Source organism: Miscanthus floridulus, chromosome 14 (assembly GCF_019320115.1).
Source record: "Miscanthus floridulus cultivar M001 chromosome 14, ASM1932011v1, whole genome shotgun sequence".
Taxonomy (NCBI): Eukaryota; Viridiplantae; Streptophyta; class Magnoliopsida; order Poales; family Poaceae; genus Miscanthus; species Miscanthus floridulus.
The window spans coordinates 39,536,515-39,608,603 of NC_089593.1; positions in this window are offsets into that span (position 1 = coordinate 39,536,515).

Below are 72,089 nucleotides of genomic sequence, written 5' to 3' on the forward strand. Positions count from 1 at the left end.
GTCACCTAGGAGTTCCATCGGGTGCGTCCAAAACAATTTTCTGAGCCTATGGTACATTAGGGACAAACCGTGCACCTATCTTGCACTAATACTAACACTATATCCAAACGGACCGAAATGAGATTCCACTTGAGCCTCGTCGCCTAGGAGTTCTATCGGGTGCGGTCAAAATGATTTCCGAGCACTGTTTGGAACAAACCGTGCACCTATCTTGCACTAATACTAACACTAACTCCAAACGGACCGAAACAAGATTCCACTTGAGCCTCGTCATCTACGAGATCCATCGGGTGCTTCCGAAATAATTTCCGAGCCTTGTTTGGCACAACCGTGCACCTATCTTGCACTGATACTAACACTATCTTCAAATGGACCGAAACAAGATTCCACTTGAGCCTCGTCACCTAGGAGTACCATCGGGTGCGTCCAAAACGATTTCTGAACCTATAGTACATTTGGCACAGGCCATGCACCTATCTTGCACTAATACTAACACTATATCTAAACGACCTGAAACGAGATTCCACTTGAGCCTCGTCACCTAGGAGTACCATCGGGTGCGTCCAAAATGATTTTTGATCCTATGGTAGATTTGGCACAAACCGTGCACCTATCTTGCACTAATCCTAACACTATATCCAAATGGACTGAAATGAGATTCCACTTGAGCCTCGTCACCTAGGAGTTCTATCGGGTGCGGTCAAAATGATTTCCGAGCCTTGTTTGGAACAAACCGTGCACTTATCTTGCACTAATACTAATACTATCTCCAAACGGACTGAAACATGATTCCACTTGAGCCTCGTCGCCTAGGAGTTCCATCGGATGCTTCCAAAATGATTTCTGAGCCTTGTTTGGAACAAACTATGCACCTGTCTTGCACTAATACTAACACTATCTCCAAACAGGTCGAAACAAGATTCCACTTGAGCCTCGTCACCAAGGAGTACCATCGGGTGCGTCCAAAACGATTTCTGATCCTATGGTACGTTTGGCACAAACCGTGCACCTATCTTGCACTGATAATAACACTGTCTCCAAATGGACCGAAACAAGATTCCACTTGAGCCTCATCATCTAGGAGTACCATCAGGTGCGTCCAAAATGATTTCTGATCCTATGGTACATTTGGTACAAACCATGCACCTATCTTGCACTAATACTAACACTATCTCCAAACAGACCGAAACAAGATTCCACTTGAGCCTCGTCACCTAGGAGTACCATCAGGTGCGTCCAAAATGATTTCTGATCCTATGGTACGTTTGGCACAAACCGTGCACCTATCTTGCACTGATACTATCACTATCTCCAAACGGACCGAAACAAGATTCCACTTGAGCCTCGTCATCTTGGAGTTCTATCGGGTGCGGTCAAAATGATTTCTGAGCCTTGTTTGGAACAAACCATGCACCTGTCTTGCAATAATACTAACACTATCTCCAAACAGACCGAAACAAGATTCCACTTGAGCCTCGTCGCCTAGGAGTACCATCGGGTGCGTCCAAAATGATTTCTGATCCTATGGTACGTTTGGCACAAACCGTGCACCTATCTTGCACTGATACAAACACTATCTCCAAATGGACCAAAACAAGATTCCACTTGAGCGCCGTCACCTAGGAGTACCATCGAGTGCATCCAAAACAATTTCTGAGCCTATGGTACTTTTGGCACAGACCTTGCACCTATCTTGCACTAATACTAACACTATATCCAAACGGACCGAAACGAGATTCCACTTGAGCCTCGTCACCTTGGAGTTCTATCGGGTGCGGTCAAAATGATTTCCGAGCCTTGTTTGGAACAAACCGTGCACCTGTCTTGCACTAATACTAACACTATCTCCAAACGGACTGAAACAAGATTCCACTTGAGCCTCGTCACCTAGGAGTACCATCGGGTGCGTCCAAAATGATTTCTGATCCTACGGAACGTTTGGCACAAACCGTGCACCTATCTTGCACTAATCCTAACACTACATCGAAACGGACCGAAACGAGATTCCACTTGAGCCTCATCACTTAGGAGTTCTATCGGGTGCGGTCAAAATGATTTCCGAACCTTGTTTGGAACAAACTGTGCACCTGTCTTGCACTAATACTAACACTATCTCCAAATGGACTGAAACAAGATTCCACTTGAGCCTCGTCACCTAGGAGTACCATCGGGTGCGTCCAAAATGATTTCTGAACCTATGGTACGTTTGGCACAAACCGTTCACCTATCTTGCACTAATACTAACACTATATCCAAACGGACCGAAATGAGATTCCACTTGAGCCTCGTCACCTAGGAGTACCATCGGGTGCATCCAAAAAGATTTCTGAGCCTATAGTACATTTGGCACAGGCCGTGCACCTATCTTGCACTGATACTAACACTATCCCCAAACGGACCGAAACAAGATTCCACTTGAGCCTCGTCACCTAGGAGTACCATCGGGTGCGTCCAAAATGATTTCTGATCCTATGGTATGTTTGGCACAAACTGTGTACCCATCTTGCACTAATACTAACACTATCTCCAAACGGACCGAAACAAGATTCCACTTGAGCCTCGTCACCTTGGAGTTCTATCGGGTGCTTTCGAAATGATTTTCGAGCCTTGTTTGGCACAAACCGTGCACCTTTCTTGCACTGATACTAACACTATCTCCAAACGGACTGAAACAAGATTCCACTTGAGCCTCGTCACCTAGGAGTACCATCAGGTGCGTCCAAAACGATTTCTGAGCTTATAGTACGTTTAGCACAGGCTGTGCACCTATATTGCACTAAAACTAACACTATATCTAAATGGACCGAAATGAGATTCCACTTGGGCCTCATCACATAGGAGTTCTATTGTGTGCGGTCAAAATGATTTCCGAGCCTTGTTTGGAACAAACCATGCACCTGTCTTGCACTAATACTAACACTATCTCCAAACGAACTGAAACAAGATTCCACTTGAGCCTCGTCACCTAGGAGTACCATCGGGTGCGTCCAAAATAATTTCTGGTCCTATGGTACGTTTGGCACAAACCGTGCACCTATCTTGCACTAATCCTAACACTATATCCAAATGGACTGAAATGAGATTCCACTTGAGCCTCGTCACCTAGGAGTTCTATCGGGTGCGGTCAAAATGATTTCCGAGCCTTGTTTGTAACAAACCGTGCACTTATCTTGCACTAATACTAATACTATCTCCAAACGGACTGAAACAAGATTCCACTTAAGCCTCGTCGCCTAGGAGTTCCATCGGGTGCTTCCAAAATGATTTCCGAGCCTTGTTTGGCACAAACCGTGCACCTATCTTTAATTGATACTAACACTATCTCCAAACGGACTGAAACAAGATTCCACTTGAGCCTCGTCACCTAGGAGTTCCATCGGGTGCGTCCAAAACAATTTTCTGAGCCTATGGTACATTAGGGACAAACCGTGCACCTATCTTGCACTAATACTAACACTATATCCAAACGGACCGAAATGAGATTCCACTTGAGCCTCGTCGCCTAGGAGTTCTATCGGGTGCGGTCAAAATGATTTCCGAGCACTGTTTGGAACAAACCGTGCACCTATCTTGCACTAATACTAACACTAACTCCAAACGGACCGAAACAAGATTCCACTTGAGCCTCGTCATCTACGAGATCCATCGGGTGCTTCCGAAATAATTTCCGAGCCTTGTTTGGCACAACCGTGCACCTATCTTGCACTGATACTAACACTATCTTCAAATGGACCGAAACAAGATTCCACTTGAGCCTCGTCACCTAGGAGTACCATCGGGTGCGTCCAAAACGATTTCTGAACCTATAGTACATTTGGCACAGGCCATGCACCTATCTTGCACTAATACTAACACTATATCTAAACGACCTGAAACGAGATTCCACTTGAGCCTCGTCACCTAGGAGTACCATCGGGTGCGTCCAAAATGATTTTTGATCCTATGGTAGATTTGGCACAAACCGTGCACCTATCTTGCACTAATCCTAACACTATATCCAAATGGACTGAAATGAGATTCCACTTGAGCCTCGTCACCTAGGAGTTCTATCGGGTGCGGTCAAAATGATTTCCGAGCCTTGTTTGGAACAAACCGTGCACTTATCTTGCACTAATACTAATACTATCTCCAAACGGACTGAAACATGATTCCACTTGAGCCTCGTCGCCTAGGAGTTCCATCGGATGCTTCCAAAATGATTTCTGAGCCTTGTTTGGCACAAACCGTGCACCTATCTTTCATTGATACTAACACTATCTCCAAACGGACTGAAACAAGATTCCACTTGAGCCTCGTCACCTAGGAGTTCCATTGGGTGCGTCCAAAACGATTTCTGAGCGTATGGTACATTAGGCACAAACCATGCACCTATCTTGCACTAATACTAACACTATATCCAAACGGACCGAAATGAGATTCCACTTGAGCCTTGTCGCCTAGGAGTTCTATCGGGTGCGGTCAAAATGATTTCCGAGCCTTGTTTGGAACAAACCATGCACTTATCTTGCACTAATACTAATACTATCTCCAAACGGACTGATACAAGATTCCACTTGAGCCTCGTCATCTAGGAGTTCCATCGGGTGCTTCCGAAATGATTTTTGAGACTTGTTTGGCACAAACCGTGCACCTATCTTGCACTGATACTAACACTATCTCCAAACATACCGAAACAAGATTCCACTTGAGCCACGTCACTTAGGAGTACCATCGGGTGCGTCCAAAACGATTTCTGAGCCTATGGTCCATTAGGCACAAACTGTGCACCTATCTTGCACTAATACTAACACTATATCCAAACGGACCGAAACGAGATTTCACTTGAGCCTCGTCACCTAGGAGTTCTGTTGGGTGCGGTCAAAATGATTTCCGAGCCTTGTTTGGAACAATCCGTGCACCTATCTTGCACTAATACTGACACTATCTCCAAACAGACCGAAACAAGATTCCACTTGAGCCTCGTCATATAGGAGTTCCATTGGGTGCTTCCAAAATGATTTCCGAGACTTGTTTGGCACAGACCGTGCACCTATCTTGCACTAATACTAACACTATCTCCAAACGGACTGAAACAAGATTCCACTTGTGCCTCGTCACCTAGGAGTACCATCGAGTGCGTCCAAAATGATTTCTAATCCTATGGTACGTTTGGCACAAACCGTGCACCTATCTTGCACTAATCCTAACACTATATCCAAACGGACCGAAACGAGATTCCACTTGAGCCTCGTCACCTAGGATTTCTATCGGGTGCGGTCAAAATGATTTCCGAGCCTTGTTTGGGACAAACCATGTACTTATCTTGCACTAATACTAATACTATCTCCCAACGGACTGAAACAAGATTCCACTTGAGCCTCGTCGCCTAGGAGTTCCATCGGGTGCTTTCGAAATGATTTTCGAGCCTTATTTGGCACAAACCGTGCACCTTTCTTGCACTGATACTAACACTATCTCCAAACGGACTGAAACAAGATTCCACTTGAGCCTCGTCACCTAGGAGTACCATCAGGTGCGTCCAAAACGATTTCTGAGCTTATAGTACGTTTAGCACAGGCTGTGCACCTATATTGCACTAAAACTAACACTATATCTAAATGGACCGAAATGAGATTCCACTTGAGCCTCGTCACATAGGAGTTCTATTGTGTGCGGTCAAAATGATTTCCGAGCCTTGTTTGGAACAAACCGTGCACCTGTCTTGCACTAATACTAACACTATCTCCAAACGAACTGAAATAAGATTCCACTTGAGCCTCGTCACCTAGGAGTACCATCGGGTGCGTCCAAAATGATTTCTGATCCTATGGTACGTTTGGCACAAACCGTGCACCTATCTTGCACTAATCCTAACACTATATCCAAATGGACCAAAATGAGATTCCACTTGAGCCTCGTCACCTAGGAGTTCTATCGGGTGCGGTCAAAATGATTTCCGAGCCTTGTTTGTAACAAACCGTGCACTTATCTTGCACTAATACTAATACTATCTCCAAACGGACTGAAACAAGATTCCACTTGAGCCTCGTCGCCTAGGAGTTCCATCGGGTGCTTCCAAAATGATTTCCGAGCCTTGTTTGGCACAAACCGTGCACCTATCTTTAATTGATACTAACACTATCTCCAAACGGACTGAAACAAGATTCCACTTGAGCCTCGTCACCTAGGAGTTCCATCGGGTGCGTCCAAAACAATTTTCTGAGCCTATGGTACATTAGGGACAAACCGTGCACCTATCTTGCACTAATACTAACACTATATCCAAACGGACCGAAATGAGATTCCACTTGAGCCTCGTCGCCTAGGAGTTCTATCGGGTGCGGTCAAAATGATTTCCGAGCACTGTTTGGAACAAACCGTGCACCTATCTTGCACTAATACTAACACTAACTCCAAACGGACCGAAACAAGATTCCACTTGAGCCTCGTCATCTACGAGATCCATCGGGTGCTTCCGAAATAATTTCCGAGCCTTGTTTGGCACAACCGTGCACCTATCTTGCACTGATACTAACACTATCTTCAAATGGACCGAAACAAGATTCCACTTGAGCCTCGTCACCTAGGAGTACCATCGGGTGCGTCCAAAACGATTTCTGAACCTATAGTACATTTGGCACAGGCCATGCACCTATCTTGCACTAATACTAACACTATATCTAAACGACCTGAAACGAGATTCCACTTGAGCCTCGTCACCTAGGAGTACCATCGGGTGCGTCCAAAATGATTTTTGATCCTATGGTAGATTTGGCACAAACCGTGCACCTATCTTGCACTAATCCTAACACTATATCCAAATGGACTGAAATGAGATTCCACTTGAGCCTCGTCACCTAGGAGTTCTATCGGGTGCGGTCAAAATGATTTCCGAGCCTTGTTTGGAACAAACCGTGCACTTATCTTGCACTAATACTAATACTATCTCCAAACGGACTGAAACATGATTCCACTTGAGCCTCGTCGCCTAGGAGTTCCATCGGATGCTTCCAAAATGATTTCTGAGCCTTGTTTGGCACAAACCGTGCACCTATCTTTCATTGATACTAACACTATCTCCAAACGGACTGAAACAAGATTCCACTTGAGCCTCGTCACCTAGGAGTTCCATTGGGTGCGTCCAAAACGATTTCTGAGCGTATGGTACATTAGGCACAAACCATGCACCTATCTTGCACTAATACTAACACTATATCCAAACGGACCGAAATGAGATTCCACTTGAGCCTTGTCGCCTAGGAGTTCTATCGGGTGCGGTCAAAATGATTTCCGAGCCTTGTTTGGAACAAACCATGCACTTATCTTGCACTAATACTAATACTATCTCCAAACGGACTGATACAAGATTCCACTTGAGCCTCGTCATCTAGGAGTTCCATCGGGTGCTTCCGAAATGATTTTTGAGACTTGTTTGGCACAAACCGTGCACCTATCTTGCACTGATACTAACACTATCTCCAAACATACCGAAACAAGATTCCACTTGAGCCACGTCACTTAGGAGTACCATCGGGTGCGTCCAAAACGATTTCTGAGCCTATGGTCCATTAGGCACAAACTGTGCACCTATCTTGCACTAATACTAACACTATATCCAAACGGACCGAAACGAGATTTCACTTGAGCCTCGTCACCTAGGAGTTCTGTTGGGTGCGGTCAAAATGATTTCCGAGCCTTGTTTGGAACAATCCGTGCACCTATCTTGCACTAATACTGACACTATCTCCAAACAGACCGAAACAAGATTCCACTTGAGCCTCGTCATATAGGAGTTCCATTGGGTGCTTCCAAAATGATTTCCGAGACTTGTTTGGCACAGACCGTGCACCTATCTTGCACTAATACTAACACTATCTCCAAACGGACTGAAACAAGATTCCACTTGTGCCTCGTCACCTAGGAGTACCATCGAGTGCGTCCAAAATGATTTCTAATCCTATGGTACGTTTGGCACAAACCGTGCACCTATCTTGCACTAATCCTAACACTATATCCAAACGGACCGAAACGAGATTCCACTTGAGCCTCGTCACCTAGGATTTCTATCGGGTGCGGTCAAAATGATTTCCGAGCCTTGTTTGGGACAAACCATGTACTTATCTTGCACTAATACTAATACTATCTCCCAACGGACTGAAACAAGATTCCACTTGAGCCTCGTCGCCTAGGAGTTCCATCGGGTGCTTTCGAAATGATTTTCGAGCCTTATTTGGCACAAACCGTGCACCTTTCTTGCACTGATACTAACACTATCTCCAAACGGACTGAAACAAGATTCCACTTGAGCCTCGTCACCTAGGAGTACCATCAGGTGCGTCCAAAACGATTTCTGAGCTTATAGTACGTTTAGCACAGGCTGTGCACCTATATTGCACTAAAACTAACACTATATCTAAATGGACCGAAATGAGATTCCACTTGAGCCTCGTCACATAGGAGTTCTATTGTGTGCGGTCAAAATGATTTCCGAGCCTTGTTTGGAACAAACCGTGCACCTGTCTTGCACTAATACTAACACTATCTCCAAACGAACTGAAATAAGATTCCACTTGAGCCTCGTCACCTAGGAGTACCATCGGGTGCGTCCAAAATGATTTCTGATCCTATGGTACGTTTGGCACAAACCGTGCACCTATCTTGCACTAATCCTAACACTATATCCAAATGGACCAAAATGAGATTCCACTTGAGCCTCGTCACCTAGGAGTTCTATCGGGTGCGGTCAAAATGATTTCCGAGCCTTGTTTGTAACAAACCGTGCACTTATCTTGCACTAATACTAATACTATCTCCAAACGGACTGAAACAAGATTCCACTTGAGCCTCGTCGCCTAGGAGTTCCATCGGGTGCTTCCAAAATGATTTCCGAGCCTTGTTTGGCACAAACCGTGCACCTATCTTTAATTGATACTAACACTATCTCCAAACGGACTGAAACAAGATTCCACTTGAGCCTCGTCACCTAGGAGTTCCATCGGGTGCGTCCAAAACAATTTTCTGAGCCTATGGTACATTAGGGACAAACCGTGCACCTATCTTGCACTAATACTAACACTATATCCAAACGGACCGAAATGAGATTCCACTTGAGCCTCGTCGCCTAGGAGTTCTATCGGGTGCGGTCAAAATGATTTCCGAGCACTGTTTGGAACAAACCGTGCACCTATCTTGCACTAATACTAACACTAACTCCAAACGGACCGAAACAAGATTCCACTTGAGCCTCGTCATCTACGAGATCCATCGGGTGCTTCCGAAATAATTTCTGAGCCTTGTTTGGCACAACCGTGCACCTATCTTGCACTGATACTAACACTATCTTCAAATGGACCGAAACAAGATTCCACTTGAGCCTCGTCACCTAGGAGTACCATCGGGTGCGTCCAAAACGATTTCTGAACCTATAGTACATTTGGCACAGGCCATGCACCTATCTTGCACTAATACTAACACTATATCTAAACGACCTGAAACGAGATTCCACTTGAGCCTCGTCACCTAGGAGTACCATCGGGTGCGTCCAAAATGATTTTTGATCCTATGGTAGATTTGGCACAAACCGTGCACCTATCTTGCACTAATCCTAACACTATATCCAAATGGACTGAAATGAGATTCCACTTGAGCCTCGTCACCTAGGAGTTCTATCGGGTGCGGTCAAAATGATTTCCGAGCCTTGTTTGGAACAAACCGTGCACTTATCTTGCACTAATACTAATACTATCTCCAAACGGACTGAAACATGATTCCACTTGAGCCTCGTCGCCTAGGAGTTCCATCGGATGCTTCCAAAATGATTTCTGAGCCTTGTTTGGCACAAACCATGCACCTATCTTTCATTGATACTAACACTATCTCCAAACGGACTGAAACAAGATTCCACTTGAGCCTCGTCACCTAGGAGTTCCATTGGGTGCGTCCAAAACGATTTCTGAGCGTATGGTACATTAGGCACAAACCATGCACCTATCTTGCACTAATACTAACACTATATCCAAACGGACCGAAATGAGATTCCACTTGAGCCTTGTCGCCTAGGAGTTCTATCGGGTGCGGTCAAAATGATTTCCGAGCCTTGTTTGGAACAAACCATGCACTTATCTTGCACTAATACTAATACTATCTCCAAACGGACTGATACAAGATTCCACTTGAGCCTCGTCATCTAGGAGTTCCATCGGGTGCTTTCGAAATGATTTTTGAGACTTGTTTGGCACAAACCGTGCACCTATCTTGCACTGATACTAACACTATCTCCAAACATACCGAAACAAGATTCCACTTGAGCCACGTCACTTAGGAGTACCATCGGGTGCGTCCAAAACGATTTCTGAGCCTATGGTCCATTAGGCACAAACTGTGCACCTATCTTGCACTAATACTAACACTATATCCAAATGGACCGAAACGAGATTTCACTTGAGCCTCGTCACCTAGGAGTTCTGTTGGGTGCGGTCAAAATGATTTCCGAGCCTTGTTTGGAACAATCCGTGCACCTATCTTGCACTAATACTGACACTATCTCCAAACGGACCGAAACAAGATTCCACTTGAGCCTCGTCATATAGGAGTTCCATTGGGTGCTTCCAAAATGATTTCCGAGACTTGTTTGGCACAGACCGTGCACCTATCTTGCACTAATACTAACACTATCTCCAAACGGACTGAAACAAGATTCCACTTGTGCCTCGTCACCTAGGAGTACCATCGAGTGCGTCCAAAATGATTTCTAATCCTATGGTACGTTTGGCACAAACCGTGCACCTATCTTGCACTAATCCTAACACTATATCCAAACGGACCGAAACGAGATTCCACTTGAGCCTCGTCACCTAGGATTTCTATCGGGTGCGGTCAAAATGATTTCCGAGCCTTGTTTGGGACAAACCATGTACTTATCTTGCACTAATACTAATACTATCTCCCAACGGACTGAAACAAGATTCCACTTGAGCCTCGTCGCCTAGGAGTTCCATCGGGTGCTTTCGAAATGATTTTCGAGCCTTATTTGGCACAAACCGTGCACCTTTCTTGCACTGATACTAACACTATCTCCAAACGGACTGAAACAAGATTCCACTTGAGCCTCGTCACCTAGGAGTACCATCAGGTGCGTCCAAAACGATTTCTGAGCTTATAGTACGTTTAGCACAGGCTGTGCACCTATATTGCACTAAAACTAACACTATATCTAAATGGACCGAAATGAGATTCCACTTGAGCCTCGTCACATAGGAGTTCTATTGTGTGCGGTCAAAATGATTTCCGAGCCTTGTTTGGAACAAACCGTGCACCTGTCTTGCACTAATACTAACACTATCTCCAAACGAACTGAAATAAGATTCCACTTGAGCCTCGTCACCTAGGAGTACCATCGGGTGCGTCCAAAATGATTTCTGATCCTATGGTACGTTTGGCACAAACCGTGCACCTATCTTGCACTAATCCTAACACTATATCCAAATGGACCAAAATGAGATTCCACTTGAGCCTCGTCACCTAGGAGTTCTATCGGGTGCGGTCAAAATGATTTCCGAGCCTTGTTTGTAACAAACCGTGCACTTATCTTGCACTAATACTAATACTATCTCCAAACGGACTGAAACAAGATTCCACTTGAGCCTCGTCGCCTAGGAGTTCCATCGGGTGCTTCCAAAATGATTTCCGAGCCTTGTTTGGCATAAACCGTGCACCTATCTTTCATTGATACTAACACTATCTCCAAACAGACTGAAACAAGATTCCACTTGAGCCTCGTCACCTAGGAGTTCCATCGAGTGCGTCCAAAACAATTTTCTGAGCCTATGGTACATTAGGGACAAAGCGTGCACCTATCTTGCACTAATACTAACACTATATCCAAACGGACCGAAATGAGATTCCACTTGAGCCTCGTCGCCTAGGAGTTCTATCGGGTGCGGTCAAAATGATTTCCGAGCACTGTTTGGAACAAACCGTGCACCTATCTTGCACTAATACTAACACTAACTCCAAACAGACCGAAACAAGATTCCACTTGAGCCTCGTCATCTACGAGATCCATCGGGTGCTTCCGAAATAATTTTCGAGCCTTGTTTGGCACAAACCGTGCACCTATCTTGCACTGATACTAACACTATCTTCAAATGGACCGAAACAAGATTCCACTTGAGCCTCGTCACCTAGGAGTACCATCGGGTGCGTCCAAAACGATTTCTGAACCTATAGTACATTTGGCACAGGCCATGCACCTATCTTGCACTAATACTAACACTATATCTAAACGGACTGAAATGAGATTCCACTTGAGCCTCGTCACCTAGGAGTACCATCGGGTGCGTCCAAAATGATTTTTGATCCTATGGTACATTTGGCACAAACCATGCACCTATCTTGCACTAATCCTAACACTATATCCAAATGGACTGAAATGAGATTCCACTTGAGCCTCGTCACCTAGGAGTTCTATCGGGTGCGGTCAAAATGATTTCCGAGCCTTGTTTGGAACAAACCGTGCACTTATCTTGCACTAATACTAATACTATCTCCAAACGGACTGAAACATGATTCCACTTGAGCCTCGTCGCCTAGGAGTTCCATCGGGTGCTTCCAAAATGATTTCTGAGCCTTGTTTGGCACAAACCGTGCACCTATCTTTCATTGATACTAACACTATCTCCAAACGGACTGAAACAAGATTCCACTTGAGCCTCGTCACCTAGGAGTTCCATTGGGTGCGTCCAAAACGATTTCTGAGCGTATGGTACATTAGGCACAAACCATGCACCTATCTTGCACTAATACTAACACTATATCCAAACGGACCGAAATGAGATTCCACTTGAGCCTCGTCGCCTAGGAGTTCTATCGGGTGCGGTCAAAATGATTTCCAGGCCTTGTTTGGAACAAACCATGCACTTATCTTGCACTAATACTAATACTATCTCCAAACGGACTGATACAAGATTCCACTTGAGCCTCGTTATCTAGGAGTTCCATCGGGTGCTTCCGAAATGATTTTTGAGACTTGTTTGGCACAAACCGTGCACCTATCTTGCACTGATACTAACACTATCTCCAAACATACCGAAACAAGATTCCACTTGAGCCACGTCACTTAGGAGTACCATCGGGTGCGTCCAAAACGATTTCTGAGCCTATGGTCCATTAGGCACAAACTGTGCACCTATCTTGCACTAATACTAACACTATATCCAAACGGACCGAAACAAGATTTCACTTGTGCCTCGTCACCTAGGAGTTCTGTTGGGTGCGGTCAAAATGATTTCCGAGCCCTGTTTGGAACAATCCGTGCACCTATCTTGCACTAATACTGACACTATCTCCAAACGGACCGAAACAAGATTCCACTTGAGCCTCGTCATATAGGAGTTCCATTGGGTGCTTCCAAAATGATTTCCGAGACTTGTTTGGCACAGACCGTGCACCTATCTTGCACTAATACTAACACTATCTCCAAACGGACTGAAACAAGATTCCACTTGTGCCTCGTCACCTAGGAGTACCATCGAGTGCGTCCAAAATGATTTCTAATCCTATGGTACGTTTGGCACAAACCGTGCACCTATCTTGCACTAATCCTAACACAATATCCAAACGGACCGAAATGAGATTCCACTTGAGCCTCGTCACCTAGGATTTCTATCGGGTGCAGTCAAAATGATTTCCGAGCCTTGTTTGGGACAAACCATGTACTTATCTTGCACTAATACTAATACTATCTCCAAACGGACTGAAACAAGATTCCACTTGAGCCTCGTCGCCTAGGAGTTCCATCGGGTGCTTTCGAAATGATTTTCGAGCCTTATTTGGCACAAACCGTGCACCTTTCTTGCACTGATACTAACACTATCTCCAAACGGACTGAAACAAGATTCCACTTGAGCCTCGTCACCTAGGAGTACCATCAGGTGCGTCCAAAATGATTTCTGAGCTTATAGTACGTTTAGCACAGGCTGTGCACCTATATTGCACTAAAACTAACACTATATCTAAATGGACCGAAATGAGATTCCACTTGAGCCTTGTCACATAGGAGTTCTATTGTGTGCGGTCAAAATGATTTCCGAGCCTTGTTTGGAACAAACCGTGCACCTGTCTTGCACTAATACTAACACTATCTCCAAACGAACTGAAACAAGATTCCACTTGAGCCTCGTCACCTAGGAGTACCATCGGGTGCGTCCAAAATGATTTCTAATCCTATGGTACGTTTGGCACAAACCGTGCACCTATCTTGCACTAATCCTAACACTATATCCAAATGGACCAAAATGAGATTCCACTTGAGCCTCGTCACCTAGGAGTTCTATCGGGTGCGGTCAAAATGATTTCTGAGCCTTGTTTGTAACAAACCGTGCACTTATCTTGCACTAATACTAATACTATCTCCAAACGGACTGAAACAAGATTCCACTTGAGCCTCGTCGCCTAGGAGTTCCATCGGGTGCTTCCAAAATGATTTCCGTGCCTTGTTTGGCACAAACCGTGCACCTATCTTTCATTGATACTAACACTATCTCCAAACGGACTGAAACAAGATTCCACTTGAGCCTCGTCACCTAGGAGTTCCATCGGGTGCGTCCAAAACAATTTTCTGAGCCTATGGTACATTAGGGACAAACCGTGCACCTATCTTGCACTAATACTAACACTATATCCAAACGGACCGAAATGAGATTCCACTTGAGCCTCGTCGCCTAGGAGTTCTATCGGGTGCGGTCAAAATGATTTCCGAGCACTGTTTGGAACAAACCGTGCACCTATCTTGCACTAATACTAACACTAACTCCAAACAGACCGAAACAAGATTCCACTTGAGCCTCGTCATCTACGAGATCCATCGGGTGCTTCCGAAATGATTTCCGTGCCTTGTTTGGCACAAACCGTGCACCTATCTTTCATTGATACTAACACTATCTCCAAATGGACTGATACAAGATTCCACTTGAGCCTCATCACCTAGGAGTACCATCGGGTGCGTCCAAAATGATTTTTGATCCTATGGTACATTTGGCACAAACCGTGCACCTATCTTGCACTAATCCTAACACTATATCCAAATGGACTGAAATGAGATTCCACTTGAGCCTCGTCACCTAGGAGTTCTATCGGGTGCGGTCAAAATGATTTCCGAGCCTTGTTTGGAACAAACCGTGCACTTATCTTGCACTAATACTAATACTATCTCCAAACGGACTGAAACATGATTCCACTTGAGCCTCGTCGCCTAGGAGTTCCATCGGGTGCTTCCAAAATGATTTCTGAGCCTTGTTTGGCACAAACCGTGCACCTATCTTTCATTGATACTAACACTATCTCCAAACGGACTGAAACAAGATTCCACTTGAGCCTCGTCACCGAGGAGTTCCATCGGGTGCGTCCAAAACGATTTCTGAGCCTATGGTACATTAGGCACAAACCATGCACCTTTCCTGCACTAATACTAACACTATATCCAAACGGACCGAAATGAGATTCCACTTGAGCCTCGTCGCCTAGGAGTTCTATCGGGTGCGGTCAAAATGATTTCCGAGCCTTGTTTGGAACAAACCATGCACTTATCTTGCACTAATACTAATACTATCTCCAAACGGACTGAAACAAGATTCCACTTGAGCCTCGTCATCTAGGAGTTCCATCGGGTGCTTCCGAAATGATTTTTGAGACTTGTTTGGCACAAACCGTGCACCTATCTTGCACTGATACTAACACTATCTCCAAACATACCGAAACAAGATTCCACTTGAGCCACGTCACCTAGGAGTACCATCGGGTGCGTCCAAAATGATTTCTGAGCCTATGGTCCATTAGGCACAAACTGTGCACCTATCTTGCACTAATACTAACACAATATCCAAACGGACCAAAACGAGATTTCACTTGAGCCTCGTCACCTAAGAGTTCTGTTGGGTGCGGTCAAAATGATTTCCGAGCCTTGTTTAGAACAAACCATGCACCTATCTTGCATTGATACTAACACTATCTTCAAACGGACCGAAACATGATTCCACTTGAGCCTCGTCATCTAGGAGTTCCATCGGGTGCTTCCGAAATGATTGTCGAAACTTGTTTGGCACAAATCATGCACCTATCTTGCACAGATACGAACACTATCTCCAAACGGACTGAAACAAGATTCCACTTGAGCCTCATCACCTAGGAGTACCATCGAGTGCATCCAAAATGATTTCTGAGCCTATGGTACGTTTGGCACAGGCCGTGCACCTATCTTGCACTGATACTAACACTATCTCCAAACGGATCGAAACAAGATTCGACTTGAGCCTCGTCACCTTGGAGTTCTATCGGGTGCGGTCAAAATAATTTCCGAGCCTTGTTTGGAACAAATCGTGCACCTGTCTTGCACTAATACTAACACTATCTCCAAATGGACCAAAACAAGATTCCTCTTGAGCCTCATCATCTAGGAGTTCCATCGGGTGCTTCCGAAATGATTTCCGAGACTTGTTTGGCACAAACCGTGCACCTATCTTGCACTAAGACTAACACTATCTCCAAACGGACTGAAACAAGATTCCCCTTGAGCCTCGTCACCTAGGAGTACCATCGGGTGCGTCCAAAATGATTTCTGATCCTATGGTACATTTGGCACAAACCGTGCACCTATCTTGCACTAATCCTAACACTATATCCAAATGGACCGAAACGAGATTCCACTTGAGCCTTGTCACCTAGGAGTTCTATCGGGTGCGGTCAAAAAGATTTCTGAGCCTTGTTTGGAACAAACCGTGCACTTATCTTGCACTAATACTAATACTATCTCCAAACGGACTGAAACAAGATTCCACTTGAGCCTCATCGCCTAGGAGTTCCATCGGGTGCTTTCGAAATGATTTCTGAGCCTTGTTTGGCACAAACCGTGCACCTATCTTTCATTGATACTAACACTATCTCCAAACGGACTGAAACAAGATTCCACTTGAGCCTCATCACCTAGGAGTACCATCGAGTGCATCCAAAATGATTTCTGAGCCTATGGTACGTTTGGCACAGGCCGTGCACCTATCTTGCACTAATACTAACACTATATCTAAATGGACCGAAACGAGATTCCACTTGAACCTCGTCACCTAGGAGTTCTATCGGGTGCGATCAAAATGATTTCTGAGCCTTGTTTGGAACAAACCGTGCACCTATCTTACACTAATACTAACACTATCTCCAAATGGACCGAAATAAGATTCCACTTGAGCCTCATCACCTAAGAGTTCCATCGGGTGCTTCTGAAATGATTTTCGAGTCTTGTTTGGCACAAACTGTGCACCTATCTTGCACTGATACTAACACTATCTCCAAACGGACCGAAACTTGATTCCACTTGAGCCTCGTCACCTAGGAGTACCATCGGGTGCGTCCAAAATGATTTCTGAGGCTATGGTACTTTTGGCACAGATCGTGCACCTATCTTGCACTAATACTAACACTATATCCAAACAGACCGAAATGAGATTCCACTTGAGCCTCATCACCTAGGAGTTCTATCGGGTACGGTCAAAATGATTTCCGAGCCTTGTTTGGAACAAACCATGCACCTATCTGCACTATTACCAACACTATCTCCAAACAGACTGAAACAAGATTCCACTTGAGCCTCGTCACCTAGGAGTACCATCGGGTGCGTCCAAAATGATTTCTGATCCTATGGTACGTTTGGCACAAACCGTGCACCTATGTTGCACTAATCCTAACACTATATCCAAACGGACCGAAACGAGATTCCACTTGAGCCTCGTCACCTAGGAGTTCTATCAGGTGCGGTCAAAATGATTTCTGAGCCCTGTTTAGAACAAACTATGCACCTGTCTTGCACTAATACTAACACTATCTCCAAACAGACCGAAACAAGATTCCACTTGAGCCTCGTCACCAAGGAGTACCATCGGGTGCATCCAAAACGATTTCTGATCCTATTGTACGTTTGGCACAAACCGTGCACCTATCTTGCACTGATAATAACACTATCTCCAAACGGACCAAAACAAGATTCCACTTGAGCCTCATCATCTAGGAGTACCATCAGGTGCGTCCAAAATGATTTCTGATCCTATGGTACATTTGGCACAAACCGTGCACCTATCTTGCACTGATACTAACACTATCTCCAAACGGATCGAAACAAGATTCGACTTGAGCCTCGTCACCTTGGAGTTCTATCGGGTGCGGTCAAAATGATTTCCGAGCCTTGTTTGGAACAAATCGTGCACCTGTCTTGCACTAATACTAACACTATCTCCAAATGGACCAAAACAAGATTCCACTTGAGCCTCATCATCTAGGAGTTCCATCGGGTGCTTCCGAAATGATTTCCGAGACTTGTTTGGCACAAACCGTGCACCTATCTTGCACTAAGACTAACACTATCTCCAAACGGACTGAAACAAGATTCCCCTTGAGCCTCGTCACCTAGGAGTACCATCGGGTGCGTCCAAAATGATTTCTGATCCTATGGTACATTTGGCACAAACCGTGCACCTATCTTGCACTAATCCTAACACTATATCCAAATGGACCGAAACGAGATTCCACTTGAGCCTTGTCACCTAGGAGTTCTATCGGGTGCGGTCAAAATGATTTCTGAGCCTTGTTTGGAACAAACCGTGCACTTATCTTGCACTAATACTAATACTATCTCCAAACGGACTAAAACAAGATTCCACTTGAGCCTCATCGCCTAGGAGTTCCATCGGGTGCTTCCGAAATGATTTCCGAGCCTTGTTTGGCACAAACCATGCACCTATCTTTCATTGATACTAACACTATCTCCAAACAGACTGAAACAAGATTCCACTTGAGCCTTGTCACCTAGGAGTTCCATTGGGTGTGTCCAAAATGATTTCTAAGCCTATAGTACATTAGGCACAAACCATGCACCTATCTTGCACTAAAACTAACACTATATCCAAACGGACCAAAACGAGATTTCACTTGAGCCTCGTCACCAAGGAGTTCTATCGGGTGCGGTCAAAATGATTTCCGAGCCTTGTTTGGAACAAACCGTGCACCTATCTTGCACTAATACTAACACTAACTCCAAACGGACCGAAATAAGATTCCACTTAAGCCTCGTCATCTACGACATCCATCGGGTGCTTTCGAAATGATTCCCGAGCCTTGTTTGGCACAAACCATGCACCTATCTTGCACTGATAATAACACTATCTTCAAACGGACCAAAACAAGATTCCACTTGAGCCTTGTCATCTAGGAGTTCCATCGGGTGCTTCCAAAATGATTTCCGAAACTTGTTTGGCACAAATCATGCACCTATCTTGCACTGATACTAACACTATCTCCAAACGGACCGAAACAAGATTCCACTTGAGCCTCGTCACCTAGGAGTACCATAGAGTGCATCCAAAATGATTTCTGAGCCTATGGTACGTTTGGCACAGGCCGTGCACCTATCTTGCACTAATACTAACACTATATCTAAATGGACTGAAACGAGATTCCACTTGAGCCTCGTCACCTAGGAGTTCTATCGGGTGCGATCAAAATGATTTCCGAGCCTTGTTTGGAACAAACCGTGCACCTATCTTACACTAATACTAACACTATCTCCAAACGGACCGAAATAAGATTACACTTGAGCCTCAACACCTAAGAGTTCCATCGGGTGCTTCTGAAATGATTTTCAAGTCTTGTTTGGCACAAACCGTGCACCTATCTTGCACTGATACTAACACTATCTCCAAACGGACCGAAACAAGATTCCACTTGAGCCTCGTCACCTAGGAGTACCATCAGGTGCGTCCAAAATGATTTCTGATCCTATGGTATGTTTGGCACAAACCTTGCACCTATCTTGCACTGATACTAACACTATCTCCAAACAGACCGAAACAAGATTCCACTTGAGCCTCGTCACCTTGGAGTTCTATCGGGTGCGGTCAAAATGATTTCTGAGCCTTGTTTGGAACAAACCGTGCACCTGTCTTGCAATAATACTAACACTATCTCCAAACGGACCGAAACAAGATTCCACTTGAGCCTCGTCACCTAGGAGTACCATCGGGTGCGTCCAAAATGATTTCTGATCCTATGGTACGTTTGGCACAAACCGTGCACCTATCTTGCACTGATACAAACACTATCTCCAAATGGACCAAAACAAGATTCCACTTGAGCGCCGTCACCTAGGAGTACCATCGAGTGCATCCAAAACGATTTCTGAGCCTATGGTACTTTTGGCACAGACCGTGCACCTATCTTGCACTAATACTAACACTATATCCAAACGGACCGAAACAAAATTCCACTTGAGCCTCGTCACCTAGGAGTTCTATCGGGTGCGGTCAAAATGATTTCCGAGCCTTGTTTGGAACAAACCGTGCACCTGTCTTGCACTAATACTAACACTATCTCCAAACGGACTGATACAAGATTCCACTTGAGCCTCGTCACCTAGGAGTACCATCGGGTGCGTCCAAAATGATTTCTGATCCTATGGTACGTTTAGCACAAACCATGCACCTATCTTGCACTAATCCTAACACTACATCCAAACGGACCGAAACGAGATTCCACTTGAGCCTCGTCACCTAGGAGTTCTATCGGGTGCGGTCAAAATGATTTCCGAGCCTTGTTTGGAACAAACCGTGCACCTGTCTTGCACTAATACTAACACTATCTCCAAATGGACTGAAACAAGATTCCATTTGAGCCTTGTCACCTAGGAGTACCATCGGGTGTGTCCAAAATGATTTCTGAACATATGGTACATTTGGCACAAACCGTGCACCTATCTTGCACTAATCCTAACACTATATCCAAACAGACCGAAACGAGATTCCACTTGAGCCTCGTCACCTAGGAGTTCTATCGGGTGCGGTCAAAATGATTTCCGAGCCTTGTTTGGAACAAACCGTGCACCTGTCTTGCACTAATACTAACACTATCTTCAAACGGACTGAAACAAGATTCCACTTGAGCCTCGTCACCTAGGAGTACCATCGGGTGCGTCCAAAATGATTTCTGATCCTATGGTACGTTTGGCACAAACCGTGCACCTATCTTGCACTAATCCTAACACTACATCCAAATGGACCGAAACGAGATTCCACTTGAGCCTCGTCACCTAGGAGTTCTATCGGGTGCGGTCAAAATGATTTCCGAGCCTTGTTTGGAACAAACCGTGCACCTGTCTTGCACTAATACTAACACTATCTCCAAATGGACTAAAACAAGATTCCATTTGAGCCTTGTCACCTAGGAGTACCATCGGGTGTGTCCAAAATGATTTCTGAACATATGGTACATTTGGCACAAACCGTGCACCTATCTTGCACTAATCCTAACACTATATCCAAACAGACCGAAACGAGATTCCACTTGAGCCTCGTCACCTAGGAGTTCTATCGGGTGCGGTCAAAATGATTTCAGAGCCTTGTTTGGAACAAACCGTGCACTTATCTTGCACTAATACTAATACTATCTCCAAATGGACTGAAACAAGATTCCACTTGAGCCTCGTCGCCTAGGAGTTCCATCGGGTGCTTCCGAAATGATTTTCGAGCCTTGTTTGGCAAAAACCGTGCACCTATCTTTCATTGATACTAACACTATCTCCAAACGGACTGAAACAAGATTCCACTAGAGCCTCGTCATCTAGGAGTTCCATCGGGTGCGTCCAAAATGATTTCTAAGCCTATGGTACATTAGGCACAAACCATGCACCTATCTTGCACAAAAACTAACACTATATCCAAACGGACCAAAACAAGATTTCACTTGAGCCTCATCACCAAGGAGTTCTATCGGGTGCGGTCAAAATGATTTCCGAGCCTTGTTTGGAATAAACCGTGCACCTATCTTGCACTAATACTAACACTAACTCCAAACGGACCGAAACAAGATTCCACTTAAGCCTCGTCATCTACGAGATCCATCGGGTGCTTTCGAAATGATTTCCGAGCCTTGTTTGGAACAAACCGTGCACCTATCTTGCACTGATACTAACACTATCTTCAAATGGACCAAAACAAGATTCCACTTGAGCCTCGTCATCTAGGAGTTCCATCGGGTGCTTCCGAAATGATTTCCGAAACTTGTTTGGCACAAATCGTGCACCTATCTTGCACTGATACTAATACTATCTCCAAACGGACCGAAACAAGATTCCACTTGAGCCTCATCACCTAGGAGTACCATAGAGTGCATCCAAAATGATTTCTAAGCCTATGGTACGTTTGGCACAGGCCGTGCACCTATCTTGCACTAATACTAACACTATATCTGAATGGACTGAAACGAGATTCCACTTGAGCCTCGTCACCTAGGAGTTCTATCGGGTGCGATCAAAATGATTTCTGAGCCTTGTTTGGAACAAACTGTGCACCTATCTTACACTAATACTAACACTATCTCCAAACGGACCGAAATAAGATTCCACTTGAGCCTCAACACCTAAGAGTTCCATCGGGTGCTTCTGAAATGATTTTCAAGTCTTGTTTGGCACAAACCGTGCACCTATCTTGCACTGATACTAACACTATCTCCAAATGGACCAAAACAAGATTCCACTTGGGCCTCGTCACCTAGGAGTTCCATTAGGTGCGTCCAAAATGATCTCTGATCCTATGGTACGTTTGGCACAAACCGTGCACCTATCTTGCGCTGATACCAACACTATCTCCAAACAGATCGAAACAAGATTCCACTTGAGCCTCGTCACCTTGGAGTTCTATTGGGTGCGGTCAAAATTATTTCTGAGCCTTGTTTGGAACAAACCGTGCACCTATCTTGCACTAATACTAACACTATCTCCAAACGGACCGAAACAAGATTCCACTTGAGCCTCGTCACCTAGGAGTACCATCGGGTGCGTCCAAAATGATTTCTGATCCTATGGTACATTTGGCACAAACCATGCACCTATCTTGCACTGATACAAACCCTGTCTCCAAATGGACCAAAACAAGATTCCACTTGAGCGCCGTCACCTAGGAGTACCATCGAGTGCATCCAAAACGATTTCTGAGCCTATGGTACTTTTGGCACAGACCGTGCACCTATCTTGCACTAATACTAACACTATATCCAAACGAACCGAAACGAGATTCCACTTGAGCCTCGTCACCTAGGAGTTCTATCAGGTGCGGTCAAAATGATTTCCGAGCCTTGTTTGGAACAAACCGTGCACCTGTCTTGCACTAATACTAACACTATCTCCAAACGGACTGAAACAAGATTCCACTTGAGCCTCGTCACCTAGGAGTACCATCAGGTGCGTCCAAAATGATTTCTGATCCTATGGTACGTTTGGCACAAACCGTGCACCTATCTTGCACTAATCCTAACACTACATCCAAACAGACCGAAATGAGATTCCACTTGAGCCTCGTCACCTAGGAGTTCTATCGGGTGCGGTCAAAATGATTTCCGAGCCTTGTTTGGAACAAACCGTGCACCTGTCTTGCACTAATACTTACACTATCTCCAAATGGACTGAAACAAGATTCCACTTGAGCCTTGTCACCTAGGAGTACCATCGGGTGTGTCCAAAATGATTTCTGAACCTATGGTACATTTGGCACAAACCGTGCACCTATCTTGCACTAATCCTAACACTATATCCAAACGGACCAAAATGAGATTCCACTTGAGCCTCGTCACCTAGGAGTTCTATCGGGTGCGGTCAAAATGATTTCTGAGCCTTGTTTGGAACAAACCGTGCACTTATCTTGCACTAATACTAATACTATCTCCAAACGGACTGAAACAAGATTCCACTTGAGCCTCGTCGCCTAGGAGTTCCATTGGGTGCTTCCGAAATGATTTCCGAGCCTTGTTTGGCACAAACCATGCACCTATCTTTCATTGATACTAACATTATCTCCAAACGGACTGAAACAAGATTCCACTTGAGCCTCATCACCAAGGAGTTCCATCGGGTGCGTCCAAAATGATTTCTGAGCCTATGGTACATTAGGCACAAACCATGCACCTATCTTGCACTAAAACTAACACTATATCTAAACGGACCGAAACAAGATTTCACTTGAGCCTCGTCACCAAGGAGTTCTATCGGGTGCGGTCAAAATGATTTCCGAGCCTTGTTTGGAACAAACCGTACACCTGTCTTGCACTAATACTAACACTAACTCCAAACGGACCAAAACAAGATTCCACTTAAGCCTCGTCATCTAGAGATCCATCGGGTGCTTTTGAAATGATTTCTGAGCCTTGTTTGGCACAAACCGTGCACCTATCTTGCACTGATACTAACACTATCTTCAAATGGACCAAAACAAGATTCCACTTGAGCCTCGTCATCTAGGAGTTCCATCGGGTGCTTCCGAAATGATTTTCGAAACTTGTTTGGCACAAATCGTGCACCTATCTTGCACTGATACTAACACTATCTCCAAACGGACCAAAACAAGATTCCACTTGAGCCTCGTCACCTAGGAGTACCATCGAGTGCATCCAAAACAATTTCTGAGCCTATGGTACGTTTGGCACAGGCCGTGCACCTATCTTGCACTAATACTAACACTATATCTAAATGAACCAAAACGAGATTCCACTTGAGCCTCGTCACCTAGGAGTTCTATCGGGTGCGATCAAAATGATTTCTGAGCCATGTTTGGAACAAACCGTGTACCTATCTTACACTAATACTAACACTATCTCCAAACGGACCGAAATAAGATTCCACTTGAGCCTCATCACCTAAGAGTTCCATCGGGTGCTTCTGAAATGATTTTCGAGTCTTGTTTGGCACAAACCGTGCACTTATCTTGCACTGATACTAACACTATCTCCAAACGGACCGAAACTTGATTCCACTTGAGCCTCGTCACCTAGGAGTACCATCGGGTGCGTCCAAAATGATTTCTGAGCCTATGGTACTTTTGGCACAGACTGTGCGCCTATCTTGCACTAATACTAACACTATATCCAAACGGACCGAAACGAGATTCCACTTGAGCCTCGTCACCTAGGAGTTCTATCGGGTGCGGTCAAAATGATTTCCGAGCCTTGTTTGGAACAAACCGTGCACCAATCTTGCACTAATACTAACACTATCTCCAAACGGACTGAAACAAGATTCCACTTGAGCCTCGTCACCTAGGAGTACCATCGGGTGCGTCCAAAATGATTTCTGATCCTATGGTACGTTTGGCACAAACCGTGCACCTATCTTGCACTAATCCTAACACTATATCCAAACGGACCGAAACGAGATTCCACTTGAGCCTCGTCACCTAGGAGTTCTATTGGGTGCGGTCAAAATGATTTCCGAGCCTTGTTTGGAACAAACCGTGCACCTGTCTTGCACTAATACTAACACTATCTCCAAACGGATTGAAACAAGATTCCACTTGAGCCTCGTCACCTAGGAGTACCATCGGGTGCGTCCAAAATGATTTCTGATCCTATGGTATGTTTGGCACAAACCGTGCACCTATCTTGCACTAATCCTAACACTATATCCAAATGGACCGAAACGAGATTCCACTTGAGCCTCATCACCTAGGAGTTCTATCAGCTATGGTCAAAATGATTTCCGAGCCTTGTTTGGAACAAACCGTGCACTTATCTTGCACTAATACTAATACTATCTCCAAACGGACTGAAACAAGATTTCACTTGAGCCTCGTCGCCTAGGAGTTCCATCGGGTGCTTCCGAAATGATTTCCGAGCCTTGTTTGGCACAAACCGTGCACCTATCTTTCATTGATACTAACACTATCTCCAAACGGACTGAAACGAGATTTCACTTGAGCCTCGTCACCAAGGAGTTCTATCCGGTGCAGTCAAAATGATTTCCGAGCCTTGTTTGGAACAAACCGTGCACCTATCTTGCACTAATACTAACACTAACTCCAAACGGACTGAAACAAGATTCCACTTAAGCCTCGTCATCTATGAGATCCATCGGGTGGTTCCGAAATGATTTCCGAGCCTTGTTTGGCACAAACCGTGCACCTATCTTGCACTGATACTAACACTATCTCCAAACGGAACGAAATAAGATTCCACTTGAGCCTCGTCATCTAGGAGTTCCATCGGGTGCTTTCGAAATGATTTCCGAAACTTGTTTGGCACAAATCGTGCACCTATCTTGCACTGATACTAACACTATCTCCAAACGGACCGAAACAAGATTCCACTTGAGCCTTGTCACCTAGGAGTACCATCGAGTGCGTCCAAAATGATTTCTGAGCCTATGGTACGTTTGGCACAGGCCGTGCACCTATCTTGCACTAATACTAACACTATATCTAAATGGACTGAAACAAGATTCCACTTGAGCGTCGTCACCTAGGAGTTCTATCGGGTGCGATCAAAATGATTTCTGAGCCTTGTTTGGAACAAACCATGCACCTATCTTACACTAATACTAACACTATCTCCAAACGGACCAAAATAAGATTCCACTTGAGCTTCACCACCTAAGAGTTCCATCGGGTGCTTCTGAAATGATTTCTGAGTCTTGTTTGGCATAAACCGTGCACCTATCTTCCCCTGATACTAACACTATCTCCAAATGGACCAAAACAAGATTCCACTTGAGCCTCATCACCTAGGAGTACCATCGGGTGCGTCCAAAATGATTTCTGATCCTATGGTATGTTTGGCACAAACCGTGCACCTATCTTGCACTAATACTAACACTATATCCAAACGGACTAAAATGAGATTCCACTTGAGCCTCGTCACCTAGGAGTTCTATCTGGTGCGGTCAAAATGATTTCCGAGCCTTGTTTGGAACAAACCGTGCACCTATCTTGCACTGATACTAACACTATCTCCAAATGGACCGAAACAAGATTCCACTTGAGCCTCGTCACCTAGGAGTTCTATCGGGTGCTTCCAAAATGATTTCCGAGCCTTGGTTGGCACAAACTGTGCACCTATCTTGCACTGATACTAACACTATCTCCAAACGGACTGAAACAAGATTCCACTTGAGCCTCGTCACCTAGGAGTTCCATCGGGTGCGTCCAAAACGATTTCTGGGCCTATGGTACATTAGGCACAAACCATGCAACTATCGTGCACTAAAACTAAAACTATATCCAAACGGACCAAAACAATATTTCACTTGAGCCTCGTCACCTAGCAGTTCTATTGGGTGCGGTCAAAATGATTTCTAAGCCTTGTTTGGAACAAACCATGCAAATATCTTGCACTAATACTAACACTAACTCCAAATGGACCAAAACAAGATTCCACTTAAGCCTCGTCATCTATGAGATCCATCGGTTGCTTCTGAAATGATTTCCGAGCCTTGTTTGGCACGTTTGGCACTAATACTAACACTATATCCAAACAGACCGAAACAAGATTCCACTTGAGCCTCGTCACCTAGGAGTACCATCGGGTGTGTCCAAAACTATTTCTGAGCCTATGGTATGTTTGGCACAAACCGTGCACCTGTCTTGCACTAATACTAACACTATATCCAAACGGGCCGAAACGAGATTTCACTTGAGCCTCGTCACCTAGGAGTTCTATCGGGTGCGGTCAGAATGATTTCTGAGCCTTATTTAGAAGAAACCATGCACCTGTCTTGCACTAATACTAACACTATCTCCAAATGGACCAAAACAAGATTCCACTTGAGCCTTGTCACCTAGGAGTACCATCGGGTGTGTCCAAAATGATTTCTGATCCTATGGTATGTTTGGCACAAACCGTGCACCTATCTTGCACTGATACTAACACTATCTCCAAATGGACCGAAACAAGATTCCACTTGAGCCTCGTCACCTAGGAGTACCATCGGGTGCATCCAAAATGATTTCTGATCCTGTGGTACGTTTGGCACAAATCGTGCACCTATCTTGCACTGATACAAACACTATCTCCAAATGGACCGAAAAAAGATTCCACTTGAGCCTCGTCACCTAGGAGTTCTATTGGGTGCGGTCAAAATGATTTCCGAGCCTTGTTTGGAACAAACCATGCACCTGTCTAGCACTAATACTAACACAATCTCTAAACGGACCGAAACAAGATTCCACTTGAGCCTCGTCATCTAGGAGTTCCATCGGGTGCTTCTGAAATGATTTCCGAGACTTGTTTGGCACAAACCGTGCACCTATATTGCACTAATACTAACACTATCTCCAAACGGACTGAAACAAGATTCCACTTGAGCCTCATCACCTAGGAGTACCATCGGGTGCGTCCAAAATGATTTTTGATCCTATGGTATGTTTGACACAAACCGTGGACCTATCTTGCACTAATCCTAACACTGTATCCAAACGGACCAAAACGAGATTCCACTTGAGCCTCGTCACCTAGGAGTTCTATCGGGTGCGGTCAAAATGATTTTCGAGCCTTGTTTGGAACAAACCGTGCACTTATCTTGCACTAATACTAATACTATCTCCAAATGGACTAAAACAAGATTCTACTTGAGCCTCATCACCTAGGAGTTCCATCGGGTGCTTCTGAAATGATTTCCGAGCCTTGTTTGGCACAAACCGTGCACCTATCTTTCATTGATACTAACACTATCTCCAAACGGACTAAAACAAGATTCCACTTGAGCCTCGTCACCTAGGAGTTCCATCAGGTGCGTCCAAAACGATTTCTGAGCCTATGGTACATTAGGCACAAACCATGCACCTATCTTGCACTAAAACTAACACTATATCCAAATGGACCGAAACGAGATTTCACTTGAGCCTCGTCACCTAGGAGTTCTATCGGGTGCGGTCAAAATGATTTCTAAGCCTAGTTTGGAACAAACCGTGCAAATATCTTGCACTAATACTAACACTAACTCCAAACGGCTAAAACAAGATTCCACTTAAGCCTCGTCATCTACGAGATCCATCGGTTCCTTCTGAAATGATTTCCGAGCCTTGTTTGGCACAAACCGTGCACCTATCTTGCACTGATACTAACACTATCTCCAAATGGACCGAAACAAGATTCCACTAGAGCCTCGTCACCTAGGAGTACCATCGGGTGCATCCAAAATGATTTCTGATCCTGTGGTACGTTTGGCACAAATCGTGCACCTATCTTGCACTGATACAAACACTATCTCCAAATGGACCGAAACAAGATTCCACTTGAGCCTCGTCACCTAGGAGTTCTATTGGGTGCGGTCAAAATGATTTCCGAGCCTTGTTTGGAACAAACCATGCACCTGTCTAGCACTAATACTAACACAATCTCTGAACGGACCGAAACAAGAATCCACTTGAGCCTCGTCATCTAGGAGTTCCATCGGGTGCTTCCGAAATGATTTCCGAGACTTGTTTGGCACAAACCGTGCACCTATATTGCACTAATACTAACACTATCTCCAAACGGACTGAAACAAGATTCCACTTGAGCCTCGTCACCTAGGAGTACCATCGGGTGCGTCCAAAATGATTTTTGATCCTATGGTATGTTTGACACAAACCGTGCACCTATCTTGCACTAATCCTAACACTGTATCCAAACGGACCAAAACGAGATTCCACTTGAGCCTCGTCACCTAGGAGTTCTATCGGGTGCGGTCAAAATGATTTCCGAGCCTTGTTTGGAACAAACCGTGCACTTATCTTGCACTAATACTAATACTATCTCCAAACGGACTGAAACAAGATTCTACTTGAGCCTCATCACCTTGGAGTTCCATCGGGTGCTTCTGAAATGATTTCCGAGCCTTGTTTGGCACAAACCGTGCACCTATCTTTCATTGATACTAACACTATCTCCAAACGGACTAAAACAAGATTCCACTTGAGCCTCGTCACCTAGGAGTTCCATCAGGTGCGTCCAAAACGATTTCTGAGCCTATGGTACATTAGGCACAAACCATGCACCTATCTTGCACTAAAACTAACACTATATCCAAATGGACCGAAACGAGATTTCACTTGAGCCTCGTCACCTAGGAGTTCTATCGGGTGCGGTCAAAATGATTTCTAAGCCTTGTTTGGAACAAACCGTGCAAATATCTTGCACTAATACTAATACTAACTCCAAACGGCTAAAACAAGATTCCACTTAAGCCTCGTCATCTACGAGATCCATCGGTTGCTTCTGAAATGATTTCCGAGCCTTGTTTGGTACAAACCGTGCACCTATCTTGCACTGATACTAACATTATCTCCAAACAGACCGAAACAAGATTCCACTTGAGCCTCATCACCTAGGAGTGCCATAGGGTGCGTCCAAAACGATTTCTGAGCCTATGGTATGTTTGGCACAAACCGTGCACCTGTCTTGCACTAATACTAACACTATATCCAAACGGACCGAAATGAGATTTCACTTGAGCCTCGTCACCTAGGAGTTCTATCGGGTGCGGTCAAAATGATTTCTGAGCCTTGTTTAGAAGAAACCGTGCACCTGTCTTGCACTAATACTAACACTATCTCCAAATGGACCGAAACAAGATTCCACTTGAGCCTCGTCACCTAGGAGTACCATCGGGTGCGTCCAAAATGATTTCTGATCCTATGGTACGTTTGGCACAAACCGTGCACCTATCTTGCACTGATACTAACACTATCTCCAAATGGACCGAAACAAGATTCCACTTGAGCCTCGTCACCTAGGAGTACCATCGGGTGCATCCAAAATGATTTCTGATCCTATGGTACGTTTGGCACAAATCGTGCACCTATCTTGCACTGATACAAACACTATCTCCAAATGGACCGAAACAAGATTCCACTTGAGCCTCGTCACCTAGGAGTTCTATTGGGTGCGGTCAAAATGATTTTCGAGCCTTGTTTGGAACAAACCGTGCACCTGTCTAGCACTAATACTAACACTATCTCTAAACGGACCGAAACAAGATTCCACTTGAGCCTCGTCATCTAGGAGTTCCATCGGGTGCTTCCGAAATGATTTCCAAGACTTGTTTGGCACAAACCGTGCACCTATATTGTACTAATACTAACACTATATCCAAACGGACCAAAACGAGATTCCACTTGAGCCTCGTCACCTAGGAGTTCTATCGGGTGCGTCCAAAATGATTTTTGATCCTATGGTACGTTTGACACAAACCGTGCACCTATCTTGCACTAATCCTAACACTGTATCCAAACGGACCAAAACGAGATTCCACTTGAGCCTCGTCACCTAGGAGTTCTATCGGGTGCGGTCAAAATGATTTCCGAGCCTTGTTTGGAACAAACCGTGCACTTATCTTGCACTAATACTAATACTATCTCCAAACGGACTGAAACAAGATTCTACTTGAGCCTCATCACCTAGGAGTTCCATCGGGTGCTTCTAAAATGATTTCCAAGCCTTGTTTGGCACAAACCGTGCACCTATCTTTCATTGATACTAACACTATCTCCAAACGGACTGAAACAAGATTCCACTTGAGCCTCGTCACCTAGGAGTTCCATCGGGTGCGTCCAAAACAATTTCTGAGCCTATGGTACATTAGGCACAAACCATGCACCTATCTTGCACTAAAACTAACACTATATCCAAATGGACCGAAACGAGATTTCACTTGAGCCTCGTCACCTAGGAGTTCTATCGGGTGCGGTCAAAATGATTTCTAAGCCTTGTTTGGAAGAAACCGTGCAAATATCTTGCACTAATACTAACACTAACTCCAAACGGCCGAAACAAGATTCCACTTAAGCCTCGTCATCTACGAGATCCATTGGTTGCTTCTGAAATGATTTCCGAGCCTTGTTTGGCACAAACCGTGCACCTATCTTGCACTGATACTAACACTATCTCCAAACAGACCGAAACAAGATTCCACTTGAGCCTCATCACCTAGGAGTGCCATAGGGTGCGTCCAAAACGATTTCTGAGCCTATAGTATGTTTGGCACAAACCATGCACCTGTCTTGCACTAATACTAACACTATATCCAAACGGACCGAAATGAGATTTCACTTGAGCCTCGTCACCTAGGAGTTCTATCGGGTGCGGTCAAAATGATTTCTGAGCCTTGTTTAGAAGAAACCATGCACCTGTCTTGCACTAATACTAACACTATCTCCAAACGGACCGAAACAAGATTCCCCTTGAGCCTCGTCACCTAGGAGTACCATCGGGTGCGTCCAAAATGATTTCTGATCCTATGGTACGTTTGGCACAAACCGTGCACCTATCTTGCATTGATACTAACACTATCTCCAAACAGACCGAAACAAGATTCCACTTGAGCCTTGTCACCTAGGAGTACCATCGGGTGCGTCCAAAACGATTTCTGATCCTATGGTATGTTTGGCACAAACCGTGCTCCTATCTTGCACTGATACTAACACTATCTCCAAACGGACCGAAACAAGATTCCACTTGAGCCTCGTCACCTAGGAGTTCCATCGGGTGCATCCAAAACGATTTCTGAGGCTATGGTACATTAGGCACAAACCGTGCACCTATCTTGCACTAATACGAACACTATCCAAATAGACCGAAACGAGATTCCACTTGAGCCTTGTCACCTAGGAGTTCTATCGGGTGCAGTCAAAATGATTTCCGAGCCTTGTTTGGAACAAACCGTGCACCTATCTTGCACTAATACTAACACTAACTCCAAACGGACCGAAACAAGATTCCACTTGAGCCTCGTCACCTAGGAGTTCTATCGGGTGCTTCCAAAATGATTTCCGAGCCTTGGTTGGCACAAACCGTGCACCTATCTTGCACTAAAACTAACACTATCTCCAAACGCACCAAAACAAAATTCCACTTGAGCCTCGTCACCTAGGAGTTCCATTGGGTGCGTCCAACACGATTTCTGAGCCTATGGTACATTAGGCACAAACCGTGCACCTGTCTTGCACTGATACTAACACTATCTCCAAACGGACCGAAACAAGATTCCACTTGAGCCTTGTCACCTAGGAGTACCATCGGCTGCATCCAAAATGATTTCTGAGCCTATGGTACGTTTGGCACAGACCATGCACCTTTCTTGCACTAATACTAACACTATATCCAAATGGACCAAAACGAGATTCCACTTGAGCCTCGCCACCTAGGAGTTCTATCGGGTGCGGTCAAAATGATTTCCGAGCCTTGTTTGGAACAAACCGTGCACCTATCTTGCACTAATACTAACACTATCTCCAAACGGACCGAAACAAGATTCCATTTGAGCCTCGTCACCTAGGAGTACCATTGGGTGCGTCCATAACGATTTCTGAGCCTGTGGTACGTTTGGCACAGACCATGCTCCTATCTTGCACTAATACTAACACTATATCCAAACGGACCGAAACGAGATTCCACTTGAGCCTCGTCACCTAGGAGTTCTATCGAGTGCGGTCAAAATGATTTCCGAGCCTTGTTTGGAACAAACCGTGCACATGTCTTGCACTAATACTAACACTATCTCCAAACGGACCGAAACAAGATTCCACTTGAGCCTCGTCACCTAGGAGTACCATCGGGTGCGTCCAAAACGATTTCTGATCCTATGGTACGTTTGGCACAAACCGTGCACCTATCTTGCACTGATACTAACACTATCTCCAAACGGACAGAAACAAGATTCCACTTGAGCCTCATCACCTAGGAGTACCATCGAGTGCGTCCAAAATGATTTCTGATCCTATGGTACATTTGGCACAAACCGTGCACCTTTCTTGCACTGATACTAACACTATCTCCAAACGGACTGAAACAAGATTCACTTGAGCCTCGTCACCTAGGAGTACCATCGGGTGCATCCAAAATGATTTCTGATCCTATGGTACGTTTGGCACAAATCGTGCACCTATCTTGCACTGATACAAACACTATCTCCAAATGGACCGAAACAAGATTCCACTTGAGCCTCGTCACCTAGGAGTTCTATTGGGTGCGGTCAAAATGATTTCCGAGCCTTGTTTGGAACAAACCGTGCACCTGTCTAGCACTAATACTAACACTATATCTAAACGGACCGAAACAAGATTCCACTTGAGCCTCGTCATCTAGGAGTTCCATCGGGTGCTTCCGAAATGATTTTCGAGACTTGTTTAGCACAAACCGTGCACCTATATTGCACTAATACTAACACTATCTCCAAACGGACTGAAACAAGATTCCACTTGAGCCTCGTCACCTAGGAGTACCATTGGGTGCGTCCAAAATGATTTTTGATCCTATGGTATGTTTGACACAAACCGTGCACCTATCTTGCACTAATCCTAACACTGTATCCAAACGGAGCAAAACGAGATTCCACTTGAGCCTCGTCACCTAGGAGTTCTATCGGGTGCGGTCAAAATGATTTCCGAGCCTTGTTTGGAACAAACCGTGCACTTATCTTGCACTAATACTAATACTATCTCCAAACGGACTGAAACAAGATTCTACTTGAGCCTCATCACCTAGGAGTTCCATCGGGTGCTTCTGAAATGATTTCCAAGCCTTGTTTGGCACAAACCGTGCACCTATCTTTCATTGATACTAACACTATCTCCAAACGGACTGAAACAAGATTCCACTTGAGCCTCGTCACCTAGGAGTTCCATCGGGTGCGTCCAAAATGATTTCTGAGCCTATGGTACATTAGGCACAAACCATGCACCTATCTTGCACTAAAACTAACACTATATCCAAATGGACCGAAACAAGATTTCACTTGAGCCTCGTCACCTAGGAGTTCTATCGGGTGCGGTCAAAATGATTTCTAAGCCTTGTTTGGAAGAAACCATGCAAATATCTTGCACTAATACTAACACTAACTCCAAACGGCCGAAACAAGATTCCACTTAAGCCTCGTCATCTACGAGATCCATTGGTTGCTTCTGAAATGATTTCCGAGCCTTGTTTGGCACAAACCGTGCACCTATCTTGCACTGATACTAACACTATCTCCAAACAGACCGAAACAAGATTCCACTTGAGCCTCATCACCTAGGAGTACCATAGGGTGCGTCCAAAACGATTTCTGAGCCTATAGTATGTTTGGCACAAACCACGCACCTGTCTTGCACTAATACTAACACTATATCCAAACGGACCGAAATGAGATTTCACTTGAGCCTTGTCACCTAGGAGTTCTATCGGGTGCTTCCAAAACGATTTCTGAGCCTATGGTACATTAGGCACAAACCGTGCACCTGTCTTGCACTGATACTAACACTATCTCCAAATGGACCAAAACAAGATTCCACTTGAGCCTTGTCACCTAGGAGTACCGTCGGCTGCATCCAAAATGATTTCTGAGCCTATGGTACGTTTGGCACAGACCGTGCACCTTTCTTGCACTAATACTAACACTATATCCAAATGGACCAAAACGAGATTCCACTTGAGCCTCGTCACCTAGGAGTTCTATCGGGTGCGGTCAAAATGATTTCCGAGCCTTGTTTGGAACAAACCGTGCACCTATCTTGCACTAATACTAACACTAGCTCCAAACGGACCGAAACAAGATTCCACTTGAGCCTCGTCACCTAAGAGTACCATTGGGTGCGTCCATAACGATTTCTGAGCCTGTGGTACATTTGGCATAGACCGTGCACCTATCTTGCACTAATACTAACACTATATCCAAACGGACCGAAACGAGATTCCACTTGAGCCTCGTCACCTAGGAGTTCTATCGAGTGCGGTCAAAATGATTTCCGAGCCTTGTTTGGAACAAACCGTGCACATGTCTTGCACTAATACTAACACTATCTCCAAACGGACCGAAACAAGATTCCACTTGAGCCTCATCACCTAGGAGTACCATCGGGTGCGTCCAAAACGATTTCTGATCCTATGGTACGTTTGGCACAAACCGTGCACCTATCTTGCACTAATAGTAACACTATCTCCAAATGGATAGAAACAAGATTCCACTTGAGCCTCATCACCTAGGAGTACCATCGAGTGCGTCCAAAATGATTTCTGATCCTATGGTACATTTGGCACAAACCGTGCACCTTTCTTGCACTAATACTAACACTATCTCCAAACGGACTGAAACAAGATTCACTTGAGCCTCGTCACCTTGGAGTTCTATCGGGTGCAGTCAAAATGATTTCTGAGCCTTGTTTGGAACAAACCGTGCACCTGTCTTGCACTAATACTAACACTATCTCCAAACGGACCGAAACAAGATTCCACTTGAGCCTCGTCATCTAGGAGTTCCATCGGGTGCTTCTGAAATGATTTCCGAGACTTGTTTGGCACAAACCGTGCAGCTATCTTGCACTAATACTAACATTATCTCCAAACGGACTGAAACAAGATTCCACTTGAGCCTCGTCACCTAGGAGTACCATCGGGTGCATCCAAAATGATTTCTGATCCTATAGTACGTTTGGCACAAACAATGCACCTATCTTGCACTAATCCTAACACTATTTCCAAACGGACCCAAACGAGATTCCACTTGAGCCTCGTCACTTAGGAGTTCTATCGGGTGCGGTCAAAATGATTTCCGAGCCTTGTTTGGAACAAACTATGCACTTATCTTGCACTAATACTAATACTATCTCCAAACGGACTGAAACAAGATTCCACTTGAGCCTTGTCACTTAGGAGTTCCATCGGGTGCTTTCGAAATGATTTCCGAGCCTTATTTGGCACAAACCGTGCACCTATCTTTCATTGATACTAACACTATCTCCAAACGGACTGAAACAAGATTCCACTTGAGCCTCGTCACCTAGGAGTTCCATCGGGTGCGTCCAAAACGATTTCTGAGCCTATGGTACATTAGGCACAAACCACGCACCTATCTTGTACTAAAACTAACACTATATCCAAACGGACCGAAACGAGATTTCACTTGAGCCTCGTCACCTAGGAGTTCTATCGGGTGTGGTCAAAATGATTTCTGAGCCTTGTTTGGAACAAACCGTGCACCTATCTTGCACTAATACTAACACTAACTCCAAACGGACTGAAACAAGATTCCACTTAAGCCTCGTCATGTACGAGATCCATCGGGTGCTTCCGAAATGATTTTCGAGCCTTGTTTGGCACAAACTGTGCACCTATCTTGCACTGATACTAACACTATCCCCAAACGGACCGAAACAAGATTCCACTTGAGCCTCGTCTCCTAGGAGTACCATGTGGTGCGTCCAAAATGATTTCTGAGCCTATGGTACGTTTGGCACAGACTATGCACCTATCTTGCACTAATACTAACACTATATCCAAACGGACCGAAACGAGATTCCACTTGAGCCTCGTCACCTAGGAGTTCTATCGAGTGCGGTCAAAATGATTTCCGAGCCTTGTTTGGAACAAACTGTGCACATGTCTTGCACTAATACTAACACTATCTCCAAACGGACCGAAACAAGATTCCACTTGAGCCTCATCACCTAGGAGTACCATCGGGTGCGTCCAAAACGACTTCTGATCCTATGGTACGTTTGGCACAAACCGTGCACCTATCTTGCACTGAGACTAACACTATCTCCAAACGGACCGAAACAAGATTCCACTTGAGCCTCGTCACCTAGGAGTACCATCGGGTGCGTCCAAAATGATTTCTGATCCTATGGTACGTTTGGCACAAACCGTGCACCTATCTTGCACTAATACGAACACTATCTCCAAACGGACCAAAACAAGATTCCACTTGAGCCTCGTCACCTTGGAGTTCTATCGGGTGCGGTCAAAATGATTTCTGAGCCTTGTTTGGAACAAACCATGCACCTGTCTTGCACTAATACTAACACTATCTCCAAACAGACCGAAATAAGATTCCACTTGAGCCTCATCATCTAGGAGTTCCATCGGGTGCTTCCGAAATGATTTCTGAGACTTGTTTGGGACAAACCGTGCACCTATCTTTCATAGATACTAACACTATCTCCAAACGGACTGAACCAAGATTCCACTTGAGCCTCGTCACCTAGGAGTACCATCAGGTGCGTCCAAAATGATTTCTAATCCTATGGTACGTTTGGCATAAACCGTGCACCTATCTTGCACTAATCCTAAAACTATATCCAAACGGACCGAAACAAGATTCCACTTGAGCCTCGTCACCTAGGAGTTCTATCGGGTGCGGTCAAAATGATTTCCTAGACTTGTTTGGAATAAACCGTGCACTTATCTTGCACTAATACTAATACTATCTCCAAACGGACTAAAACAAGATTCCACTTGAGCCTCGTCACCTAGGAGTTCCATCGGGTGCTTCCGAAATGATTTCCGAGCCTTGTTTGGGACAAACCGTGCACCTATCTTTCATAGATACTAACACTATCTCCAAACGGACTAAAACAAGATTCCACTTGAGCCTCATCACCTAGGAGTTCCATCGGGTGCCTCCAAAATGATTTCTGAGCCTTTGGTACATTAGGCACAAACCATGCACCTGTCTTGCACTAATACTAACACTATATCCAAACGGACCAAAATGAGATTTCGCTTGAGCCTCGTCACCTAGGAGTTCTATCAGGCGCAGTCAAAATGATTTCTGAGCCTTGTTTGGAACAAACCGTGCACCTGTCTTGCACTAATACTAACACTATCTCCAAACGGACCGAAACAAGATTCCACTTGAGCCTCGTCACCTAGGAGTACCATTGGGTGCGTCCAAAATGATTTCTGAGCCTATGGTACATTAGGCACAAACCGTGCACCTATCTTGCACTAAAACTAACACTATATCCAAACGGACCGAAACGAGATTTCACTTGAGCCTCATCACCTAGGAGTTCTATCGGGTGCGGTCAAAATGATTTCCGAGCCTTGTTTGGAACAAACCGTGCACCTATCCCGCACCAATACTAACACTAACTCCAAACGGACCAAAACAAGATTCCACTTAAGCCTCGTCATGTACGAGTTCCATCGGGTGCTTCCAAAATGATTTCCGAGCCTTGTTTGGCACAAACCGTGCAACTATCTTGCACTGATACTAACACTATCTCCAAACGGACCGAAACAAGATTCCACTTGAGCCTCATCACCTAGGAGTACCATAGGGTGCGTCCAAAATGATTTCTGAGCCTATGGTATGTTTGGCTCAAACCATGCACCTGTCTTGCACTAATACTAACACTATATCCAAACGGACCAAAATGAGATTTCGCTTGAGCCTCGTCACCTAGGAGTTCTATCGGGTGCAGTCAAAATGATTTCTGAGCCTTGTTTAGAAGAAACCGTGCACCTGTCTTGCACTAATACTAACACTATCTCCAAACGGACCGAAACAAGATTCCACTTGAGCCTCGTCACCTAGGAGTACCATTGGGTGCGTCCAAAATGATTTCTGATCCTATGGTACGTTTGGCACAAACCGTGCACCTATCTTGCACTGATACTAACACTATCTCCAAACGGACCGAAACAAGATTCCACTTGAGCCTCGTCACCTAGGAATACCATTGGGTGCGTCCAAAATGATTTCTGAGCCTATGGTACATTTGGCACAGACTGTGCACCTTTCTTGCACTAATACTAACACTATATCCAAACAGACCAAAACGAGATTCCACTTGAGCCTCGTCACCTAGGAGTTCTATCGGGTGCGGTCAAAATGATTTCCGAGCCTTGTTTGGAACAAACTATGCACCTGTCTTGCACTAATACTAACACTATCTCCAAACGGACCGAAACAAGATTCCACTTGAGCCTCATCTCCTAGGAGTACCATCGGGCGCGTCCAAAATGATTTCTGATCCTATGGTACGTTTGGCACAAACCGTGCACCTATCTTGCACTAATACAAACACTATCTCCAAATGGACCGAAATAAGATTCCACTTGAGCCTCGTCACCTAGGAGTTCTATTGGGTGCGGTCAAAATGATTTCCGAGCCTTGTTTGCAACAAACCGTGCACCTATCTAGCACTAATACTAACACTATCTCTAAACGGACCGAAACCAGATTCCACTTGAGCCTTGTCATCTAGGAGTTCCATCGGGTGCTTCCAAAATGATTTCCGAGACTTGTTTGGCACAAACCGTGCACCTATATTGCACTAATACTAACACTATCTCCAAACGGACTGAAACAAGATTCCACTTGAGCCTCGTCACCTAGGAGTACCATCGGGTGCGTCCAAAATGATTTTTGATCCTATGGTACGTTTGACACAAACCGTGAACCTATCTTGCACTAATCCTAACACTATATCCAAACGGATCGAAACGAGATTCCACTTGAGCCTCATCACCTAGGAGTTCTATCGGGTGCGGTCAAAATGATTTCCAAGCCTTGTTTGGAACAAACCGTGCACTTATCTTGCACTAATACTAATACTATCTCCAAACGGATTGAAACAAGATTCCACTTGAGCCTCATCACCTAGGAGTTCCATCAGGTGCTTTTAAAATGATTTCCGAGCCTTGTTTGGCACAAACCGTGCACCTATCTTTCATTGATACTAACACTATCTCCAAACAGACTGAAACAAGATTCCACTTGAGCCTCATCACCTAGGAGTTCCATCGGGTGCGTCCAAAACGATTTCTGAGCCTATGGTACATTAGGCACAAACCATGCACCTATCTTGCACTAAAACTAACACTATATCCAAACGGACCGAAACGAGATTTCACTTGAGCCTTGTCACCTAGGAGTTCTATCGGGTGCGGTCAAAATGATTTCTAAGCCTTGTTTGGAACAAACCGTGCAAATATCTTGCACTAATACTAACACTAACTCCAAACAGCCAAAACAAGATTCCACTTAAGCCTCGTCATCTACGAGATCCATCGGTTGCTTCTGAAATGATTTCCAAGCCTTGTTTGGCACAAACCGTGCACCTATCTTGCACAGATACTAACACTATCTCCAAACGGACCGAAACAAGATTCCACTTGAGCCTCGTCACCTAGGAGTACCATAGGGTGCGTCCAAAATGATTTCTAAGCCTATAGTATGTTTGGCACAAACCGTGCACCTGTCTTGCACTAATACTAACACTATATCCAAACAGACCGAAATGAGATTTCACTTGAGCCTCGTCACCTAGGAGTTCTATCGGGTGCGGTCAAAATGATTTCTGAGCCTTGTTTAGAAGAAACCGTGCACCTATCTTGCACTAATACTAACACTATCTCCAAATGGACCAAAACAAGATTTCACTTGAGCCTCGTCACCTAGGAGTACCATTGGGTGCGTCCAAAATGATTTCTGAGCCTATGGTACGTTTGGCACAGACCGTGCACCTATCTTGCACTAATACTAACAATATATCCAAACGGACCGAAATGAGATTCCACTTGAGCCTCATCACCTAGGAGTTCTATCGAGTGTGATCAAAATGATTTACGAGCCTTGTTTGGAACAAACCGTGCACATGTCTTGCACTAATACTAACACTATCTCCAAATGGACCGAAACAAGATTCCACTTGAGCCTCGTCACCTAGGAGTACCATCGGGTGCATCCAAAACGACTTCTGATCCTATGGTACGTTTAGCACAAACCATGCACCTATCTTGCACTGATACTAACACTATCTCCAAATGGACCGAAACAAGATTCCACTTGAGCCTCGACACCTAGGAGTACAATCGGGTGCGTCCAAAATGATTTCTAATCCTATGGTGCGTTTGGCATAAACCGTGCACCTATCTTGCACTGATACTAACACTATCTCCAAATGGACCGAAAGAAGATTCCACTTGAGCCTCGTCACCTTGGAGTTCTACCGGGTGCGGTCAAAATGATTTCTGAGCCTTGTTTGGAACAAACCATGCACCTATCTTGCACTAATACTAACACTATCTCCAAACGGACCGAAACAAGATTCCACTTGAGCCCCGTCATCTAGGAGTTTCATCGGGTGCTTCCGAAATGATTTCCGAGACTTGTTTGGCACAAACCGTGCACCTATCTTGCACTAATACTAACACTATCTCCAAACGGACTGAAACAAGATTCTACTTGAGCCTCGTCACCTAGGAGTACCATCAGGTGCGTCCAAAATGATTTCTGATCCTATGATACGTTTAGCACAAACCGTGCACCTATCTTGCACTAATCCTAACACTATATCCAAACGGACTGAAACGAGATTCCACTTGAGCCTCGTCACCTAGGAGTTCTATCGGGTGCGGTTAAAATGATTTCCGAGCCTTGTTTCGAATAAACTGTGCACTTATCTTGCACTAATACTAATACTATCTCCAAACAGACAGAAACAAGATTCCACTTGAGCCTCATCACCTAGGAGTTCCATCGGGTGCTTCCGAAATGATTTCCGAGCCTTGTTTGGCACAAACCGTGCACCTATCTTTTATTGATACTAACACTATCTCCAAACGGACTGAAACAAGATTCCACTTGAGCCTTGTCACCTAGGAGTTCCATTGGGTGCGTCCAAAATGATTTCTGAGCCTATGGTACATTAGGCAGAAACCATGCACCTATCTTGCACTAAAACTAACACTATATCCAAACGGACTGAAACGAGATTTCACTTGAGCCTCGTCACCTAGGAGTTCTATCGGGTGCGGTAAAAATGATTTCCGAGCCTTGTTTTCAACAAACCGGGCACCTATCCTGCACTAATACTAACACTAACTCCAAATGGACCGAAACAAGTTTCCACTTAAGCCTCGTCATGTACGAGATCCATCGAGAGCTTCCGAAATGATTTCCGAGCCTAGTTTGGCACAAACCGTGCACCTATCTTGCACTGATACTAACACTATCTCCAAACGGACCGAAACAAGATTCCACTTGAGCCTCGTCACCTAGGAGTACCATAGGGTGCATCCAAAACGATTTCTAAGCCTATGGTATGTTTGGCACAAACCGTGCACCTGTCTTGCACTAATACTAACACTATATCCAAACGGACCAAAATGAGATTTCGCTTGAGCCTCGTCACCTAGGAGTTCTATCGGGTGCGGTCAAAATGATTTCTAAGCCTTGTTTAGAAGAAACCGTGCACCTCTCTTGTACTAATACTAACACTATCTCCAAACGGACCAAAACAAGATTCCACTTGAGCCTCGTCACCTAGGAGTACCATCGGGTGCGTCCAAAATGATTTCTGATCCTATGGTACGTTTGGCACAAACCGTGCACCTATCTTGCACTGATACTAACACTATCTCCAAATGGACCAAAACAAGATTCCACTTGAGCCTCGTCACCTAGGAGTACCATTGGGTGCGTCCAAAATGATTTCTGAGCCTATGGTACGTTTGGCACAGATCGTGCACCTTTCTTGCACTAATACTAGCACTATATCCAAACGGACCAAAACGAGATTCCACTTGAGCCTCGTCACCTAGGAGTTCTATCAGGTACGGTCAAAATGATTTCCTAGCCTTGTTTGGAATAAACCGTGCACTTATCTTGCACTAATACTAATACTATCTCCAAACGGACTAAAACAAGATTCCACTTGAGCCTCGTCACCTAGGAGTTCCATCGGGTGCTTTCGAAATGATTTCCGAGCCTTGTTTGGGACAAACCGTGCACCTATCTTTCATTGATACTAACACTATCTCCAAACGGACTGAAACAAGATTCCACTTGAGCCTCGTCACCAAGGAGTTCCATCGGGTGCCTCCAAAATGATTTCTGAGCCTATGGTACATTAGGCACAAACCATGCACCTATCTCGCACTAAAACTAACACTATTTCCAAACGGACCAAAACGAGATTTCACTTGAGCCTCATCACCTAGGAGTTCTATCGGGTGCGGTCAAAATGATTTCCGAGCCTTGTTTGGAACAAACCGTGCACCTATCCCGCACTAATACTAACACTAACTCCAAACGGACCAAAACAAGATTCCACTTAAGCCTCGTCATGTACGAGATCCATCGGGTGCTTCCAAAATGATTTCCGAGCCTTGTTTGGCACAAACCGTGCAACTATCTTGCACTGATACTAACACTATCTCCAAACGGACCGAAACAAGATTCCACTTGAGCCTCATCACCTAGGAGTACCATAGGGTGCGTCCAAAACGATTTCTGAGCCTATGGTATGTTTGGCTCAAACCATGCACCTGTCTTGCACTAATACTAACACTATATCCAAACGGACCAAAATGAGATTTCGCTTGAGCCTCGTCACCTAGGAGTTCTATCGGGTGCAGTCAAAATGATTTCTGAGCCTTGTTTAGAAGAAACCGTGCACCTGTCTTGCACTAATACTAACACTATCTCCAAACGGACCGAAACAAGATTCCACTTGAGCCTCGTCACCTAGGAGTACCATTGGGTGCATCCAAAATGATTTCTGATCCTATGGTACGTTTGGCACAAACCATGCACCTATCTTGCACTGATACTAACACTATCTCCAAACGGACCGAAACAAGATTCCACTTGAGCCTCGTCACCTAGGAGTACCATAGGGTGCGTCCAAAATGATTTCTGAGCCTATGGTACATTTGGCACAGACTGTGCACCTTTCTTGCACTAATACTAACACTATATCCAAACGGACCAAAACGAGATTCCACTTAAGCCTCGTCACCTAGGAGTTCTATCGGGTGCGGTCAAAATGATTTTCGAGCCTTGTTTGGAACAAACTGTGCACCTGTCTTGCACTAATACTAACACTATCTCCAAACGGACCGAAACAAGATTCCACTTGAGCCTCATCACCTAGGAGTACCATCGGGTGCGTCCAAAATGATTTCTGTTCCTATGGTACGTTTGGCACAAACCGTGCACCTATCTTGCACTGATACAAACACTATCTCCAAATGGACCGAAACAAGATTCCACTTGAGCCTCGTCACCTAGGGGTTCTATTGGGTGCGGTCAAAATGATTTCTGAGCCTTGTTTGCAACAAACCGTGCACCTATCTAGCACTAATACTAACACTATCTCTAAACGGACCGAAACCAGATTCCACTTGAGCCTTGTCATCTAGGAGATCCATCGGGTGCTTCCAAAATGATTTCCGAGACTTGTTTGGCACAAACCGTGCACCTATATTGCACTAATACTAACACTATCTCCAAACGGACTGAAACAAGATTCCACTTGAGCCTCGTCACCTAGGAGTACCATCGGGTGCGTCCAAAATGATTTTTGATCCTATGGTACGTTTGACACAAACCGTGAACCTATCTTGCACTAATCCTAACACTATATCCAAACGGATCGAAACGAGATTCCACTTGAGCCTCATCACCTAGGAGTTCTATCGGGTGCGGTCAAAATGATTTCCAAGCCTTGTTTGGAACAAACCGTGCACTTATCTTGCACTAATACTAATACTATCTCCAAACGGATTGAAACAAGATTCCACTTGAGCCTCATCACCTAGGAGTTCCATCAGGTGCTTTTAAAATGATTTCCGAGCCTTGTTTGGCACAAACCGTGCACCTATCTTTCATTGATACTAACACTATCTTCAAACAGACTGAAACAAGATTCCACTTGAGCCTCGTCACCTAGGAGTTCCATCGGGTGCGTCCAAAATGATTTCTGAGCCTATGGTACATTAGGCACAAACCATGCACCTATCTTGCACTAAAACTAACACTATATCTAAACGGACCGAAATGAGATTTCACTTGATCCTTGTCACCTAGGAGTTCTATCGGGTGCGGTCAAAATGATTTCTAAGCCTTGTTTGGAACAAACCGTGCAAATATCTTGCACTAATACTAACACTAACTCCAAACAGCCAAAACAAGATTCCACTTAAGCCTCGTCATCTACGAGATCCATCGGTTGCTTCTGAAATGATTTCCAAGCCTTGTTTGGCACAAACCGTGCACCTATCTTGCACTGATACTAACACTATCTCCAAACGGACCGAAACAAGATTCCACTTGAGCCTCGTCACCTAGGAGTACCATAGGGTGCGTCCAAAATGATTTCTGAGCCTATAGTATGTTTGGCACAAACCGTGCACCTGTCTTGCACTAATACTAACACTATATCCAAACAGACCGAAACGAGATTTCACTTGAGCCTCGTCACCTAGGAGTTCTATCGGGTGCGGTCAAAATGATTTCTGAGCCTTGTTTAGAAGAAACCGTGCACCTATCTTGCACTAATACTAACACTATCTCCAAACGGACCAAAACAAGATTCCACTTGAGCCTCGTCACCTAGGAGTACCATTGGGTGCGTCCAAAATGATTTCTGAGCCTATGGTACGTTTGGCACAGACCGTGCACCTATCTTGCGCTAATACTAACAATATATCCAAACGGGCCGAAATGAGATTCCACTTGAGCCTCGTCACCTAGGAGTTCTATCGAGTGTGGTCAAAATGATTTCCGAGCCTTGTTTGGAACAAACCGTGCACATGTCTTGCACTAATACTAACACTATCTCCAAATGGACCGAAACAAGATTCCACTTGAGCCTCGTCACCTAGGAGTACCATCGGGTGCATCCAAAATGACTTCTGATCCTATGGTATGTTTGGCACAAACCATGCACCTATCTTGCACTGATACTAACACTATCTCCAAATGGACCGAAACAAGATTCCACTTGAGCCTCGCCACCTAGGAGTACAATCGGGTGCGTCCAAAATGATTTCTAATCCTATGGTGCGTTTGGCATAAACCGTGCACCTATCTTGCACTGATACTAACACTATCTCCAAATGGACCAAAACAAGATTCCACTTGAGCCTCGTCACCTTGGAGTTCTATCGGGTGCGGTCAAAATGATTTCTGAGCCTTGTTTGGAACAAACCGTGCACCTATCTTGCACTAATACTAACACTATCTCCAAACGGACTGAAACAAGATTCTACTTGAGCCTCGTCACCTAGGAGTACCATCAGGTGCGTCCAAAATGATTTCTGATCCTATGATACGTTTAGCACAAACCGTGCACCTATCTTGCACTAATCCTAACACTATATCCAAACGGACTGAAACGAGATTCCACTTGAGCCTCGTCACCTAGGAGTTCTATCGGGTGCGGTTAAAATGATTTCCGAGCCTTGTTTCGAATAAACTGTGCACTTATCTTGCACTAATACTAATACTATCTCCAAACAGACAGAAACAAGATTCCACTTGAGTCTCATCACCTAGGAGTTCCATCGGGTGCTTCCGAAATGATTTCCGAGCCTTGTTTGGCACAAACCGTGCACCTATCTTTTATTGATACTAACACTATCTCCAAACGGACTGAAACAAGATTCCACTTGAGCCTTGTCACCTAGGAGTTCCATCGGGTGCGTCCAAAATGATTTCTGAGCCTATGGTACATTAGGCAGAAACCATGCACCTATCTTGCACTAAAACTAACACTATATCCAAACGGACTGAAACGAGATTTCACTTGAGCCTCGTCACCTAGGAGTTCTATCGGGTGCGGTAAAAATGATTTCCGAGCCTTGTTTTCAACAAACCGGGCACCTATCCTGCACTAATACTAACACTAACTCCAAATGGACCGAAACAAGTTTCCACTTAAGCCTCGTCATGTACGAGATCCATCGAGAGCTTCCGAAATGATTTCCGAGCCTAGTTTGGCACAAACCGTGCACCTATCTTGCACTGATACTAACACTATCTCCAAACGGACCGAAACAAGATTCCACTTGAGCCTCGTCACCTAGGAGTACCATAGGGTGCATCCAAAACGATTTCTAAGCCTATGGTATGTTTGGCACAAACCGTGCACCTGTCTTGCACTAATACTAACACTATATCCAAACGGACCAAAATGAGATTTCGCTTGAGCCTCGTCACCTAGGAGTTCTATCGGGTGCGGTCAAAATGATTTCTAAGCCTTGTTTAGAAGAAACCGTGCACCACTCTTGTACTAATACTAACACTATCTCCAAACGGACCAAAACAAGATTCCACTTGAGCCTCGTCACCTAGGAGTACCATCGGGTGCGTCCAAAATGATTTCTGATCCTATGGTACGTTTGGCACAAACCGTGCACCTATCTTGCACTGATACTAACACTATCTCCAAATGGACCAAAACAAGATTCCACTTGAGCCTCGTCACCTAGGAGTACCATTGGGTGCGTCCAAAATGATTTCTGAGCCTATGGTACGTTTGGCACAGATCGTGCACCTTTCTTGCACTAATACTAGCACTATATCCAAACGGACCAAAACGAGATTCCACTTGAGCCTCGTCACCTAGGAGTTCTATCAGGTACGGTCAAAATGATTTCCTAGCCTTGTTTGGAATAAACCGTGCACTTATCTTGCACTAATACTAATACTATCTCCAAACGGACTAAAACAAGATTCCACTTGAGCCTCGTCACCTAGGAGTTCCATCGGGTGCTTTCGAAATGATTTCCGAGCCTTGTTTGGGACAAACCGTGCACCTATCTTTCATTGATACTAACACTATCTCCAAACGGACTGAAACAAGATTCCACTTGAGCCTCGTCACCAAGGAGTTCCATCGGGTGCCTCCAAAATGATTTCTGAGCCTATGGTACATTAGGCACAAACCATGCACCTATCTCGCACTAAAACTAACACTATTTCCAAACGGACCAAAACGAGATTTCACTTGAGCCTCATCACCTAGGAGTTCTATCGGGTGCGGTCAAAATGATTTCCGAGCCTTGTTTGGAACAAACCGTGCACCTATCCCGCACTAATACTAACACTAACTCCAAACGGACCAAAACAAGATTCCACTTAAGCCTCGTCATGTACGAGATCCATCGGGTGCTTCCAAAATGATTTCCGAGCCTTGTTTGGCACAAACCGTGCAACTATCTTGCACTGATACTAACACTATCTCCAAACGGACCGAAACAAGATTCCACTTGAGCCTCATCACCTAGGAGTACCATAGGGTGCGTCCAAAACGATTTCTGAGCCTATGGTATGTTTGGCTCAAACCATGCACCTGTCTTGCACTAATACTAACACTATATCCAAACGGACCAAAATGAGATTTCGCTTGAGCCTCGTCACCTAGGAGTTCTATCGGGTGCAGTCAAAATGATTTCTGAGCCTTGTTTAGAAGAAACCGTGCACCTGTCTTGCACTAATACTAACACTATCTCCAAACGGACCGAAACAAGATTCCACTTGAGCCTCGTCACCTAGGAGTACCATTGGGTGCATCCAAAATGATTTCTGATCCTATGGTACGTTTGGCACAAACCATGCACCTATCTTGCACTGATACTAACACTATCTCCAAACGGACCGAAACAAGATTCCACTTGAGCCTCGTCACCTAGGAGTACCATTGGGTGCGTCCAAAATGATTTCTGAGCCTATGGTACATTTGGCACAGACTGTGCACCTTTCTTGCACTAATACTAACACTATATCCAAACGGACCAAAACGAGATTCCACTTAAGCCTCGTCACCTAGGAGTTCTATCGGGTGCGGTCAAAATGATTTTCGAGCCTTGTTTGGAACAAACTGTGCACCTGTCTTGCACTAATACTAACACTATCTCCAAACGGACCGAAACAAGATTCCACTTGAGCCTCATCACCTAGGAGTACCATCGGGTGCGTCCAAAATGATTTCTGTTCCTATGGTACGTTTGGCACAAACCGTGCACCTATCTTGCACTGATACAAACACTATCTCCAAATGGACCGAAACAAGATTCCACTTGAGCCTCGTCACCTAGGGGTTCTATTGGGTGCGGTCAAAATGATTTCTGAGCCTTGTTTGCAACAAACCGTGCACCTATCTAGCACTAATACTAACACTATCTCTAAACGGACCGAAACCAGATTCCACTTGAGCCTTGTCATCTAGGAGTTCCATCGGGTGCTTCCAAAATGATTTCCGAGACTTGTTTGGCACAAACCGTGCACCTATATTGCACTAATACTAACACTATCTCCAAACGGACTGAAACAAGATTCCACTTGAGCCTCGTCACCTAGGAGTACCATCGGGTGCGTCCAAAATGATTTTTGATCCTATGGTACGTTTGACACAAACCGTGAACCTATCTTGCACTAATCCTAACACTATATCCAAACGGATCGAAACGAGATTCCACTTGAGCCTCATCACCTAGGAGTTCTATCGGGTGCGGTCAAAATGATTTCCAAGCCTTGTTTGGAACAAACCGTGCACTTATCTTGCACTAATACTAATACTATCTCCAAACGGATTGAAACAAGATTCCACTTGAGCCTCATCACCTAGGAGTTCCATCAGGTGCTTTTAAAATGATTTCCGAGCCTTGTTTGGCACAAACCGTGCACCTATCTTTCATTGATACTAACACTATCTTCAAACAGACTGAAACAAGATTCCACTTGAGCCTCGTCACCTAGGAGTTCCATCGGGTGCGTCCAAAATGATTTCTGAGCCTATGGTACATTAGGCACAAACCATGCACCTATCTTGCACTAAAACTAACACTATATCTAAACGGACCGAAATGAGATTTCACTTTATCCTTGTCACCTAGGAGTTCTATCGGGTGCGGTCAAAATGATTTCTAAGCCTTGTTTGGAACAAACCGTGCAAATATCTTGCACTAATACTAACACTAACTCCAAACAGCCAAAACAAGATTCCACTTAAGCCTCGTCATCTACGAGATCCATCGGTTGCTTCTGAAATGATTTCCAAGCCTTGTTTGGCACAAACCGTGCACCTATCTTGCACTCATACTAACACTATCTCCAAACGGACCGAAACAAGATTCCACTTGAGCCTCGTCACCTAGGAGTACCATCAGGTGCATCCAAAATGATTTCGGAGCCTATGGTATGTTTGGCACAGACTGTGCACCTATCTTGCACTAATACTAACACTATATCCAAACAGACCGAAACGAGATTCCACTTGAGCCTCGTCACCTAGGACTTCTATCGGGTGCGGTCAAAATGATTTCCGAGCCTTGTTTGGAACAAACCATGCACCTATCTTGCACTAATACTAACACTAACTCCAAATGGACCAAAACAAGATTCCACTTAAGCCTCGTCATCTAGAGATCCATCGGGTGCTTTCGAAATGATTTCCGAGCCTTGTTTGGCACAAACCGTGCACCTATCTTGCACTGATACTAACACTATCTCCAAACGGACCGAAACAAGATTCCACTTGAGCCTCGTCACCTAGGAGTACCATAGGGTGCGTCCAAAATGATTTCTGAGCCTATAGTATGTTTGGCACAAACCGTGCACCTGTCTTGCACTAATACTAACACTATATCCAAACAGACCGAAACGAGATTTCACTTGAGCCTCGTCACCTAGGAGTTCTATCGGGTGCGGTCAAAATGATTTCTGAGCCTTGTTTAGAAGAAACCGTGCACCTATCTTGCACTAATACTAACACTATCTCCAAACGGACCAAAACAAGATTCCACTTGAGCCTCGTCACCTAGGAGTACCATTGGGTGCGTCCAAAATGATTTCTGAGCCTATGGTACGTTTGGCACAGACCGTGCACCTATCTTGCGCTAATACTAACAATATATCCAAACGGGCCGAAATGAGATTCCACTTGAGCCTCGTCACCTAGGAGTTCTATCGAGTGTGGTCAAAATGATTTCCGAGCCTTGTTTGGAACAAACCGTGCACATGTCTTGCACTAATACTAACACTATCTCCAAATGGACCGAAACAAGATTCCACTTGAGCCTCGTCACCTAGGAGTACCATCGGGTGCATCCAAAATGACTTCTGATCCTATGGTATGTTTGGCACAAACCATGCACCTATCTTGCACTGATACTAACACTATCTCCAAATGGACCGAAACAAGATTCCACTTGAGCCTCGCCACCTAGGAGTACAATCGGGTGCGTCCAAAATGATTTCTAATCCTATGGTGCGTTTGGCATAAACCGTGCACCTATCTTGCACTGATACTAACACTATCTCCAAATGGACCAAAACAAGATTCCACTTGAGCCTCGTCACCTTGGAGTTCTATCGGGTGCGGTCAAAATGATTTCTGAGCCTTGTTTGGAACAAACCATGCACCTGTCTTGCACTAATACTAACACTATCTCCAAACGGACCGAAACAAGATTCCACTTGAGCCCCGTCATCTAGGAGTTCCATCGGGTGCTTCTGAAATGATTTCCGAGACTTGTTTGGCACAAACCGTGCACCTATCTTGCACTAATACTAACACTATCTCCAAACGGACTGAAACAAGATTCCACTTGAGCCTCGTCACCTAGGAGTACCATCAGGTGCGTCCAAAATGATTTCTGATCCTATGGTACGTTTAGCACAAACCGTGCACCTATCTTGCACTAATCCTAACACTATATCCAAACGGACCGAAACAAGATTCCACTTGAGCCTCGTCACCTAGGAGTTCTATCGGGTGCGGTTAAAATGATTTCCGAGCCTTGTTTTGAATAAACCATGCACTTATCTTGCACTAATACTAATACTATCTCCAAACAGACAGAAACAAGATTCCACTTGAGCCTCATCACCTAGGAGTTCCATCGGGTGCTTCCGAAATGATTTCCGAGCCTTGTTTGGCACAAACCGTGCACCTATCTTTCATTGATACTAACACTATCTCCAAACGGACTGAAACAAGATTCCACTTGAGCCTTGTCACCTAGGAGTTCCATCGGGTGCGTCCAAAATGATTTCTAAGCCTATGGTTCATTAGACACAAACCATGCACCTATCTTGCACTAAAACTAACACTATATCCAAACGGACTGAAACGAGATTTCACTTGAGCCTCGTCACCAAGGAGTTCTATCGGGTGCGGTTAAAATGATTTCCGAGCCTTGTTTCGAATAAACCGTGCACTTATCTTGCACTAATACTAATACTATCTCCAAACAGACTGAAACAAGATTCCACTTGAGCCTCATCACCTAGGAGTTCCATCGGGTGCTTCTGAAATGATTTCCGAGCCTTGTTTGGCACAAACCATGCACCTATCTTTCATTGATACTAACACTATCTCCAAACGGACTGAAACAAGATTCCACTTGAGCCTTGTCACCTAGGAGTTCCATCGGGTGCGTCCAAAACTATTTCTGAGCCTATGGTACATTAGGCACAAACCATGCACCTATCTTGCACTAAAACTAACACTATATCCAAACGGACTGAAACGAGATTTCACTTGAGCCTCGTCACCTAGGAGTTCTATCGGGTGCGGTAAAAATGATTTCCAAGCCTTGTTTTCAACAAACCGGGCACCCATCCTGCACTAATACTAACACTAACTCCAAATGGACCGAAACAAGTTTCCACTTAAGCCTCGTCATGTACGAGATCCATCGGGAGCTTCCGAAATGATTTCCGAGCCTTGTTTGGCACAAACCGTGCACCTATCTTGCACTGATACTAACACTATCTCCAAACGGACCAAAACAAGATTCCACTTGAGCCTCGTCACCTAGGAGTACCATAGGGTGCGTCCAAAACGATTTCTAAGCCTATGGTATGTTTGGCACAAACCGTGCACCTATCTTGCACTAATACTAACACTATATCCAAACGGACCAAAATGAGATTTTGCTTGAGCCTCGTCACCTAGGAGTTCTATCGGGTGCGGTCAAAATGATTTCTGAGCCTTGTTTAGAAGAAACCGTGCACCTCTCTTGCACTAATACTAACACTATCTCCAAACGGACCGAAACAAGATTCCACTTGAGCCTCATCACCTAGGAGTACCATCGGGTGCGTCCAAAATGATTTCTGATCCTATGGTACGTTTGGCACAAACCGTGCACCTATCTTGCACTGATACTAACACTATCTCCAAACGGACCAAAACAAGATTCCACTTGAGCCTCGTCACCTAGGAGTACCATTGGGTGCGTCCAAAATGATTTCTGAGCCTATGGTACGTTTGGCACAGATCGTGCACCTTTCTTGCACTAATACTAGCACTATATCCAAACGGACCAAAACGAGATTCCACTTGAGCCTCGTCACCTAGGAGTTCTATCGGGTGCGGTCAAAATGATTTCCGAGCCTTGTTTGGAACAAACTGTGCACCTGTATGCACTAATACCAACACTATCTCCAAACGAACCGAAACAAGATTCCACTTGAGCCTCATCTCCTTGGAGTACCATCAGGTGCGTCCAAAATGATTTCTGATCCTATGGTACGTTTGGCACAAACCGTGCACCTATCTTGCACTGATACAAACACTATCTCCAAATGGACCGAAATAAGATTCCACTTGAGCCTTGTCACCTAGGAGTTCTATTGGGTGCGGTCAAAATGATTTCCGAGCCTTGTTTGCAACAAACCGTGCACCTATCTAGCACTAATACTAACACTATCTCTAAATGAACCGAAACAAGATTCCACTTGAGCCTCGTCATCTAGGAGTTCCATCGGGTGCTTCCAAAATGATTTTCGAGACTTGTTTGGCAGAAACCGTGCACCTATATTGCACTAATACCAAAACTATCTCCAAACGGACTGAAACAAGATTCCACTTGAGCCTCGTCACCTAGGAGTACCATCGGGTGCATCCAAAATGATTTTTGATCCTATGGTACGTTTGACACAAACCGTGCACCTATCTTGCACAAATCCTAACACTATATCCAAACGGACCAAAACGAGATTCCACTTGAGCCTCATCACCTAGTAGTTCTATCGGGTGCGGTCAAAATGATTTCCAAGCCTTGTTTGGAACAAACCGTGCACTTATCTTGCACTAATACTAATACTATCTCCAAACGGACTGAAACAAGATTCCACTTGAGCCTCATCACCTAGGAGTTCCATCGGGTGCTTCTAAAATGATTTCCAAGCCTTGTTTGGCAAAAACCGTGCACCTATCTTTCATTGATACTAACACTATCTCCAAACGGACTGAAACAAGATTCCACTTGAGCCTCGTCACCTAGGAGTTCCATCGGGTGCGTCCAAAACGATTTCTGAGCCTATAGTATGTTTGGCACAAACCGTGCACCTATCTTGCACTAATACTAACACTATATCCAAACAGACCGAAATGAGATTTCACTTGAGCCTCGTCACCTAGGAGTTCTATCGGGTGCGGTCAAAATGATTTCTGAGCCTTGTGTAGAAGAAACCATGCACCTATCTTGCACTAATACTAACACTATCTCGAAATGGACCGAAACAAGATTCCACTTGAGCCTCGTCACCTAGGAGTACCATCGGGAGCATCTAAAATGATTTCTGATCCTATGGTACGTTTGACACAAACCGTGCACCTATCTGGCACTGATACTAACACTATTTCCAAATGGACCAAAACAAGATTCCACTCGAGCCTCGTCACCTAGGAGTACCATCGGGTGCGTCCAAAATGACTTCTGAGCCTATGGTACATTTGGCACAGACCGTGCACCTTTCTTGCACTAATACTAACACTATATCCAAACAGACCGAAACGAGATTCCACTTGAGCCTCGTCACCTAGGAGTTCTATCGGGTGCGGTCAAAATGATTTCCGAGCCTTGTTTGGAACAAACTGTGCACCTGTCTTGCACTAATACTAACACTATCTCCAAACGGACCGAAACAAGATTCCACTTGAGCCTCGTCACCTAGGAGTACCATCGGGTGCGTCCAAAATGATTTCTAATCCTATGGTACGTTTGGCACAAACCGTGCTCCTATCTTGCACTGATACAAACACTATCTCCAAATGGACCGTAACAAGATTCCACTTGAGCCTCGTCACCTAAGAGTTCTATTGGGTGCGGTCAAAATGATTTCTGAGCCTTGTTTGCAACAAACCGTGCACCTGTCTAGCACTAATACTAACACTATCTCTAAACAGACTGAAACAAGATTCCACTTGAGCCTCGTCATCTAGGAGTTCCATCGGGTGCTTCCGAAATGATTTCCGAGACTTGTTTGGCACAAACCGTGCACCTATATTGCACTAATACTAAAACTATCTCCAAACGGACTGAAACAAGATTCCACTTGAGCCTCGTCACCTAGGAGTACCATCGGGTGCGTCCAAAATGATTTTTGATCCTATGGTACGTTTGACACAAACCGTGCACCTATCTTGCACAAATCCTAACACTATATCCAAACGGACCGAAACGAGATTCTACTTGAGCCTCATCACCTAGGAGTTCTATCGGGTGCGGTCAAAATGATTTCCAAGCCTTGTTTGGAACAAACCATGCACTTATCTTGCACTAATACTAATACTATCTCCAAACGGACTGAAACAAGATTCCACTTGAGCCGCATCACCTAGGAGTTCCACCGGGTGCTTCTAAAATGATTTCCGAGCCTTGTTTGACACAAACCGTGCACCTATCTTTGATTGATACTAACACTATCTCCAAACAGACTGAAACAAGATTCCACTTGAGCCTTGTCACCTAGGAGTTCCATCGGGTGCGTCCAAAACGATTTCTGAGCCTATGGTACATTAGGCACAAACCATGCACCTATCTTGCACTAAAACTAACACTATATCCAAACGGACCGAAACGAGATTTCACTTGAGCCTTGTCACCTAGGAGTTCTATCGGGTGCGGTCAAAATAATTTCTAAGCCTTGTTTGGAACAAATCATGCAAATATCTTGCACTAATACTAACACTAACTCCAAACAGCCGAAACAAGATTCCACTTAAGCCTCGTCATCTACGAGATCCATCGGTTGCTTCTAAAATGATTTCCGAGCCTTGTTTGGCACAAACCGTGCACCTATCTTGCACTGATACTAACACTATCTCCAAACGGACTGAAACAAGATTCCACTTAAGCCTCGTCACCTAGGAGTACCATAGGGTGCGTCCAAAACAATTTCTGAGCCTATAGTATGTTTGGCACAAACCGTGCACCTGTCTTGCACTAATACTAACACTATATCCAAACAGACCGAAATGAGATTTCACTTGAGCCTCGTCACCTAGGACTTCTATCGGGTGCGGTCAAAATGATTTTTGAGCCTTGTTTAGAAGAAACCGTGCACCTATCTTGCACTAATACTAACACTATCTCCAAATGGACCGAAACAAGATTCCACTTGAGCCTCGTCACCTAGGAGTACCATCGGGTGTGTCCAAAATGATTTCTGATCCTATGGTACGTTTGGCACAAACCATGCACCTATCTGGCACTGATACTAACACTATTTCCAAATGGACCGAAACAAGATTCCACTTGAGCCTCGTCACCAAGGAGTACCATCGGGTGCGTCCAAAATGACTTCTGAGCCTATGGTACGTTTGGCACAGACCGTGCACCTTTCTTGCACTAATACTAACACTATATCCAAATGGACAAAACGAGATTCCACTTGAGCCTCGTCACCTAGGAGTTCTATCGGGTGCGGTCAAAATTATTTCTGAGCCTTGTTTGGAACAAACTGTGCACCTGTCTTGCACTAATACTAACACTATCTCCAAACGGACCGAAACAAGATTCCACTTGAGCCTTGTCACCTAGGAGTACCATCGGGGGCGTCCAAAATGATTTCTGATCCTATGGTACGTTTGGCACAAACCGTGCACCTATCTTGCACTGATACAAACACTATCTCCAAATGGACCGAAACAAGATTCCACTTGAGCCTCGTCACCTAGGAGTTCTATTGGGTGCGGTCAAAATGATTTCTGAGCCTTGTTTGCAACAAACCGTGCACCTGTCTAGCACTAATACTAACACTATCTCTAAACGGACCGAAACAAGATTCCACTTGAGCCTCGTCATTTAGGAGTTCCATCGGGTGCTTCCGAAATGATTTTCGAGACTTGTTTGGCACAAACCGTGCACCTATATTGCACTAATACTAAAACTATCTCCAAACGGACTAAAACAAGATTCCACTTGAGCCTCATCACCTAGGAGTACCATCGGGTGCGTCCAAAATGATTTTTGATCCTATGGTACGTTTGACACAAACTGTGCACCTATCTTGCACAAATCCTAACACTATATCCAAACTGACTGAAACAAGATTCCACTTGAGCCTCATCACTTAGGAGTTCTATCGGGTGTGGTCAAAATGATTTCCAAGCCTTGTTTGGAACAAACCATGCACTTATCTTGCACTAATACTAATACTATCTCCAAACGGACTGAAACAAGATTCCACTTGAGCCTCGTCACCTAAGAGTTCCATCGGGTGCTTCTAAAATGATTTTCGAGCCTTGTTTGGCACAAACCGTGCACCTATCTTTGATTGATACTAACACTATCTCCAAACGGACTGAAACAAGATTCCACTTGAGCCTCGTCACCTAGGAGTTCCATCGGGTGCGTCCAAAACGATTTCTGAGCCTATGGTACATTAGGCACAAACCATGCACCTATCTTGCACTAAAACTAACACTATATCCAAACGGACCGAAACGAGATTTCACTTGAGCCTCGTCACCTAGGAGTTCTATCGGGTGTGGTCAAAATGATTTCTGAGCCTTGTTTGGAACAAACCGTGCACTTATCTTGCACTAATACTAATACTATCTCCAAACGGACTGAAACAAGATTCCACTTGAGCCTCATCACCTAGGAGTTCCATCAGGTGCTTTTAAAATGATTTCCGAGCCTTGTTTGGCACAAACCGTGCACCTATCTTTCATTGATACTAACACTATCTCCAAACAGACTGAAACAAGATTCCACTTGAGCCTCGTCACCTAGGAGTTCCATCGGGTGCGTCCAAAATGATTTCTGAGCCAATGGTACATTAGGCACAAACCATGCACCTATCTTGCACTAAAACTAACACTATATCCAAACGGACCGAAATGAGATTTCACTTGATCCTTGTCACCTAGGAGTTCTATCGGGTGCGGTCAAAATGATTTCTAAGCCTTGTTTGGAACAAACCATGCAAATATCTTGCACTAATACTAACACTAACTCCAAACGGCCGAAACAAGATTCCACTTAAGCCTCATCATCTACGAGATCCATTGGTTGCTTCCGAAATTATTTCCGAGCCTTGTTTGGCACAAACCGTGCACCTATCTTGCACTGATACTAACACTATCTCCAAACGGACTGAAACAAGATTCCACTTGAGCCTCATCACCTAGGAGTACCATAGGGTGCGTCCAAAACGATTTCTAAGCCTATGGTATGTTTGGCACAAACCATGCACCTGTCTTGCACTAATACTAACACTATATCCAAATGAACCGAAATGAGATTTCACTTGAGCCTCGTCACCTAGGAGTTCTATCGGGTGCGGTCAAAATGATTTCTGAGCCTTGTTTAGAAGAAACTGTGCACCTATCTTGCACTAATACTAGCACTATCTCCAAACTGACCAAAACAAGATTCCAGTTGAGCCTCGTCACCTAGGAGTACCATCGGGTGCATCCAAAACGATTTCTGATCCTATGGTACGTTTGGCACAAACCGTGCACCTATCTTGCACTGATACTAACACTATCTCCAAACGGACCGAAACAAGATTCCACTGGAGCCTCGTCACCTAGGAGTACCATCGGGTGTGTCCAAAACAATTTCTGATCCTATGGTACGTTTGGCACAAACCGTGCACCTATCTTGCACTGATATTAACACTATCTCCAAACGGACTGAAACAAGATTCCACTTGAGCCTCGTCACCTAGGAGTTCCATCGGGTGCATCCAAAATGATTTCTGAGCCTATGGTACGTTAGGCACAAACCGTGCACCTATCTTGCACTAATACGAACACTATATCCAAACCGACCGAAACAAGATTCCACTTGAGACTTGTCACCTAGGAGTTCTATCGGGTGAGGTCAAAATGATTTCCGAGCCTTGTTTGGAACAAACCGTGCACCTATCTTGCACTAATACTAACACTAACTCCAAATGGACCGAAACAAGATTCCACTTGAGCCTCGTCACCTAGGAGTTCTATCGGGTGCTTCCAAAATGATTTCCGAGCCTTGGTTGGCACAAACCGTGCACCTATCGTGCACTAATACTAACACTATCTCCGAACGCACCGAAACAAAATTTCACTTGAGCCTCGTCACCAAGGAGTTCCATTGGGTGCGTCTAAAACAATTTCTGAGCCTATGGTACCTTAGGCACAAATCGTGCACCTGTCTTGCACTGATACTAACACTATCTCCAAACGGTCTGAAACAAGATTCCACTTGAGCCTCGTCACCTAGGAGTACCATCGGGTGCGTCCAAAATGATTTCTGAGCCTTGTTTGGAACAAATTGTGCACATGCCTTGCACTAATACTAACACTATCTCCAAATGGACCGAAATAAGGTTCCACTTGAGCCTCGTCACCTAGGAGTACCATCGGGGGCGTCCAAAATGATTTCTGATCCTATGGTACGTTTGGCACAAACCGTGCACCTATCTTGCACTGATACAAACACTATCTCCAAATGGATCGAAACAAGATTCCACTTGAGCCTCGTCACCTAGGAGTTCTATTGGGTGCGGTCAAAATGATTTCCGAGCCTTGTTTGCAACAAACCGTGCACCTGTCTAGCATTAATACTAACACTATCTCTAAACGGACCGAAACAAGATTCCACTTGAGCCTCGTCATCTAGGAGTTCCATCGGGTGCTTCCGAAATGATTTTCGAGACTTGTTTGGCACAAACCGTGCACCTATATTGCACTAATACTAAAACTATCTCCAAACGGACTGAAACAAGATTCCACTTGAGCCTCGTCACCTAGGAGTACCATCGGGTGCGTCCAAAATGATTTTTGATCCTATGGTACGTTTGACACAAACTGTGCACCTATCTTGCACAAATCCTAACACTATATCCAAACTGACTGAAACAAGATTCCACTTGAGCCTCATCACTTAGGAGTTCTATCGGGTGTGGTCAAAATGATTTCCAAGCCTTGTTTGGAACAAACCATGCACTTATCTTGCACTAATACTAATACTATCTCCAAACGGACTGAAACAAGATTCCACTTGAGCCTCATCACCTAAGAGTTCCATCGGGTGCTTCTAAAATGATTTTCGAGCCTTGTTTGGCACAAACCGTGCACCTATCTTTGATTGATACTAACACTATCTCCAAACGGACTGAAACAAGATTCCACTTGAGCCTCGTCACCTAGGAGTTCCATCGGGTGCGTCCAAAACGATTTCTGAGCCTATGGTACATTAGGCACAAACCATGCACCTATCTTGCACTAAAACTAACACTATATCCAAACGGACCGAAACGAGATTTCACTTGAGCCTCGTCACCTAGGAGTTCTATCGGGAGTGGTCAAAATGATTTCTGAGCCTTGTTTGGAACAAACCGTGCACTTATCTTGCACTAATACTAATACTATCTCCAAACGGACTGAAACAAGATTCCACTTGAGCCTCATCACCTAGGAGTTCCATCAGGTGCTTTTAAAATGATTTCCGAGCCTTGTTTGGCACAAACCGTGCACCTATCTTTCATTGATACTAACACTATCTCCAAACAGACTGAAACAAGATTCCACTTGAGCCTCGTCACCTAGGAGTTCCATCGGGTGCGTCCAAAATGATTTCTGAGCCTATGGTACATTAGGCACAAACCATGCACCTATCTTGCACTAAAACTAACACTATATCCAAACGGACCGAAATGAGATTTCACTTGATCCTTGTCACCTAGGAGTTCTATCGGGTGCGGTCAAAATGATTTCTAAGCCTTGTTTGGAACAAACCATGCAAATATCTTGCACTAATACTAACACTAACTCCAAACGGCCGAAACAAGATTCCACTTAAGCCTCATCATCTACGAGATCCATTGGTTGCTTCCGAAATTATTTCCGAGCCTTGTTTGGCACAAACCGTGCACCTATCTTGCACTGATACTAACACTATCTCCAAACGGACTGAAACAAGATTCCACTTGAGCCTCATCACCTAGGAGTACCATAGGGTGCGTCCAAAACGATTTCTAAGCCTATGGTATGTTTGGCACAAACCATGCACCTGTCTTGCACTAATACTAACACTATATCCAAATGAACCGAAATGAGATTTCACTTGAGCCTCGTCACCTAGGAGTTCTATCGGGTGCGGTCAAAATGATTTCTGAGCCTTGTTTAGAAGAAACTGTGCACCTATCTTGCACTAATACTAGCACTATCTCCAAACTGACCAAAACAAGATTCCAGTTGAGCCTCGTCACCTAGGAGTACCATCGGGTGCATCCAAAACGATTTCTGATCCTATGGTACGTTTGGCACAAACCGTGCACCTATCTTGCACTGATACTAACACTATCTCCAAACGGACCGAAACAAGATTCCACTGGAGCCTCGTCACCTAGGAGTACCATCGGGTGTGTCCAAAACAATTTCTGATCCTATGGTACGTTTGGCACAAACCGTGCACCTATCTTGCACTGATATTAACACTATCTCCAAACGGACTGAAACAAGATTCCACTTGAGCCTCATCACCTAGGAGTTCCATCGGGTGCATCCAAAATGATTTCTGAGCCTATGGTACGTTAGGCACAAACCGTGCACCTATCTTGCACTAATACGAACACTATATCCAAACCGACCGAAACAAGATTCCACTTGAGACTTGTCACCTAGGAGTTCTATCGGGTGAGGTCAAAATGATTTCCGAGCCTTGTTTGGAACAAACCGTGCACCTATCTTGCACTAATACTAACACTAACTCCAAATGGACCGAAACAAGATTCCACTTGAGCCTCGTCACCTAGGAGTTCTATCGGGTGCTTCCAAAATGATTTCCGAGCCTTGGTTGGCACAAACCGTGCACCTATCGTGCACTAATACTAACACTATCTCCAAACGCACCGAAACAAAATTTCACTTGAGCCTCGTCACCAAGGAGTTCCATTGGGTGCGTCTAAAACAATTTCTGAGCCTATGGTACCTTAGGCACAAATCGTGCACCTGTCTTGCACTGATACTAACACTATCTCCAAACGGTCTGAAACAAGATTCCACTTGAGCCTCGTCACCTAGGAGTACCATCGGGTGCGTCCAAAATGATTTCTGAGCCTTGTTTGGAACAAATTGTGCACATGTCTTGCACTAATACTAACACTATCTCCAAACGGACCGAAATAAGGTTCCACTTGAGCCTCGTCACCTAGGAGTACCATCGGGGGCGTCCAAAATGATTTCTGATCCTATGGTACGTTTGGCACAAACCGTGCACCTATCTTGCACTGATACAAACACTATCTCCAAATGGATCGAAACAAGATTCCACTTGAGCCTCGTCACCTAGGAGTTCTATTGGGTGCGGTCAAAATGATTTCCGAGCCTTGTTTGCAACAAACCGTGCACCTGTCTAGCACTAATACTAACACTATCTCTAAATGGACCGAAACAAGATTCCACTTGAGCCTCGTCATCTAGGAGTTCCATCGGGTGCTTCCGAAATGATTTTCGAGACTTGTTTGGCACAAACCGTGCACCTATATTGCACTAATACTAAAACTATCTCCAAACGGACTGAAACAAGATTCCACTTGAGCCTCGTCACCTAGGAGTACCATCAGGTGCGTCCAAAATGATTTTTGATCCTATGGTACGTTTGACACAAACTGTGCACCTATCTTGGACAAATCCTAACACTATATCCAAACGGACTGAAACAAGATTCCACTTGAGCCTCATCACTTAGGAGTTCTATCGGGTGTGGTCAAAATGATTTCCAAGCCTTGTTTGGAACAAACCATGCACTTATCTTGCACTAATACTAATACTATCTCCAAACGGACTGAAACAAGATTCCACTTGAGCCTCATCACCTAAGAGTTCCATCGGGTGCTTCTAAAATGATTTCCGAGCCTTGTTTGGCACAAACTGTGCACCTATCTTTCATTGATACTAACACTATCTCCAAACGGACTGAAACGAGATTTCACTTGAGCCTCGTCACCTAGGAGTTCCATCAGGTGCGTCCAAAACGATTTTTGAGCCTATGGTACATTAGGCACAAACCATGCACCTATCTTGCACTAAAACTAACACTATATCCAAACGGACCGAAACGAGATTTCACTTGAGCCTCGTCACCTAGGAGTTCTATCGGGTGTGGTCAAAATGATTTCTGAGCCTTGTTTGGAACAAACCGTGCACTTATCTTGCACTAATACTAATACTATCTCCAAACGGACTGAAACAAGATTCCACTTGAGCCTCATCACCTAGGAGTTCCATCGAGTGCTTCTAAAATGATTTCCGAGCCTTGTTTGGCACAAACCATGCACCTATCTTTCATTGATACTAACACTATCTCCAAACGGACTAAAACAAGATTCCACTTGAGCCTCGTCACCTAGGAGTTCCATCGGGTGCGTCCAAAACAATTTCTAAGCCTATGGTACATTAGGCACAAACCATGCACCTATCTTGCACTAAAACTAACACTATATCCAAACGGACCGAAATGAGATTTCACTTGAGCCTTGTCACCTAGGAGTTCTATCGGGTGCGGTCAAAATGATTTCTAAGCCTTGTTTGGAACAAACCATGCAAATATCTTGCACTAATACTAACACTAACTCCAAACGGCTGAAACAAGATTCCACTTAAGCCTCATCATCTACGAGATCCATTGGTTGCTTTCGAAATTATTTCCGAGCCTTGTTTGGCACAAACCGTGCACCTATCTTGCACTGATACTAACACTATCTCCAAATGGACTGAAACAAGATTCCACTTGAGCCTCGTCACCTAGGAGTACCATAGGGTGCGTCCAAAACGATTTCTAAGCCTATGGTATGTTTGGCACAAACCATGCACCTGTCTTGCACTAATACTAACACTATATCCAAATGGACCGAAATGAGATTTCACTTGAGCCTCGTCACCTAGGAGTTCTATCGGGTGCGGTCAAAATGATTTCTGAGCCTTGTTTAGAAGAAACTGTGCACCTATCTTGCACTAATACTAGCACTATCTCCAAACTGACCAAAACAAGATTCCAGTTGAGCCTCGTCACCTAGGAGTACCATCGGGTGCATCCTAAACAATTTCTAATCCTATGGTACGTTTGGCACAAACCGTGCACCTATCTTGCACTGATACTAACACTATCTCCAAACGGACCGAAACAAGATTCCACTGGAGCCTCGTCACCTAGGAGTACCATCGGGTGTGTCCAAAACAATTTCTGATCCTATGGTACGTTTGGCACAAACCGTGCACCTATCTTGCACTAATATTAACACTATCTCCAAACAGACCGAAACAAGATTCCACTTTCCACTTGAGCCTCGTCACCTAGGAGTTCCATCGGGTGCATCCAAAATGATTTCTGAGCCTATGGTACGTTAGGCACAAACCGTGCACCTATCTTGCACTAATACGAACACTATATCCAAACCGACCGAAACAAAATTCCACTTGAGCCTTGTCACCTAGGAGTTCTATCGGGTGAGGTCAAAATGATTTCCATGCCTTGTTTGGAACAAACCGTGCACCTATCTTGCACTAATACTAACACTAACTCCAAATGGACCGAAACAAGATTCCACTTGAGCCTCGTCACCTAGGAGTTCTATCGGGTGCTTCCAAAATGATTTCCGAGCCTTGGTTGGCACAAACCGTGCACCTATCTTGCACTAATACTAACACTATCTCCAAACGCACCGAAACAAAATTTCACTTGAGCCTCGTCACCTAGGAGTTCCATTGGGTGCGTCTAAAACAATTTCTGAGCCTATGGTACCTTAGGCACAAATCATGCACCTGTCTTGCACTGATACTAACACTATCTCCAAACGGTCTGAAACAAGATTCCACTTGAGCCTCGTTACCTAGGAGTACCATCGGGTGCGTCCAAAATGATTTCTGAGCCTATGGTACGTTTGGCACAGACCGTGCACCTTTCTTGCACTAATACTAACACTATATCCAAACAGACCAAAACGAGATTCCACTTGAGCCTTGTCACCTAGGAGTTCTATTGGGTGCGGTCAAAATGATTTCCAAGCCTTGTTTGGAACAAACCATGCACCTATCTTGCACTAATACTAACACTATCTCCAAACGGACCGAAACAAGATTCCACTTGAGCCTCGTCACCTAGGAGTACCATCGGGTGCGTCCAAAACGATTTCTGAGCCTATGGTACGTTTGGCACAGATCGTGCACCTATCTTGCACTAATACTAACACTATATCCAAACGGACCGAAACGAGATTCCACTTGAGCCTCGTCACCTAGGAGTTCTATCGAGTGCGGTCAAAATGATTTCCGAGCCTTGTTTAGAACAAACCGTGCACCTGTCTTGCACTAATACTAACACTATCTCCAAACGGACCGAAATAAGATTCCACTTGAGCCTCGTCACCTAGGAGTACCATCGGGTGCGTCCAAAACGATTTCTGATCCTATGGTACGTTTGGCCCAAACCGTGCACCTATCTTGCACTGATACTAACAATATCTCCAAACGGACCGAAACAAGATTCCACTTGAGCCTCGTCACCTAGGAGTACCATCGGGTGCGTCCAAAATGATTTCTGATCCTATTTACGTTTGGCACAAACCGTGCACCTATCTTGCACTAATACTAACACTATCTCCAAACGGACCGAAACAAGATTCCACTTGAGCCTCGTCACCTTGGAGTTTTATCGGGTGCGGTCAAAATGATTTCTGAGCCTTGTTTGGAACAAACCGTGCACCTGTCTTGCACTAATACTAACACTATCTCCAAACGGACTGAAACAAGATTCCACTTGAGCCTCATCACCTTGGAGTTCCATCGGGTGCTTCCGAAATGATTTTCGAGACTTGTTTGGCACAAACCGTGCACCTATATTGCACTAATACTAAAACTATCTCCAAACGGACTGAAACAAGATTCCACTTGAGCCTCGTCACCTAGGAGTACCATCAGGTGCGTCCAAAATGATTTTTGATCCTATGGTACGTTTGACACAAACTGTGCACCTATCTTGGACAAATCCTAACACTATATCCAAACGGACTGAAACAAGATTCCACTTCAGCCTCATCACTTAGGAGTTCTATCGGGTGTGGTCAAAATGATTTCCAAGCCTTGTTTGGAACAAACCATGCACTTATCTTGCACTAATACTAATACTATCTCCAAACGGACTGAAACAAGATTCCACTTGAGCCTCATCACCTAAGAGTTCCATCGGGTGCTTCTAAAATGATTTCCGAGCCTTGTTTGGCACAAACTGTGCACCTATCTTTCATTGATACTAACACTATCTCCAAACGGACTGAAACGAGATTTCACTTGAGCCTCGTCACCTAGGAGTTCCATCAGGTGCGTCCAAAACGATTTTTGAGCCTATGGTACATTAGGCACAAACCATGCACCTATCTTGCACTAAAACTAACACTATATCCAAACGGACCGAAACGAGATTTCACTTGAGCCTCGTCACCTAGGAGTTCTATCGGGTGTGGTCAAAATGATTTCTGAGCCTTGTTTGGAACAAACCGTGCACTTATCTTGCACTAATACTAATACTATCTCCAAACGGACTGAAACAAGATTCCACTTGAGCCTCATCACCTAGGAGTTCCATCGAGTGCTTCTAAAATGATTTCCGAGCCTTGTTTGGCACAAACCATGCACCTATCTTTCATTGATACTAACACTATCTCCAAACGGACTAAAACAAGATTCCACTTGAGCCTCGTCACCTAGGAGTTCCATCGGGTGCGTCCAAAACAATTTCTAAGCCTATGGTACATTAGGCACAAACCATGCACCTATCTTGCACTAAAACTAACACTATATCCAAACGGACCGAAATGAGATTTCACTTGAGCCTTGTCACCTAGGAGTTCTATCGGGTGCGGTCAAAATGATTTCTAAGCCTTGTTTGGAACAAACCATGCAAATATCTTGCACTAATACTAACACTAACTCCAAACGGCTGAAACAAGATTCCACTTAAGCCTCATCATCTACGAGATCCATTGGTTGCTTTCGAAATTATTTCCGAGCCTTGTTTGGCACAAACCGTGCACCTATCTTGCACTGATACTAACACTATCTCCAAACGGACTGAAACAAGATTCCACTTGAGCCTCGTCACCTAGGAGTACCATAGGGTGCGTCCAAAACGATTTCTAAGCCTATGGTATGTTTGGCACAAACCATGCACCTGTCTTGCACTAATACTAACACTATATCCAAATGGACCGAAATGAGATTTCACTTGAGCCTCGTCACCTAGGAGTTCTATCGGGTGCGGTCAAAATGATTTCTGAGCCTTGTTTAGAAGAAACTGTGCACCTATCTTGCACTAATACTAGCACTATCTCCAAACTGACCAAAACAAGATTCCAGTTGAGCCTCGTCACCTAGGAGTACCATCGGGTGCATCCAAAACAATTTCTAATCCTATGGTACGTTTGGCACAAACCGTGCACCTATCTTGCACTGATACTAACACTATCTCCAAACGGACCGAAACAAGATTCCACTGGAGCCTCGTCACCTAGGAGTACCATCGGGTGTGTCCAAAACAATTTCTGATCCTATGGTACGTTTGGCACAAACCGTGCACCTATCTTGCACTAATATTAACACTATCTCCAAACAGACCGAAACAAGATTCCACTTTCCACTTGAGCCTCGTCACCTAGGAGTTCCATCGGGTGCATCCAAAATGATTTCTGAGCCTATGGTACGTTAGGCACAAACCGTGCACCTATCTTGCACTAATACGAACACTATATCCAAACCGACCGAAACAAAATTCCACTTGAGCCTTGTCACTTAGGAGTTCTATCGGGTGAGGTCAAAATGATTTCCATGCCTTGTTTGGAACAAACCGTGCACCTATCTTGCACTAATACTAACACTAACTCCAAATGGACCGAAACAAGATTCCACTTGAGCCTCGTCACCTAGGAGTTCTATCGGGTGCTTCCAAAATGATTTCCGAGCCTTGGTTGGCACAAACCGTGCACCTATCTTGTACTAATACTAACACTATCTCCAAACGCACCGAAACAAAATTTCACTTGAGCCTCGTCACCTAGGAGTTCCATTGGGTGCGTCTAAAACAATTTCTGAGCCTATGGTACCTTAGGCACAAATCATGCACCTGTCTTGCACTGATACTAACACTATCTCCAAACGGTCTGAAACAAGATTCCACTTGAGCCTCGTTACCTAGGAGTACCATCGGGTGCGTCCAAAATGATTTCTGAGCCTATGGTACGTTTGGCACAGACCGTGCACCTTTCTTGCACTAATACTAACACTATATCCAAACAGACCAAAACGAGATTCCACTTGAGCCTTGTCACCTAGGAGTTCTATTGGGTGCGGTCAAAATGATTTCCAAGCCTTGTTTGGAACAAACCGTGCACCTATCTTGCACTAATACTAACACTATCTCCAAACGGACCGAAACAAGATTCCACTTGAGCCTCGTCACCTAGGAGTACCATCGGGTGCGTCCAAAACGATTTCTGAGCCTATGGTACGTTTGGCACAGATCGTGCACCTATCTTGCACTAATACTAACACTATATCCAAACGGACCGAAACGAGATTCCACTTGAGCCTCGTCACCTAGGAGTTCTATCGAGTGCGGTCAAAATGATTTCCGAGCCTTATTTAGAACAAACCGTGCACCTGTCTTGCACTAATACTAACACTATCTCCAAACGGACCGAAATAAGATTCCACTTGAGCCTCGTCACCTAGGAGTACCATCGGGTGCGTCCAAAACGATTTCTGATCCTATGGTACGTTTGGCCCAAACCGTGCACCTATCTTGCACTGATACTAACAATATCTCCAAACGGACCGAAACAAGATTCCACTTGAGCCTCGTCACCTAGGAGTACCATCGGGTGCGTCCAAAATGATTTCTGATCCTATTTACGTTTGGCACAAACCGTGCACCTATCTTGCACTAATACTAACACTATCTCCAAACGGACCGAAACAAGATTCCACTTGAGCCTCGTCACCTTGGAGTTTTATCGGGTGCGGTCAAAATGATTTCTGAGCCTTGTTTGGAACAAACCGTGCACCTGTCTTGCACTAATACTAACACTATCTCCAAACGGACCGAAACAAGATTCCACTTAAGTATCATCATCTACGAGATCCATCGGGTGCTTTCGAAATGATTTCCGAGCCTTGTTTGGCACAAACTGTGCACCTATCTTGCACTGATACTAACACTATCTCCAAACGGACTAAAAGAAGATTCCACTTGAGCCTCGTCACCTAGGAGTTCCATCGGGTGCGTCCAAAACAATTTCTGAGCCTTTGGTACATTAGGCACAAACCATGCACCTATCTTGCACTAAAACTAACACTATATCCAAACGGACCGAAATGAGATTTCACTTGAGCCTTGTCACCTAGGAGTTCTATCGGGTGCGGTCAAAATGATTTCTAAGCCTTGTTTGGAACAAACCGTGCAAATATCTTACACTAATACTAACACTAACTCCAAACGGCCGAAACAAGATTCCACTTAAGCCTCATCATCTACGAGATCCATCGGTTGCTTTCGAAATGATTTCCGAGCCTTGTTTGGCACAAACCGTGCACCTATCTTGCACTGATACTAACACTATCTCCAAATGGACTGAAACAAGATTCCACTTGAGCCTCATCACCTAGGAGTACCATAGGGTGCGTCCAAAATGATTTCTAAGCCTATGGTATGTTTGGCACAAACCGCGCACCTGTCTTGCACTAATACTAACACTATATCCAAACGGACCGAAATGAGATTTCACTTGAGCCTCGTCACCTAGGAGTTCTATCGGGTGCGGTCAAAATTATTTTTGAGCCTTGTTTAGAAGAAACCGTGCACCTATCTTGCACTAATACTAGCACTATCTCCAAACTGACCGAAACAAGATTCCAGTTGAGCCTCGTCACCTAGGAGTACCATTGGGTGCATCCAAAATGATTTCTGATCCTATGGTACGTTTGGCACAAATTGTGCACCTATCTTGCACTGATACTAACACTATCTCCAAACGGACCGAAACAAGATTCCACTAGAGCCTCGTCACCTAGGAGTACCATCGGGTGTGTCCAAAACAATTTCTGATCCTATGGTACGTTTGGCACAAACCGTGCACCTATCTTGCACTGATACTAACACTATCTCCAAACGGACCGAAACAAGATTCCACTTGAGCCTCGTCACCTAGGAGTTCCATCGGGTGTGTCCAAAACAATTTCTGATCCTATGGTACGTTTGGCACAAACCGTGCACCTATCTTGCACTGATATTAACACTATCTCCAAACGGACCGAAACAAGATTCCACTTTCCACTTGAGCCTCGTCACCTAGGAGTTCCATCGGGTGCATCCAAAATGATTTCTGAGCCTATGGTACGTTAGGCACAAACCGTGCACCTATCTTGCACTAATACGAACACTATATCCAAACCGACCGAAACAAGATTCCACTTGAGCCTTGTCACCTAGGAGTTCTATCGGGTGAGGTCAAAATGATTTCCGAGCCTTGTTTGGAACAAACCGTGCACCTATCTTGCACTAATACTAACACTAACTCCAAATGGACCGAAACAAGATTCCACTTGAGCCTCGTCACCTAGGAGTTCTATCGGGTGCTTCCAAAATGATTTCCGAGCCTTGGTTGGCACAAACCGTGCACCTATCTTGCACTAATACTAACACTATCTCCAAACGCACCGAAACAAAATTTCACTTGAGCCTCGTCACCTAGGAGTTCCATTGGGTGCGTCTAAAACAATTTCTGAGCCTATGGTACCTTAGGCACAAATCGTGCACCTGTCTTGCACTGATACTAACACTATCTCCAAACGGTCTGAAACAAGATTCCACTTGAGCCTCATCACCTAGGAGTACCATCGGGTGCATCCAAAATGATTTCAGAGCCTATGGTACATTTGGCATAGACCGTGCACCTTTCTTGCACTAATACTAACACTATATCCAAACAGACCGAAACGAGATTCCACCTGAGCCTCGTCACCTAGGAGTTCTATCGGGTGCGGTCAAAATGATTTCCAAGCCTTGTTTGGAACAAACCGTGCACCTATCTTGCACTAATACTAACACTATCTCCAAACGGACCGAAACAAGATTCCACTTGAGCCTCGTCACCTAGGAGTACCATCGGGTGCGTCCAAAATGATTTCTGAGCCTATGGTACGTTTGGCATAGATCGTGCACCTATCTTGCACTAATACTAACACTATATCCAAACGGACCGAAACGAGATTCCACTTGAGCCTCGTCACCTAGGAGTTCTATCGAGTGCGGTCAAAATGATTTCCGAGCCTTGTTTGGAACAAACCGTGCACCTGTCTTGCACTAATACTAACACTATCTCCAAACGGACCGAAATAAGATTCCACTTGAGCCTCGTCACCTGGGAGTACCATCGGGTGCGTCCAAAACGATTTCTGATCCTATTGTACGTTTGGCCCAAACCGTGCACCTATCTTGCACTGATACTAACA